Source organism: Candoia aspera, chromosome 6, assembly GCF_035149785.1.
Source record: "Candoia aspera isolate rCanAsp1 chromosome 6, rCanAsp1.hap2, whole genome shotgun sequence".
Lineage (NCBI taxonomy): Eukaryota > Metazoa > Chordata > Lepidosauria > Squamata > Boidae > Candoia > Candoia aspera.
This window is the reverse complement of record NC_086158.1, coordinates 34,783,212-34,855,300: the sequence shown is the minus strand read 5'-3', so window position 1 is coordinate 34,855,300 and position 72,089 is coordinate 34,783,212. Positions and strand designations below refer to the sequence as shown.

At 36.9% G+C, this 72,089-nt stretch overlaps 1 protein-coding gene across 2 annotated transcripts; it reads left to right on the top strand.

The window, feature by feature from the left end:
- Nucleotides 1-16,369: 16,369 nt before the first annotated feature.
- Nucleotides 16,370-60,274, top strand: PXYLP1 (2-phosphoxylose phosphatase 1). 2 transcript variants are annotated; one of them, XM_063306704.1, is made up of 6 exons: nt 16,370-16,594; nt 30,431-30,557; nt 40,876-41,037; nt 43,020-43,146; nt 55,461-55,600; nt 57,870-60,274. In XM_063306704.1, exons 2-6 carry the CDS (start codon nt 30,479-30,481, stop codon nt 58,799-58,801), a joined length of 1,440 nt encoding a protein of 479 aa, XP_063162774.1. In that variant the 5' UTR covers nt 16,370-16,594; nt 30,431-30,478; the 3' UTR covers nt 58,802-60,274. The 2 variants fall into 2 exon arrangements, with proteins under 2 accessions (XP_063162774.1, XP_063162775.1); XM_063306705.1 differs by lacking the exon at nt 16,370-16,594 and adding an exon at nt 25,848-25,871.
- The last annotated feature ends 11,815 nt before the right edge of the window (nt 60,275-72,089 follow it).

Here is a 72,089-nt window from a genome sequence, read left to right as displayed (position 1 = left end):
TTAGGCCACTATAGTTTTTTAAATGTGTCCCCCTGTCAGGGTCAGCCCAAGAATGATGAACTCTCAGTCCATTCAAACTTCAGTTCTTTATTTGCTCACACCGTATAGCCAGAATCTTGCCAACTAAAACTACTCTACCTAACCTAAGGGGAAATAACCTAGGAGAGCTCAAGGGTGGGGCTATTCTGAAGCTCTTAGTTTTCCCACCATTGCTTCCCAGACTATGTCTCCTCTTATCTCTTCCACCTTCTTGGACTGTGCTTCCTCTTTCCTGAGAACCAGTGGCACTGCCGAAATGGACCACGCCCCCAAGTATCCATATATCTCAGGATACTACTGTTCATTTAAATTCATAAAACTTTTAAAGACTTCTCCTCAGTTGGGGGAAGAAAAGAGGGGAAAAGGGTGATGGCAGAAATACAAGTCTTGCCACATCCATAATGGCTATGAGTGAGGTTTGCCATTAATAATGTTAGTGGCTGAGATTACACAGCACACTAAGCTAAAATGTCGTTGACTAGGTTGTAACTTGTGCAGATTTAGCCAGTTGACTTAAGGAATTTAACTGGACTCCATCTTGTCCCCCTATGTTGTTTAGCACTTAGTTGAAGCACTTGGGGTGCTTTGGAGTAGAGCGTCAGTAGGATTATGATGACCCTCAGCTCAGCTGATCCTTACTTACAGGTGTCCGCAGGGATAGGCAAATTATAACACATGCACCATGATGTTTTGTGTCATTTTGATGCTCTCATAGTTTGATATGATCCAGCAAGTCATCTTTTTAAAATGTTTATTGTTTGGTGTCTTCAAGTCAGTCTTGACTCCTGGTGAATGCCTGGACTAGTCCCTGCAGTTTCTTGGGAAGGTTTTTTCAGAAGTGGTTTGCCCTTGCCTTCTTCCTAGGGCTGAGAGAAAGTGACTGGCCCAAGGACACCCAGCTGGCTTTATGGCTAAGGTAGGACTAAAATTCATGGTCTCCCGGTTTCTACCCTGGTGCCTTAACCACTACACCAAACTGGATCTCACTTTAACTCAGGTAACTATCAAACTTACTTACCTGGTAAGATATCTAAGATCTACATGAAACCTCACCTCTCCATTGGGTTTAGGTAGTAAAATTATAGGTGTTATCCACTCATCATTTCATCTTGTTTTACCATACCTTTAGCAATTGTGTAATAAATTTAACATTAATTTAAATCTTTGTTTTGTGAATTGTTATTTGCTCCCTTAAATATTAAAGTGAAGAGAAAGGCAAGTTTTATTTTAAATAATAAAGCAGGGCCTTATTCATTTCACTGTGTTGTGAAAACATAGCCACTATCTACATTATGACATGATACAACAGACTAAGCTAAATTTTGCTCAATCATGACTTATGGAGTAAACAGTGACTGAGCTCACAAATTGTGTCTATTAATACTTGCCTATAATACCTTAATTTTAATATTTACTTCAGAACGAAGACAGTGTCATGTAGTGGTTATAGCATTTGATTTCAAATTGTGGAGACACAGGTTCAAGTCAATCTGAGCCATAGAAGCTCATTAAGTGACATTGAGCCCAGTACTCCTTTTTAGGCCAACCTACCACATAAAGGTTGTTGTAGGAAAAACAGGGAAAAGGAATGCTATTGTGTTCCTAAAGGGAGGGGGGGGGGGACAGAATATACATCTAATACACAACATGAAACGAATTATTCTTGCTGTGTAGTTGATTCCTTGAGCTCCATAATATACCATAATGTATTTTTATAACATGTTGCTGTACATTGTCTTTTTCTATTTTGAAAGTGGGCCTGAAATCTTTGCAGAAGAATGTAAAATAAATATAAATAAAAAATAAGAAACCATTGGATGCTATTTCTAAGAAAGCTAAATGTAAATATACAATACACATAAGGAAGGACAAGACTTGGATTTTTCACTCTGCTATTGAAGATAATGTAAAAATAAAATCTGTAGTGGGGGGCAGAGAGAAGAACTGAGTAAAAGGCTTGAAATGACAAAAAAACCCAGGTTCCTACCATGGTGTCTGCTCACATTAATGAATGTCAATGAAATACAAGCAAACAGCTCCATTTTCTTCACCCTGGGGCAGCTGCTCACAACACCTAGTAATACTTGGTGCTAGGATACGATCTAAATTTAATCTTTCCTTGGGACAAAAGTGCATGGGGGAGATTGCAAATTAACTTGAGGGTGTTTTGACAGGCTTGTGAACTTGTGAATAACACAGGGATGGTGGGTAAACATCTTTTGATTCTCTACCATTTCATTAAGCCACGGGTTGCAGACTTTGCATATTCTGGAGTATTCCCATGTGGGCTTCTGGGCAGAAACAAAGAAACCTCTTCTGCAAGTCTCTGTATTCAGGGTCATTCTTTTTCAGATTGATGTGTACCCAAATCCCACTTCAATTAAATGGAATTCTGCAGTCTCCCATTTAACACACTGAGACAGATATAATTTTCTCATTTAATCACTGCATTAAGTGATGCCGCAGCCTTCATTTTGATTCCTTTCAAACAGCTAGAAGGAAGAGGAGATGTATTTCATAATGTCTCCTTTCTATTCAAAAGGCATCTGGTAATCTTTCAAACTGGAGCCTGGAAACTGCATCTCCATACATTAAATCAGCCAATGGCAAACTGAATTATATAAGCTGTCTATGCATAAATAGCCAGCCTTGCAGCAAAACATTCTGATATCTGCAGAAGTGTACAAGGCTAGCAGCTTTCCTATTTAAGTCTTAGGTTGCAATCACTTTAGGTACATCCCTATATATCTGGTCATTAAAGCTACAATAGATAGCTACAATAGATAGACTGAGGCTGAGTGTTTAACACTGTCCCCAGTCATAGTTTATTTCCTTATGTATTATTGAAAAAAAAACACAATTGGTTGAGCTTGTGAACTATGAGTGTAGAAAGTGTGCAGTGCTCCACTTGATCCCTATTTCCCTGAACATCTGTCCTGCCCTGTGACTACCTGTCTCTCAATTTATCCCCTCTCCACCACAGACACTGTCTTTCTCTTCCTCAGTCTCTATTCTCCTGCTTTTGCTTCCCCACCAATATCCACATTTGCTCTGCCTCCTGTCCGTCCGTCTGTCCTTCCATCCATCCATCCATCCATCCATCCATCCATTATTTGGCCTAACTGAAAAGAACAGTAAAAGAACAAAGGAGAAGTAAAAGCAAAACACACACATGCACACAAACACATTTACAACTTTGTGTGTGTGTGTGTTGTAACAATTTTAATAAAGAATGATCATATTGCATAATAATCATCTATATTTAATCTATGTCTGTAAGCAACTCATTCAAAAATCACAGGAAATACCAGGTCTTAATTCACTTGGGGGAAGTGTTAACAAGTGTCTTTTTTAAAATAAGAAAGGCATGGAAATGGATTTTTCTTTCTCCAGACATCAGTTTCCAAGTTCTAGGAATGTAGTTCAAAAGAATATGGATGTCCCAAAATATTGTATCAATCTTCAGTGGGCTTAGAGCTGTGGGAGATGAGGGAATAGTCATCTTTTTGCTCAAACCACAGTCGGTGCCTTCAAAAGGACATTGGGTTTGCATACTTCCTTCTCTAATCACTTTCAGAAATTGCTTGTTAATTGCTTTTTAGGTATTAGGAACCTTTGGATCTACAAGTTTTACAGCACTGGGTGAGTTTCCTTCAATCCTTAGCTGAAGAAGTTTTAAATACAAGTTTAAGGACTTCTTTTTTTCTTTTGGAATAAATAGCAAAAGGGTGATTAGAATTTCGATTTTGGAAAGTTACAAATGGACTAAGGGACTAAATCTTGATATAAGATTTTGGAATTAATTATAAGAATCCTCCCCATGGGAAAATGCTTTTGTTTTGAATTCTCTTAAAAAAAGAAAAAAAAAACATGGTAGGATGAGATTTTGAAGGTTAGACACTAAAGGGAATCAGAAGGAACTAAAGATTACAATTAAAGGAGAAGAACACTTAAATTTGACTTTCTAATATAGAATGGAACAAAATATTTTAACATTGGACATACTGAAGGATATTTTTGAACAATGGACCTAGAACTTAATTTTAAGAATGTCTGCCTCTATAGATAGACTGTGTTTAAAAGATGTTATAGAAGAGGAGCAAGTTTTACTGGACAAGACTGAGACTGATCTAACAGTGGATTTTAAAATGACAGACTACAAGAATGATATGGAAAAAGATGCTACGCTGGATATACAAATGAAACTGGCTGATGTCTTAATAATTAAAAGGGATATACAAACAACAAACCAAAACTTTGGCTAACTTTCCTATATTGGATTTACAAAAGAGACTTGTTAAAGTTTTGAAGAATTCTGTGAGAAGGGACAAATAAAATATGAAAAGAAATCAAGTTCTAGGACATTATTTGAAGGGACTAAACAGCAAGATTGTTAGTAGTAAAAGGAAGGAATATAAAGTTGGTTTATTTGATCAAGGTTAAAATAGATATGTTATCTCTGGTAATCCTTAATGGACTTTGCTGATCAGGACTGAACGATGAGGCTTTAAGGATTTGTATATAGATAAGAGATGGGATATGGGAAGAAGAGATCATTTGTTGTATTTTAAGAAAAGGTGGTAAGTTACTAAAATTGTTTATACCTACAGTGATGAAGGGATGTCAGCCCACCCAGGTAAACCAGACAGGAAATATGACAAGCTGAGCTAATTCTACTTTATGTAAGGCTACATTAACAGAATCTTGCAAGTCTGAAAGTACAAATCTCCCACCCTCCCTATTTACCACCTGAGTAATTAGGGTGGGCCCTTCCTAAGTTTCTTCCTCTGACTGTTACTCTGCTGCAGACTCCTTTCTCTTTTATCTGATTGTTCCCTAGGTGGCATCTCTTCCCCCTGTCTTCCAAGGCCACCCTCACATTCCATCACAAGAGGGAAGCCCCTTCTTTATATATTTTTCTTTTACTTTACTATATTTTTCTTTTTCTTTTCTTTTCTATTTTTCTTTCTATTTTTTTCTGCACTTTCTAGTTTTTTCTTTTTATTCTTTTTTTTTGTTTGTATTAGTTTTTATCTTTTTAATTGTAATTTTTAATAAAATTACTATTAAAATAATCAAGATGCAGGATGAGCTTGGGATAAGCAGTCTTACAAAATGATTAATGTACCACTTTATAAGAAAAATCAGATACTGAGATGTAACAATGGCCTCTGCAAAACAAAATTAAGAATGTTCTACTATTTCCCAAAGCAAAATCAGCTTGAGAAGAAGTTCTCAATCTCAGTTTCTGAAGCTAGTATTTATTTTGGGTGGGAAATGATCCTTGATTGCCAATGAAGGATTTTCTCCCCAGTATGAATGCCACTTTAAGATCACAGTAGGAGTGGAAACGGTTGAATATGTTCCATCTGTAGTCGTTTAAAAAAAAAATGCAGGAACAGGAGGGAGAACAGTAACTTCACTTTGCTGCATATCCCTTGAAGCTACGTTTTGTACGGATTGAATAAAGACAGTTTACTTGGATGCAGATTTAAAAAAAAAATAACACGGTGGCAATTTCAGTAGAACTTCAGCTGGAAAGTGATATTGTGAATAACATTTAAATATTTAAAGACTTGCATTTCAATCAGCATGAATAGGCAGCTTTCAAAACAAGGTATGGAAAGAAATGAATTGTTTCTTTATATTATTATTAAATTATATGTAGTAACTATAGCTACATAAATCCTCCAGCATTAAATAGAGAATTGATTGATTGATTATGCTGTCATCAAGTCAATGTCACCTCTTAGCGACCACATAGATTTTCTCCAAGTTGAAAAGAGAGAATAATAGTGCTTTTATAAGAATCTCTACCTCAGTCAGAGGAAATCCTGGAAATTTTTCTTCTTTCCTATAAAAGGTAACTGTTGTTTTGTGAATAAGACAAAGGATGATGGGAAGTTCAATCAAGAAAACACATTCTTTCTGTGAGTCAAGCAGATGGACTAGTTAAGAGAGAAGCATATTGGAATTGTTTTTTTCTGTTCTGCTGTAAAGATGTTAGTTTCTCAGAAGACAGAAATATAAGATGCTTAGTATTCATAGAAAATGTACCATAAAATGACTCCTCTTTCACAGTGCTGCAAGTCATTAATTATGTTTCTGTATCATCATTTCTACCTTTTTTACAGTAGAAGTTTAATAACTATATAATGAAAAATCTTGAGCACAGAGAATGCTGAATAGTGCTAAAGTTGTCAAGATGGGAACCAGTGATTCTCAGGCCAGAGAGAATAAGTATGTAATCGGGACAGATACCTCTGACTCTCAAGGCCAGGAAAAGAATGGTCCAATAGTCCATCATTGATCTGAAATGATGGGAGGAAAATGCCTAGGATTTAAACTCTAGGCTGACATATGTGCATACATATACATATACAGAGACAGAGAGAGAGACAGAGACAGAAATATAGATTTTTGTGGTGATGATGATGATATATTAAATTTATATAATATATCATCTGGTAGTTGCAGTAGTCACCAATTCTTTGTTTATATGATTTCTTTCTTGTTTGCAATAAAGCAACTTGTGTGGCTTTCTGAAGTTTGTGAAGCTTCTCCTGTTAGGTAATTAGTAAACGTGGGGTTTTGTTTCTAGAGACCTTGGATTTATTACTGTGCCTGGAAATCTGACAGTAATAATAGATATGAAAGAAATTAATAGTGAGGCTGAAAAAAAAGGAGTTGAAGCAGACTAGCTAAATGAACTTTACTACGGTTATTAGAACATATTCAACGGCTAAAGCCATTTCAAAGCAAGCAACATTTTTCTATTCTAGCACAACATATATTTCTCTTGGATCTTCTTACAAACACTTTTTGTCAGACTTTTTCCAGCATATAGTGCAACTGGAAGCCTCATAGGCAGTGATTCAAGGACAAAGCTTTTTGATTCACTAGATTTATTATAATAATTACAAAAATAATCAATTGCTAAGTGTAAAATGCAAATAAAAGCAAAGTTTAAATCGTGTGCCTCTTTCTCCCACATGACAGATTCTTGATTTAGGGCAGGAAAAATGGTTAACATCTATGTATTGCTATTGTAACAGACTATTCTGGTCTCCAGCTGTGTGTGTGTGTGTGTGTGTGTGTGTAAATGAGAAAACAATTTAGCTGCTACAGTGGTATTTTGCACCAAAATAATAGATCTCCATCATATCATTAGATTATTGCAGAAAACACACACATATTCACCCACAGACTCCAAATGAATAATATCACCACAAATATTAAAGCCACAAGATATTGGAAGACATGAAAAAATGGCATTTCTATTCCTCATTACCATTTTGGGTATTTGAGAGCCAGTTTGGTCTAGTGGTTAAGCTCCAGGCTAGAACCCAGGAGACTGTGAGTTCTAGTCCCACCTTAGGCATGAAAGCCGGCTGGGTGACCTTGGGCCAGTCCCTCCCTCTCAGCCCAGCCCACGATGTCAGGCTCGGGCAACAAGCCGGCTGGTCAATTCCTATCGCAACCAACAGATCAATATTTGGTTGATCTGAAAAGCGGACTCTGCACCTGTGCGAAAACACTAGGAAGAAAAAAACTAACCATTTTAGGTACTCAGCTCTGCATTTTTAATGGTCAGAGGTGCCATATTATTCAGGTTTTGCACTGGGTTCCATTTTATGGATTGTGAGCTTCTAATAGATGCCTGAAATCTGGTCTTCCAAATTTTAGCCAATGTTCCAATCTTTTTGTAATATTATTTTTATTTTTAATGTATTTGTATTTTTATTTGTAATATTATTTTTATTTTAATGGTATTTTCTAAATAAATCTAACTTTTGCTTCTAAGAGCTTTTCTCAGTCTCCATGGTTCAGAAGCAATGTCTAGATGCTGTCAGCTTCTTGAATATACACTACACCTAATTTATTCAAATTGAAAGGGAAGCTTTGGTAAGCTCTATGAATTATTTGAGACTTTATCAGAGGAACCCTTTCTATAAAGTAGAATTAAAAGAAAGATATAGAAGTACTTGTTCTTTTAAAGTGGCCTTGTAATCAGCAAGAACGTACTTCAGTTTGAAGGAATCTTTAGGTCAGCTAGGTGGAAGCATCTTGCCCCCTTGGCTGATCTCAAAAAAACAAGCAGTGTCAGACCAGATTGGAAACCTCCCAGAAACTAGTTGTAGGCTAGTTGGGGGGAAAAAAAAAAAAACCTTGGAGAAGGAGACCATGGCGAACCATTTCCATTATTGCTGCCAAGTAAAACAGTACGGCCATGGTTATGAAATCATCGAGAGTCAAGCTGAATTTGAAGGGAATTTATCTTTGATTACAATGAAAACTCATGGCCACTGATGTGAAAAGAAACTCTGCTGCAGGTTTTACCCATAAATATTAGCATGATGGGTACAAAGTCTATACTTCTGGGTTTTAAACTAACTACAGTATTCCTAGTTTTGTGCAAATAACAAAATACCATCAGCTGAAAGTGAAAGTGGATTCTTATATCTCTTCTTTACTACTTGACAGAGAAGGATATGGGAGACTCAGGAAGAGTCCATACTAATTTACATATCATAACCTATATATTTATGCAATTTTATCTAAATGTAGCTAATAGAATTTCTTGTTTTTTTCTTGTCAACTAAGTTAATTACAGCCTTTTTAATACCAAGAAAAAACAGAGTGCTATATAAATTTGCATTGCATGATTTATTCCCATGCTGATAAACAGTACAGAATGGGAAACAAAAATACACATAGTATACATAATCTTATTGAACTATTAACTATTTAGTCTGCATTGCTGATGGTTTAAAAATTATGTTTATTTATTTATTATTCAAATTTAATTACTGCCCATCTCCCCCAAGACAGGGACTCTGGGCGGTTTGCATTAATCTGCCCAATGACCTTGACTAATTAACTTTAACTATAGGTAGAAATGCCTCTGGTGATAGACTCAGTGGTGACAGTACCAGCAACACACAGCTGGCAGAATCTGTCTCTCTTTTCTGGTTTAAACTGACATTCTGCACAGCACTTTCTTTCCAAAAATGCTAAACACATGTTAAGAAAAAAAAGTTCTAATGTTCTTTCAAAAGAATATAAAACTGGTGTTTATAAGAAGTTTGTGTAAGACCTATCAAGTACTTTGGAAAGTGCCAGGCTCTGATTATATGTGCAGGTCCCTCTGTGAAAAACAGATGTCAGGATTATCCTGCAGCATAAGCCAAACTGACCATGGTTCATGCTGCCCAGTGACTGGAGGGCACATGCTTGCAGCAGCCAGCAATGGTAAAAAAGACCTGAACAACTCCAAACCATTATGGCACAACTAGTTACAGTATTATCTTGCCCCTTTCATATCTTTGCAGGGACTTGTTTTTGTTTTAATTTTAATTAGGTAGTTTTCCTTCCTATGGATGTGTTCCTGGTCCTGGAACACCCCATTTTGGAGCAGAGGGGAGGAAAAATTCAAGATAAAATGTATTCTGGCACATGATGGGCAAATCGAAATATCTGATCCATTGGAAGGGTTATCCAGATATGGAAAGATGATAAAACCAGCAGATAGTGTGCATGTCCGATGCCTCCTTCAATCATTTCATCTGTGGTGATCTGACAACTCAAACCACATGGCTAGCCACTGATATCAGCTTTAGTGCCTGCTGGGATTTCTGACAACAAGAATGTGGGGGACTGGCTTGAGGAAGAGGGGTAAAAAATTGTATACTAATACGGGACAGAGAGAGAGCCTGCCCCACTCAAAGGTAAGAGTGAGAGTTCCAGAATGGGGGGACTCCTGATAAAGAAGAAGAGTAGAAATTCTTCCCTTCCTCCTAACTGGCATTATAAGGAAGTAGGAGAGGTAGCAGGATATGAAAGAATATGTCAGCCCTTCAAGGTAGTTTAGGTCTAGAAACAAGCTCATCAAGGATTCCAAGAATGCTCTTTATGGTAGAATAACGGATTCTTGAAAGCCTGCCCAGGTTTTGTCTGTCCCATCTGAACAAATATACTTATACTGAACAAAATCAAGGCAGGGCTGTTATGAGTTTATTTATGACACTTTTTTCTTTATCAGGACTGAATAATATTTTCTCAAAGTATCTTCTTAATGGCTTGCTTATTTCTTCCCTATTATCAAGTTAGCTCCAACCATAACCCTTTACATAGGCCTGAAAGTGGGGAAGTTTCTCCAACTTCAGCTAAGAAGAAATGGAAATTTTCCCTTCCACTGAAATCCCCAGGCAGAAGAAAGGAGTTGTAGAGAGGACTGAATATGGTGGGGATTTGATCAGCTCCAGTTGAAGAATAAATTGAAATGGAAGAAGAAGCACAATGCCATTCAATATCCCTTAACTAGAAGAACAGAGAAAAAGAGGCACTTGTTATTTCTGAAAAAGAAATTGCACTTTTTAAAAGCAGGATCTAGGGAACTCCACGGATAGCCAAAAACGGCCTGGAGATCTGCGTGCAGCCCATAATTCCTAAACTGTTCATTCTTGCTCTTGAAAGTCTGAACTGGTTATACCAAACTAGGTAAGAAATCTTGGAGATTATATGGAATAAGACTTTTGTGTAGATATATATTACAATATTACAGTATACCAATGTGTCTGGAACACAGCATACAAATCTTGTAATCCTTTTTTTAAAAAGTTATATCACTACTGAAAGACTTAAAGAATCAATTAAGTTTCTTTATAATTTTGTCATACCGTTTTTATTCTGTTTGTTAGTTCCTCAGAGTCATGTATTTGAGATAGGTGGCCATATAAATTTAATAATAAGTTTTCGGTCCTAGTTAAATTTACTTGAATTGGAATGAAAGGAATCTGAGTTCCACAATAATACAGAATTGGAATATGCTTTTTGAAAACTAATGATAGCAGATTCATTTAGAAAAGGGAATATCAACATAAATGTGTGTTTTCATGGTTATTAAAAGATGCATTCCTGTTGATGTAGTTTGCAGGGAAGATGGGAAAGGTTAAAGTTGTAAGCTAAATAGCTAGATTGCCGGATACAGAAAAGAAGATTTTCTAAGATGGGTAGCTTTATAAATGGAGAACAGATTTTGAGAAGAGATGGAAGGTTTCCCTGCAAGACATGCTGATGATGCATTGTAGTTCAATTATCCCCTGCCCTAAAGGTCAGGCAGTGGAAAGAGAGGGATAGACAGGAGGCAAGGAAGCTGTTGGGGGGGGGGGCAGCGGAAGAGAGGTAGCCCAGAAGCACATATAGGACCCTAACCTTGAGTGTAGGAAAGAGGAGGGGGGAGAGAAAAAACAGCATTTGGAGGTCCCCAACTGGCATAAAAACTACTTGTGAGCAAGAAGTGAAGGTGGGAAGTCACTAAAACTTTTGACAAGGAATACCAGAGCTGGAATTGGCAGTTGATGTGGTGCAAAGAATTAGAAATTCACCTATGAGGAGAAGCTGAGAAGAAATTTGAAAATCTGACCCAAGAAGAGAAAGATGCTAAGATGAGGTAGAGAGGAGAAAAGTGGATTGAAGACCTGCAGCAAACAACCAGCTACAGGAGATTTTAGTAGAGACAACTGCAGTAAATTCATTTTTGAAGGATGGGGGAGGAAAGCTCTTTGACTGCTGGACTGTTCATTTGTATAAATGTCCTATTGTATCAGTGTGTGATTTCTTTATTCTTTATACTGCAGGACTTCCTTGGTTACACCTCTGACAGCTGCCTGTTTGTATCTTCCTTGAATTAAATTCAGTTTGATACAAAATGCAGTTCTTAGACAGTTATTTTTAATTAAATGAAAATTAATCTTATGGCATACAGTAATGTGCTAGTTTGAGCCTTTCAAAATCAGTACTCACTCATAGCAAGAAAGACAGTGATGGAAAGATCATTTCCTCAGTGTAATATGTAACTGAGGACTGAAGACCACATGGAATAACTTTCTGGGGGGGAGGGGTTTGTGATAGAGGTATGGTCAAAAGTACAGGTAGTTCTTGCTTAGTGACTGCCTTGTTTAGCGACCTCTTGAAGTTAAAAAACACAGCTTTGCGACCAATCCTCACATTTACGACTGTTGCAGTGTCCATGGTCATGTGACCACCATTTGCATGCTTCCCAACCAGCTTGTGACAGGCAGAGTTAATGGAGAACACGGAAATAAAATCACAAGTTGTGGTCACATGATGTTTCGCTTAACGGCTGTGGTGACTCAACTGAACGGGAAGTGACGTAAATCTGTCATGGTCATGTGATTTTCCACTTAGTGACCACCGCACTTAGTGATGGAGTTGCTGGTCCCAATTGTGGTCACTAGGTCAGGACTACCTGTACACATAACTCTGGCTTAGTCTGTATAAAATGATTCTCCTAACTGGTGTGTACCATAGGAGCATCCTCTTGTTGGGGAGAAATTCAGAGCTGTTTCAAGGGACACTGGAAGCATGTCTGCCATTTTATTACTGTTCTGATATTTTCCAAGATGTATCTGCTTCTATTAACTCTACTGGATAAATAAATGATTTGCAGAAGTTATGTTTTTCCTGTCTCCTAGTGCATAAATTTTGTTGTTAATTGGTCTCAGGATGCTGGAGGCTGTATTTTTATTTTCAAGCTTTTGGGTGGTTTCTTGGGATGATGACACTGGAGGTGGCAAGGCTAAAATAAGTCTGATTTGGGGTCTTGGGGAAGGGATTTAATGGAAATATATGTAATAAGTCTAGGAAATATTTACCAACCAATTTTTAGCCTTACTTAAGGAAAAAGCCAAAAAAATATTCTGCCCCAAATATTGGTGTTGAAATTTAGATGGTCTTGGGGTGCTTTAGGTATTATGAAGATAGCATTTGAACTGTCATATGTGGCCACAGGCTAAAGGTTACTCAACTATGATTTACCTCAATTAACTACCACATTAAGCTTTGTAACTCAAGCTTCCATTTCTCTGATTTCTTCAAATGTGCTGGTGCTCTACCGAATAAATGTGACAGCAATGAGATTTTTGTTTGTTTTGCAAGATTAGTATCTTATAAATACTAATACTGATTCAAATATATTCTGAGGCACAGTGTAGTCTTAAACTTAGGTAGCTTAAAATGATTTCAGAATGGGAAAATATGTTTCCCTTTTTGTTAGTTGTAAGAGAAATGCAATTATATGTTATTGTTTCTTATTGTGCAAAATTTATTAAGATGTCGGTTGGGGGACCTTGGGCCAGTCACTCTCTCTCAGCCCAACTCACCTCAGAGGGTTGTTGTTGGGAAAATAGGAGGAGGAAGGAGTATTAGGTATGTTCACCGCCTTGAGTTATTTATAAAAAATAATAAAGGCGGGATAGTAAATAAATAAAATAAATAAAAAGTCAGAATAATCAATCTTCCTATAAAGGATCCTTGGAATTTCTGCTTGAAGCAATTTGGTTTTGTATTTTACACAATAATACACAGTATATAGTAACATGCAGAACTACACCTGATAGTTTCTGAGCTGGGCTGTGTTTCTATGCCAACTTTTCCACATTCTTTTATTACTGACAGCTTTGTTTTATCCAGAGTTTGGAGACCAAATTGTACAAGCTTAGTTTTTGTTTAGGCTAACGGTTTGTTTTTTAGGTAATACTATTCACCTACAAGCAAAGGCAAGTGAAAGAATAGTTTTCATTATGTGTATATAATGATCTCTCTTACAATCTGCATAAACAGGAGTTAAACAGCTGTCTATGCCAATTTTAGTCACCACTCTCTGCAATAACTGACTTCTGCTAACTTGGCTTTCTAATACAGAATTTTCCATAGACGCATTGATCACTTATGTTACACTTGATCTTAGCAAAAGGCTGAAAAGTGATGAACGACTTGTATTTGTTTGAGAAGAAACTGAAACATTTTCCATTCAGCTCTTAAAGCCATCTTAACTCTAGTCAAACCATTAAGCACCTGCTCTTTTCATGCAGAAGCTGCTCACTTTGATGTATGATTTCATCCAAATATGTATGAGAGATAATTGCATAGGTTATCAGATTGACATTAATGTGTAGCAAATCCCAACAAATAACATTTGGGTCTATTTAGCTCCCAAAGAGAAAAGGAATATGGATAGAAACTGTATCTTGTATTCCAGGAAAACGAACGGTAATAGATAGCTGACTGAATGCAAGGGAAATGTAGTTCAAAATTTCAGATCCTTTACATTCTCTTGCAGTGCTGTCCTCTCAGAAGACTAGATCTGCATTTCCTCTATCCCTCTTTATGTATGTTGATGACAGAAGCCTGTTTACATTATCTGAATTCCTGCTGTACTACTATTAGATAAGGTCACCAAGTCAGGCTGGAATTTTCCAGTCATTAACTGGGCCATGACAGGGATTGCAGACTGTTGGGCTGAAGCATAAGAAACAGTTAACCTGTACTCCAGAAAATCCATCCATGTATGCACGTGCACACTGTTGGAGGTCCTGGCAAATTCAGCATGCCCCATTAGCAGATGGATGGTTGCTCTAGGATGTAAACTCTCCATGCTATTGAGGAAGCTGTTTGTTGCCACTCCCACTTCCTCTCCCTCTCTTCCTTCTTCCACCTACTGAAGAGGCAGCAAGCATGCTGCTCTCCTCTGTCTCTATCTTGGGCCTAAAGCCATGTGCCTAGCCCTTTCTTTCACCCAGCTCTTGGCAGCTGTAGGGCTGAGTGTTTAGGGTGAATTAAATTTATAAAGAACAGAAGATACAAGGAACTTCATTTTCCACCGAAGATGGATGTTAACAACAATAAAGTCACTAAGACTCTTTATACTTATCTTTGAACCTACTCTGTCTAAACGTGTGATTCTTTATGCTTGGGAGGCCTAAGTGTGTAAGATCAATAACCGGTATTTCTCTGACATGCTCATTGAAGCTATTTAAGAAAATATCCTTTTTCTGTGTGCAGCTTCTCAGCTGTGTTTAAGCTCTGCTGCATTAGGTGGTCCTGGCAGGCCACTAATGGCTTCACACACACACCCACTCCCACCAAACAGCAGCATTCTCCAGCGGGTAGTGTCCTGGAACTGTCTTTTTCAATATTCACTTCTGCACGGTTTGCTCACAAACAGCTCTAAGGTTGTTACTGGGTTCTTCTCAACCAGGTTCTGCAACCATGTGACATTCCACGATTCTCCAGAGCTTCTTCTCTACTGCCAGTGGTCAAGCTGATGAGTCTTACTGATATTGCTGCCTGCAGGAGCTTATTCCTTGCCTAACATGTTTGATCAAAGAACAAATGGTCTGATGGCATCATAAAGTTTATCATGGCAGATAACGATGTAACTGCCTGCATATGGTATGCAGCCTGTGAATTTCTCCTGTGTCAAAAAGAGGGTAAGACAGAGTAGCTGCCACAGCTTTCACTTACTACCCTTCCTAACTTTTCAGGATAACTTGTAACTGATGTCAAGTGGTGCTTCTCTTGATATTTCTTGATATTTTAAAGTGGTGCTTCTCATTTCTCAGCACCTATGTAGCAGTGCTTTAAAAAAATATTTAAATGATAACTACAAGAACAACATTCACTTGTAGCAACATGGGACAAATGGATTGCAATATTACTATGAAATAAACATGATCTGTAAATTCTAAGTTTTTCTGGTCAGTTTCACATCTAATTAGAAAAATATCTGGCTGGATTTCATTCTAATTTCTTATTTTCTATAGATTTACTCTTCGGTTCACTAAGAAGCTAGAACATGTAGATTGCAACTTGGTCTTCATTATTCTTCCCTGAATTTTGTGGGGCTCCTTCTTTTCATTTGTTGAAACACTTTCTTCAAAAGAGAGGGAAGCTATCACTGAAACTGACAAAAAGTCTGTCACTTTTTCTTTCCAATCTCATTAAAAGAAAAAAGTACTTGCTCAACTTCAGAAATATACTTTTTTTTTCAAAAGGTAATAGAAATACTGCAACTTTTCAGCAAAAGCATTGTGTATCCAGTTAAACAGTTTATCCCCATTCCAAAAAGACTGAATTTACAAAGCAGGGGCAGAATTCCTTGAATATAGTAGTTTGAATTTGTGAGGAGGTCTGTGTTGGAAGGAGAGAAGTCTGTATCAATGTATGCCAGTTTTTTTTTTATCCAATTTTTGTCCACGTCTTTCCTCTCTCTCTCTCTCTCCACTTCCTCAACGCAGGTCAGCCTAAGCCAAAGATTAAACTACGGTATGCAAAAAGACTGCATTAGGAAAACGTCGTTTTCAGCAGTGACGCGTCATAAGGCAGGAACTTTAGCCTTAGGAAACAGGGGCCCGTGCGGACCAATCTCGGCGTAACACGCCTCCCACTTGGTCCGCGCTGCGAATCTCTGACAAAAGTAGACGAAAAGGGACCGCGGAGGCGCACGTCATCCTTGCCAAGGCGTGGATGAAGCGGAGGGGGCGCTGTGGAGGACTTTGAAGGACGACCAATGGAAGGGAGGAAGGGGCGAAGCTCGGCGAGCGAGTCAACGAAGGTGGCTCAAGTTAGCGCTCGTGCCGCGACGGCGGAACAGAGAGCCGGAGACCGCGAGCGGGGAAGGGAGGGCGGAACGAGAAGCTGCCTGGCTGAGCGGCGCGGGATCCTACCTTGAGCGGGGAAGACACCTAAGAGGGTAGGTAGGAGCCGAAGCTTCGTGCAGGCAGCCGAGGTCCCTTTTGCTCCTTGGAATGAGGAACGGTCGCTGCCCACCATCCCCTGCCTCGGCGGGACCGTTCATCGACGGCTTTTCTCTTCCGCCCGTCCCACCGCGGCCACGAAGCAGGACAGCTTGGCCAATTCCGATCCAGCCGCGCGCAAAGGCGTCCGCTCTGCTCGGGCTCCAGCGTGGCGGTAGTCCCTTCTCTGTTTCCCACGCCTCCGGACGCAGCCGCTTTCTGTCCGCCCTGCCAAGCTGCGGCTACGGGTTCCCTTGCTTTTGATCGTTGTTTTCTGACTACGAGCCCCCGGTATGCCCTATTGTACACCATCCGAACCGCCTCAGTTTCTTTTCTGCAGATCCGTCCTTCCCATATAGCTCGCCCTCTTCTCTTATTCGGTTAAGATCTCCTTCCACAGGTACTACGGGTTGGATGGAGAAAAAGCACGGAGAAAAGAGCATCCTCCCGCACTTCTGATCATACTTTGTAGACTATCGGATCATTGCGGGTGGACTTTACCGTTGTCTGCACTGTGCCCTCCTTGTGTGCCACCCTCTGCCTATCCCATGTTGCCTTACCATGCTATACAAGCCTTCATTAATTGTATCCACATTTTACTATGTAAAATTGTAATGTAAAAAAAAATGCAAAGTAACTTACATTCAGTCTGGGTACACCTAACCCAAATGAATATAACATAATCAAATTGGTATTTAATTGACATGCCCTGCAGTGGTGTCATGTCCTGGTTATTGACATAGTATCTTGATGTAGTATTAAGATTATTTGCTGAGTGGGAAATTATGCAATCGGTATCTTAGAGGGAAGCAAATATTTATCCTGAGTCCCATCAATAGACTGCAGGGGAGTTTGTCTCTTGCAGGGGAACCAATTAAAGAGCCCTATAGCATCCTAAATGCTAACAAACTATAACATACCTGGAGTCCACAAATGTTTATGTTATAATAGATACATTAATATTAAAGGTATCAGAAGGCTTCTTGTTTTAACTGGGATGAGTATTTTCATGATAAGGACCATTCTTCCATAGCTTATTTGTGTTTTAATTGCCTCAGTTTGCTCACCTAGGTGATTAGTGTTTCCTGTTCTGAACTGGCAGAATATAAGTAATTTCTATTACCATCTAGCACACATAAGTTGTTTTTATAGAAAAAGAAGTAATCTATTGATGGTTATTTAGTTATCTAGAAAATGTGTATGTCACCCACTCTGAATGGTTCTGGGAAGCTTACAAAGGGTAGTAAAGGTATCACACATATACCTTAAAAATAAAATAATAGATGTAAAACAAACAAACAGAAAAGCACCTTGAAACAGTGGCATTAAAAGACATAGTATAATTAATGTGCTTTGAGGTTTCTCCTAAACCTTAGTAAGGTAAGAGCTTGCTTTAACTCCAGGTGCAACTTATTTCATAATATGGCCACAGAGAAAACTTACATTTTTTTAATGTCAAGTATATTTGTTATACAACCCACAAAACAAGCTTCATTAATGACCTAAGATATAAATTGATAGCATAAATAGAAAAAAATAGTGTAATTGAGCAGCTTTGCAATGGAACCTAGACTTTATCTAGAAAACAGAGAAGAAAAAAATCATCTCTCTCCATTTCCTTATCAAAGATGTCGATCATCTCTCTATCTTTGTTGATAAGGAAATGGAGAGGGGTGATTTGTGTGTATGTATGTACATATGTATATTTGTGTTTGTGTAAATGTATCTGTGTGTGTGTTTGCATTTGCTAGAAGGTACTATTCCAAATCACTGTAAAGGTTTCATTGTTTTTGACTCATCCAAAGATCCACTTAATAAGGATGGCTGTCTGAGCTTTACTCAGGTCCAGAGTATAAACACTCTGAAAACCCAAACTTGCACTTGGTAGCAGCAGTGTTAAGACTCAAGGACAAATCTAGGCTTGATAAGCTGCTTTTATTACAGATGCAAAGAATCCCCAAATTAAGAAATAACAGCTACTGCAAGAGCTGAGAATTAAACCATATTTTTATCAGACCCAGGATTTAAAGTCGTCTTTAAAGCCTTGTGCATTGAACGCACATGCACAGTATTTTGATGATGGCACTGTCTGCCTAGGCTCCTTGTTTCCAACCTTGACAGCTTCAGCCCTCACAATTACAATCCATTACCAGGTGACACCTTTCTTATATCTGTGGACTTGGCGCAAAAGTCCAAAAAAGCTTTTGGAAGTACTTAAAGTTGTATGGCATAGTTCAGGTTATTGATGCTTTCTGAGCTTTGTTTTTTTCTTGCAGATGTTTCATTGCCAGACTAGGCAACATCTTCAGTGTGAAGAGGGAGTGGGCCTTGCTCTCTCTTCATATACCGTTTGTTGGGGTTGTGTTGGTGGAGGTGGTGTTCTCTTCTTGGGCGTTCCTTGATTGGGCTGTTGTTTGCTGCTTGGTTGATTGACTTCTGTGTCTGTTGATGGCTGCATTGTCATAGAGGTAAACAACATTTACATACCATTAAGAAGAGACAATAGAGCAGTCAAAAGACCAGAACACCTCCTCGCCAGCAATCAACACCCAGATACGCAAAGATTAATACTAGGATTAACACCAGATAAACAGTCAAACAGCACAATATACCCTAATCAAAGAACTATTAACTCAGTCAATCAACCAAGCAGCAAACAACAGCCCAATCAAGGAACTCCCAAGAACAGAACAACACTTCCACCAACACAAGCTGGACAAATAAACTGAGAGCAAGGCCCACTCCCTCTATGCACGGAAGATGTTGCCTAGTCTGGCAATGAAACATCTGCAAGGAAACAACAACAGCTCAGAGAGCACCAAGGACTCCACAGTTCAACCCTGAGCTACAAATATTTGGTTCAATTGATAGTTCAGGTTATGCTGCTGTTTAGAAAAAGAGACTGCATGGCTCCTACTTTTAGTTTTGCTTCATCTTTCAAAACTTTTATTGGTCTTAGAAGAAATCAATGGACTAAATGGATGTAGTAATGAAAGTAAACAGCATTGCAATTGATAGAAATTATTGTGCTAAACATATGAGTAGCACTTTCTGTCTGGCAGTGCTTCTAAGAACTGTTATATATATTTACGCTGAACAAGAACGGTGGGATTATGGATTGTGTTATTTGCTATCTCGGAGTGGGCTAGACTAAAATTTGTTTTGATGATGCAGTCTGTATATAGAAGACATTGTGTGGGATAGCATTCAAAAATGCAGTTTCCTTCTGGTAAAATCAAGAAGTCCAACTGGACTATACATGCCACAGAATACCGTAGATGTGGAAGTTCCATGCAAGTTCAAAAACAATGCGCTGTTTTGTTTTGTTTTTATACTCTATGGAAGCATTTTTAAAAGTACATTATCACTGTGGTACTGTAAACTAAACTAGAGCATGTTATCATCTAATTTCCTTCCTTGTTTTGCTTCACGTCTACAACTTCATATCAACAAAACAGTTAATAAATGACTCTATTCTTAATGTCCTGCTCAGTGCTTTTGAAAGGAGGATTAGGGCAAAAAGTGGGTAGGTTTTACCAGATAGCAAGCCGGGTCTTAATCACTGTAATCTTTCAAAGCAGATGGAAGCAACTAGTGCAGAGCACATCTCACATATTCTTTATTTAAATGGTCTGATATGGTTTTCTATTTATTTATTTTTCTTTATTGTGATAATGTCCTAATCCTGTAATAAATTACATTTACCCAAGGAAGTTACTTAATTACAGCTAACTTGGTTGAATGAGACTTGACAATACTTTTAGTGTTCAGCCACCCTTCCTTATTCATAGACTTCAGTATCAGCTTCAGGCAATGTCCTCCATTTATATTCTTGCCATGTTTACTCACAAAGTAAAAAACAGAATTTCGTCACAATGCTTTTTGAACAGTAATGCTAGAGGTTCTCCTGAAAGCAACCTAATGCTCTCAGAGATGATTAATACTGCAGTACAAAACATAGTTATTAGGCCTTTGAAGTTGTTGAGCATACGGTTGTGTAAATACTCTTAGAAGTGATTTACAGAGCAGATTCTTAAATGCACTGAAATAGCAATTTAATTCTATCACAAACTCTAAACATAGTTGTTTAATTAATTTCATTTCTCTTATTCAGCTAGTCTTAACATTTTAGTAATTTAAAAATTTATACACACACACACACACACACTTTCTTTCTAAAAGGTGCTATTTTCATATAATTTAAATGGCTACTCCCTTGTTAAAACTGAATTTCTAAAATCAGCTTCTCTGAAGAAATGACAATGAATCTAACCATGAATTAGTATCTTCTAGTTATTAACTACCACTTACACAATTCCTTCCCTTCAGTCATGATGGCAGGGGCTAATAGGAGATGAACTTCAAAGAAACCTGAAAGGCACTGGGATAGTAACCAAGAACTAGACTTATATTAGTTTTTCTTCATTACACTTCACCTTTGCAAATAAAATGACTTTGGAGCTTGGCTTATTGATCCGCATTAGATTCATCAGCACATTAGCCTTCTTTCTATTATTATAATTGTATTTATTATCTCATGAAGGAGCACTGGCAGTCTTGACTGGACTTGTAAAATAATCTGTGTTGGAGCTGGTTAGTGCTTGGATGGGAAACCACTAGGGAATTCCAGGGCTACAGGCTGGATTGGACAGAAAAAAGGAACACACCCGCACACACACATGGTAGAAACCTGTGGTAAATCCCTTCTGTGTTGTTGCCAAGCAAATTACATGGATGTATCCATGAAGTCAGCAGGAATTGAGCTCAACTTGAAGGAAACTTAACTTCATTACCAGTTTCACCTGAAGAACAAGAACTAGACCCTTTATGAATACCTGATGTTTCCTGAGATGTGTTTGTCTTGGCGGTGATGCAAGGAAGAAACACTCTATCCTGGATATATTTTGAGTGATATCAACAGCTGCATTAGGTAATTGAACTTCTTGTGCCATGCATTTTTTTATTTTCACAGACAGCTGGCTTGAACATTTTAATAGGGTAAGGTTCCAAATCCAACACAAAATAAGACTATCTGGGAAGTTGTTTTATTTCAATTATAGTGGGCATTATTCTCTTTCCCATTCTTAATTGGCCAATTTTTGCTTGATCTTCCTCAAACTTTCCATTCTTTCCCTTCCCTCTTGGATTAATTTGTTCAGTTACTCTCTTTCAATTTGGATCATTTTCCATCCTTGAAGTGGATCAGGTAGTACATGTACAACTCTTGAGTTTCTGTTGTGCGATATAAAATGATTTATATTATTGTGCATTCATTATTTTTGTTCAATAGTGATTTATAGAGGATTTTGTCAGTAACAAAAAAGGAGGAAAAACTCTATAGAGTTATGCCTTGCATAACTGGATTTTTCATTTTAATCATAAAAAAGATGAAAAAAATATTCAAAGCTTGGAAAAGTAACCACTTCATCATTTTATGTGTCTCATTTCCTGGCTATGTTTACCAAAGTCGCACAAAAGAAAACAGTAATATATATGACATGTTCTCATTTTTTATCTTTTTCCTAATGATTCCATTGACCCTGAGTCGTCTTATTGGTTTACACAAAAAAACAAAACAAAACCTCTTAAATTTTATACTTGTGATGTCTTCAGCCAGCAGCATTTAAAATAAAGCTGAGCTACATTGCCTTTCAATTCTTCTAGACAAACACTGCAAATATTGCTTTATTTTATTAGTGAAAATACCTTCTTTTCCTCTAATAAAGTAGCTCGCAGTAGCGCAAATAAAACAGTGGGTCTTACTCAGTACCTTATAAAATGAAGATGAAGGGAAATCACAGAGGGGGCTTTGGGACCAAGAATGAAGATTGAAAATCTGTTTCACAAGATTTTAAATGCAACTTTTCAGGAGGTTTATGACATGCTTGGACTCCATATATAGGGAAATTCAGGATTCTGAGTTTCATATGTAGAAATGTAAGATGAGAAGGCAACTTGAACAAATTACTTGATCATAGACATGACTGTATTGGTAGCTGACCAAAAAAAAGTCAGGAATGCTTAGAGAAACATTTAAAGCTTAGTATCTGAGGAATCCAATTACTAAATAATTCTTTCAAGCTCACTGTTTGATCAATCCTTACTATTGCTTTGCCATTAAAAGAAATATGGCTATTGTTCAGCCACATTAAAAACCTACAAATTTTACATCTTTTCACCAGAATAGATTTTCCTCTATTTGTTGGACTTTGAATCTTCTCTAGAAATTAGAGATATAATATGCATTATCCTAAATTTCAAAAGCCCATGAAAGATTGATTCCAGAACAGTATAGAAGAGCCTTTCTCAACCTTTTGACCCTGGAGGAACCCTTGAAATATTTTTTGGGCCTCGGGGAACCCCTGCAGGCTCAAATATAGGCCCGAAGCTACAAAATCATTATATTTGTTTCATGTGTAGGGCTGTATATATGCATTAACAGTGAACTTAAACTAAAAAAGAAAGGATGAAACATACCTTTTTAATGTTAAACCTGTGCTTGTTTTTTTGCTGCACAAATACTCAACTCTGGGCCAAACATGAGATACGCATACAAGGATTTCATCTTCAACTGAAAAAAGATGATTTCTGCCTTTGCTTTTGATGCTTGTTAAATAAGAAAAAGCTTGGTCACACTTGTAAGGAGTTGAAAACTGCAGCAAAATGTTTAATGCCTTATAAATAGTAGGGTACTCTTCTTTCACAGAAATCCAAAACCTATCCATGGGCAGATCAGTGAATCTTGACTTGAGTGTACGATCAAACTGCAGCTCACAAAGCTCTTCCTGTTCCCTCAAAGTGAAGTTCTCAGGCTGAGCCGAAGATGCAGAGAAAAGATCTCTCACCCAGTCATACATTTGTGTTGAAAGGGAGGGAAAGTACTGATCAATTTTGTTCTGCAGTACTTTCAGGTGGTTTTCAATTAGATTTGAGACTTTTTGGTATCCTTCCTCACTCTCAAGCCCAAGCAGCAGTGGAAACATTTCAATATTTCCTTTGGAACATGATTTTTCTAAACATTCAGTTTTCTTTTAAATCCACAAATTTTGTCACTTGAAGTCAAAACATTTTCTCCAGTGCCTTGCAGAGACTTATCAAACTGGTTCATGTGATGAAAGACGTCCACTACGTAAGCTAGTTTCTGCAACCATTCTCCATTTTCAAAGCACTGAGCAAAATATGGAATACTATTTTCTCAAAAATACTCTTGTAATTCTGCCTTCACCTCAAACAGAACTCTTCCTCTCCTGAGAACGCTTCCTCTGCTGAGCCACCATATTTCTGTGCGTGCTCTTTGTCCAGGTTTTCACACAGTTTTTTAAACTTTCTTGGGTTTTTAAAAAAGTTGACTTTGTTTAATGAAGTCAACCATTTTTGTAGCATCATCAAAACTTTTTTCATTTCATTTCTAACAGGTTTTGACACCAACACTTCTCTGAAGAAAGCAGTGTGTTGTGACAACATCAGGATTTTCTTTTCTTACAAGAGAAATGAAACCTCTTATGGAGCCAACCATTGATGGAGCACCATCAGTACAGATGCCAACACAGTTCCTCCAAGACAGACTTTTTGTTTCCAGATGCGAAGACAAAACATTGAATCCATCTTGGCCTTTGCATGTTTCATGTAGTTCTTTGCAGCAGAAAAAGTGAAATTTTCTTGAATTTCACCATCATTTACAAATCTTACAAATGCCATAACATGCCATTTATTGGTGAAATTGGTTGACTCATCAACTTGGATAGAAAAGCTGCTGTTCTTCGGTTTATCACAAAAACCTCTTCAGAATCATGTGACATGTCATCAATACGCTGACTTATTGTACTGTTTGACAGCGGAACCTTTTCAATTTCTTGTACTGCATCTGGTCCTAGCATCTTTCCCACTATTATTTTACATGCTGGCATGATTACTTTCTTATCCGAAGTGTGACTTTTCCTTTGCTGTGTAATACATTCTGCTACTAAATAACTTGCTTCTTGGGCTTTTTTACTGGCTGTCATTTTTATTAACAAAAGCTTTACTCTGTTCTGTGATTCCAATGGCCAATTAAAATAATCAGAACTTTTACTTGTCGTATGGCTGTGATTTGTAGTTAAGGGTCTTTTTACTTTTGCTGGTGCCATTGCTGCACTTGTAGGCTGTTTGCCACAGATGAGGCACAACAGAATAGGACAACTTGAATCATCAGTCCATGTAAAACCCATTGATAAATAGCTTTCATTGTAAAGATGGACTTTTTTTGAGTCCATTGATGTACCAGTGCAGGGAAATGCCTGATAAGATTTAAATTCTTTATTATCATTATCATAATTAAACTTATTGTCTGTTCTAGAATCTTCCTCTTCTTTCTCATACCTTCTCTTCAAAGATTGCCTCACTGGACCCTCAGACATGACTGAATAAATGTGTACAAAATTATTTAAAATAATGGGATAAAATAACTACAGGAAAACAGCAGGGAAAAGACACCAGAGGGAGAGACTGACATCACAGACTAAGTAGGATGAGTTCATTAATTTCTTGAAAAATGTACTTCTCCCTTCCTTCCTTCAGTATATTCCTCCCTTCCTGCAATATAGCGTTCACCTGTTACCAATGGTGACCCCTATCTCAGGTCAAAAATTAAGAATGAATTCAACTAAATAAACACAGTGCTACAGTGCACTACCAGAGAGCACAGAAAGAATTGTAACTAGATTGAACTAGATGAAAAAGAACATGATTCTAGACTTTATCTGAAATGGCAGTTTCACTTATTGTGAGATATGAGTATGGGAGAATTAATAGAAAATGATGTTCAGAGTGTTACCAAAGTTACTTTAATATGGAAGTTGAAAATTGGTAACAACTTTTAACATAATCTTATTTGACTTCAAAGGAGAAGCTTCTTAAAAAAATGTGTCACATATTCCCCCATTTATGGTTCACTCGTTCTTTTCCTCTCTCAAACTGTACTAGAAATATGAATTCATATAGCACAGGGACAAGTTTATAACTCTGTTTTTATTAAATTTATTCAACTGAGGTATTATTATAGCTTTGGGGATATATTGTTGTCTGATGTACTTGATTTAAGTATATTTATTCCCTGAGATATGCTTTTTTTCCTTAGTCATGTTGATGAATCTATATAGAATAATATTATAAGGATCCTCCTGTGACTGTATGCAACAACTGGAATGAAATACCTTTTTCACTACAGGTATCCTAAAGTCTATTATTTATTTTAAGGTAAGTAGGCAATTTTGGCATAGAACCAAAATGATAACATAGAGGGTGTAATGATTGCCTATTCTGACATACTCAGTCTCACAAGGGGGTTCTTTATGAAAACTGATTTATTGAAAGAATAGTATGCAAATACAAAGAAAGCTGCGAATGAGCAAAAGCGCGCAAAATACAAACTAAAAACCCTTGCTTTCAAACCAGTCCCGCCCTTCCTCCCTCCTAGCAACCACCCCCTCCCAGGTGTTAGCAACCGTTATCCACATCGGCCTGAGAAAGTAACCTTGAACAGAGTCACTAACCCAAACATACATTCCACAGTTGCAGCAAGAAGATTACAGCCCGGCACGGCTGGAAATTTCCAACCCGCAAACACGGGTTAGAAAAGTGACATGCGAAGTGTTACGATGTATACAGAACATTGAAACGATGAACATGACAGAGGGCAAAATCCAGGCTCAGTTGCAACATGAAAAAAATCAACTGTTAATGTTTAACTAGAAGAGTTTGTAAGACACTCTTTTTCTTTTCTCTTTTGCCTGCAAGTCAAACTCTACCTCTGGCAACTACAACGACCATGCAGTTTTCTAGGTAGCATTTTCAAAAGTAGTTTGCCGTTGCTTTCTTCCTAACTGAAAAGAGGCAACTGGCCCAAGGTCCTGCAGCTGTCTTTCATGGAACTTGTGATGGAATGTGAGGGTGCCCTTGGAGAACAGAGGGAAGAGAATGATCAGATAAAAGGAAAGGGAGTCCATGAGAGGGTAATGGTCTAAAGAAGAAACTTAGGAAAGACCCGCCCTGAGCACTCGAGGGTAGGAGATTTGTGCTTTCAGACTTGCAAGAATCTGTTAAAGTAGTCTTACAATAAAGTAGAATTAGTTCATCTAGTCGTTTTTCCTGTCTGGTTGACCTGGAAGGGCTGACAACAATCTTGCAAGCCTGAAGCACAGCTGGGCCCACAGGAAGAAGACTTGGAGGTTTCAAATCTCTTCCCCCAGAAGCTAAACTGAGTCTAAGACACCCTAAGCCTGCCTCCTGCTTGATGTAGTTACTGCTGCCCCACCTATGTTTGATGAGTAATTCTGTTAGGATAGGAATTGTGAAAGGCAGTACATGATGTGGAATTCCTATCCTTCTCCTTGTGAATTCCATATCATGTGCTGCCTTTCTGGCAAATCAAGGATAAAAACATGGGAGAAAAATAATTTCTATAATGCAGCTCCTGTTCCTGTAGTGTAACTGTATGTGACTGGGCATTTCAATCCTTCTTCCCCACTTTGTCAATCTCACAGGAGATAAAATAAAACTTTAATTAAAAAAATCAAAAGATATATGAAGCCTAATTTACAAAAATATGTGCAGACCAAAAGGTGATGATAGAGAACTTTTAAGTTACATATTACAGCTCCCAAGGAAGAGAAAAGTAAATCTTGAACTCAGCTTGAAATCACACAGAATGCCCTACATGTGCAGAAAAATCAGAATAAGAATAAGGCTCCCCACACACAGAGAGACAAAAAAATTAAAAATTAATGCAACATGTAGCTAAAGAAGATACCTGAGTTTTAGAGATAACCTAAATCCTAAATCAAAGTCCTCTGCTTCTTTGTCCCTTGACCTCCACTAGTTTCTTGAAATAATTCTATATATTTAACAGTGCTGATGGGGAGGTGATATCCTCCACTTTTTTTTTCCAGATCAGGTAACAGAAAGTTCTTGCTCCCTTTCTTCAGAATTCTGCTTTGGTCTTTTAAAGGAACAACTCTTTTTCTCTCTTTAAAAGGCAAGGATTAAGGGTACGTGCTAAAGTCCATGCTTCAGACAAGTTGTCTGTTCAAATTCAGATTCTATCTGGCATCTAGACTGGCAGGGAGGCTGCAGTATTATGTAATCTGGTTGTCTCTTCACAACAGCAATAATGTACACTTTGGGAATTAAATACTTGAATTAGTCTTTGTATTCATGCCTGGACTGTAACAACTTTTTTGTATTTGTACCACATTTTCACATTTAGTACTAAGTGTTAGTATATATGAAAACGTTCTGGTAAAAATATTCTCTGGTCAGCTTTCCCATTTTCTCCCTACCCCCCACCACATAAACTTATTGGAAATAAAACAAGTCCTACTCTGTCTGCAGGAGGTGACTGCACATTGTTTATCATCCTTGCTGTCCGGAGGGTGGAGAATTCAGGTTTCAGAATTGCTGTCTGACACCTTCCTACGTTTTTAAAAGATCTGTAGGTTCTGTGGATATAAAGCAAATGTGCATGCATCCCAATAAGAGTTTCAGTGCATCCTCATGGATTACCCCCATCTTTTTACACTCTAATAATCCTGGACAAACATTTTGTGCTCTCATCCCAGATAAGTATATTTCAGAAGATAGACTGAAAAAGTTGATAATTTTTTAACTAACCCACTGTTACCTGGAATTTTAGGCTTCATTATTAGCTTTTTAATCAAGTTGATATTAGTATTTTAGTATGGCATCCATGCCTTCTTTTGAAGTTCAAGAAACCATGTTTTCCTTTTACCCAAAACCCTTTCTTTCTTTTACATGCAAGCACTAGCCTTTTTAGCAACTAAACAATAGAGGGCATATTCTGAAAATCCTTGAATATACTTACAAGTTTTAAGATGGATACAAACCCAGCTAGGAAAGGGAGTGATGTAACCCATAAATTTGCCACTTGTGGAATGTTATCTGTAATCAGTGTTTTATATTGTTCAATTCTCACATGTAATCAATGTCTTTTTTTGTTTGATTAGTTGCTTTCTGACCTACCATATATCAGATGTATGTATTGTTTGTTTCTGTACCCTATAAAAAAACTTGACCCATTTAATAAATGCTTTTTTGCTTTTTCTGAAGTATTTGTGATTTGTGCTGTTGAGAGGGGTGAAAAATCCACTTTCCAAAGTTAGTCTCTCTCCCAAATTCAGGGACCAAGTTTTTAATCAGTTCCATGCCAAACCCCAATACTTTTTGTTTTTCTAGACAACAAAAAGTATAATTATTTCAGAAGATAGACTGAAAAAATGGATTATTTTGGAACTAAGCCATTTAAATTTATTTGTTAAAGTTGTCACAATGATTCATTGTAATAATATGTTTAACTTTTGTTTGAGACGCACAGCTGATATTATAAAGTAGTGGTACAATGAATGTGTTCTTTGGAAATGTCAAATACTGTTTTACATGATGAGTGAAAGTAGGAGCTGTTAACTACTTTCTTAGCACAGTAATTTTCCATGCCTGTGTGCTTCAGTTTAGGAGAACATAGTAATGACATCTTTGATGTGATTTAATCAACCGCAGATTTGGCAGCTACTTGACATATACAAAACTATGTTACTAAAAATATTTATCCTTCACTAGAGTGTGTTCTAAATGATCTAGGCTGTTGTTTCAATTAAAAAAAGTATTAACAGTAGCAAACTTTAGGGCTTTGAAAAGCATATTAGAATGGGTGAAATATACTTCATTAAAGCAGCCATGTCCTCTGGAAGGCATCCCTGACTCTGTGTGGGAGGGAAGGAGTGAGGGTTTGTGCATGTGTATTCAGTTCACTGGTGGTATCAGCTGAAGGGTAGTCTGTGTGTACACATACATTTATAGGAAGCAAAGACAACCTTTGTTAAGGCTACCCATCTAGCTTCAAGTGACCAGGTTACTTGAAGAAGAGTCTCCCACACTGTCAGTTATTTTTTATCCCTCCAGATTCTTCAGTTACAACCAGTAGGCTGGAATGGAGGAACACTGCAATTACAAGTGATGAGGTATGAGCATTCTGGCCTCGGCATATCTTTCTCAGGATCACAGAGCTGCATCCTTAATATTCTTCAGATTTCCTCATTTTTTTTCACAATACGCTTGAAAAAAATAATCTCTCTTCTTTGTGTAAGTTAGTGTTTCGCAAACTGTTGGCTGTAAATATGTATTAAACTTCAACTTCTATTGTATCCAACTAACATATATTAAAGTTTAACTTAGACAGCACCAAGTTGAAGAACATTTGTATAAATTGTTCAATTGTATAATTGAGTTTGTCTAATGATCTGTTGTGTGCTATCTACTTTAGGTGCTTTTTAAATGACACCTGAATAATTAGACAATCTGCTTTTTTGTTTGTATGTTTTTCTGTTCTGGAAAACTTCCTTATCATATACTCAAACTCTTAAATAAGAGTTTCTCCTGTGTGTGTAATGGTATTTTACAAAAAAAAATGTATAATGTTTGCACTCACTGTATGTCTGTTAAAAATTCTCTGTTTGTTAATGTTCAGTTACATATAATTAGAATGCTTTTGAAAAAAATGTTGAATGAGGCCATTAATTGTTCAAAATTTATATCTTGAAATACTTATTTTCCTACCTGCAGTTCTCATGGCACCTTGCAAACATTCCTTCAAGAAAATTATAACATAGTAACATAGAGAAAGATAATGTACTTTAAACTTTTTCTGAAAAATTCTTAAATTTTTAATATGTTTCTCATAAGTATGAGTAGTATGTTAGGACTATTTTTAATTAATATTTTACATTATTATTTTGTGTTTACAGGGAGTATGCTGGAGGTAAAACCATGAAGAAGTAGCGGAAAGAATAATAATGTTTTTCCGAAATCGTTTTCTGTTTCTGTTGGCTTTAGCTGCCTTATTAGCCTTTTTGAGCCTTAGCATTCAATTCTGTAAGTATAATTTTATATTATAGCTGAGAATTGTAAATACTATCCTCTTTTTATTACATTTTTAATGTACATGTAGAAAGTGAAATAAAATTAATGTCAGAGTAATGTGAGTGCAACATGGGGAATAACTCTCATTTTCTGCTTTCTAAAACTGCACAATTTTGAACATATTCCAAACAAACCGATACTAATTATGATTGTGCAGGCTGAAAATGATTGATCTGTTTGGCATGTTATATGAAATGGGGAAAGAGGCTTCTTTTCCCTCCCATATTCTGAAAAATATTGAGTTTATTTCATATGTATAGATTTTTATAGACAGATGCACTTTAACTGTTACTTTTCTCATGTTAGAATGTTTGAATAATGATATAATTAAAACATGAGCATCAGACTAATTCCCAAATACATGAACATGAGTTTAAGAAAGGAAGGAGGTAAAGCATAATCAGACTTGCACTATTACTATAGCCAATAAATGTACTTTTAGTCTTAATGTGGAGTTGATTTCTTGGTCTGATCTACCTTTTGGGACTGACATCAGTCCTGCAAGTCTGATTATGCTTCATCTCCTTCTTTTCTTATACTGATGTGAATAGAGGGTGTGTGTGTCTGTCTGAGAAGTTTACACATACCTTCTTTAATCCTTCTTCATTGTTTGAGCTTAAGCAGTGTTTTTCTCCTCGATGCTTTGGTAACGGATTCCTCAGTATCACCCTCTTTACTCTACACAGAGTGTCATAATAGAGTTAATTATGGATGATCGCTACATATGGGTGGTCCTAGCCCGTAGCCACTCAGTTTTGTCAGGGTGGAGCCACTGTTCTTCCCCATCCAGACCCATACAGCCTCCAGGCACTGGGAAAGAATCTTGATGGTCTGGGGCAAGGATGTATAACTGTCATCAGCATACTAACGATACTTGACCCCATGCTGATAGATGACCTCGCCCAGTGCTTTCATGTAGATCTTAAATAGGATTGCCAGGACAAAAAGTCTTGAAAGTTCTTCACACTTTCACTCTTGTGCACCCCACCAACACTGCCACCAACCATCATCTTCACATAATAAAACCTTTTAACCTTTCACCAACATAATAAAATCTTACAATGTCTGTAAACAGCTGGAGTTCTGACACAAACATATAGCCTCGATGCCAGGTTCAGGAAAAAAATATATTATGCACCTAAAATCTGATTGTAGTATTTGTAGCTATACTTCCTTCAGTCCATTCAGGCATGTTGATAGGCAGTACCAGGAATGGTTGCCTTTTCTAATGTGGCTGTGGTCTTTTCTTCATAAGTTTTGACTTTGATGCCAACTGATGAGAAATACCCCTGAGATAAGGAATGATGTTGTTGTTGTAGTAATGTACATATTAAGTTTCTGTATTAAATAATTTGGATAAAAAGTTGTTAATTCTACAGCTATTTTCTTTAAAAACTATTAATGCTAAATGAATGGTTAAATAAACCTTTTTGTGTATATAAATACACGTGATATTTCTACAATATGAATAAATCATAGCATTTGTTATTTAGACATAGGTACTCTCTTTTTACTTAATGAAAATACATTGTAATTTGCCATGTATCAAGCAAATACTGCTTCAACTGATCAGTCATTGTCATTGACAAGCCTTCGAGTCTGTTCCAGATATGTACATTGCAATTTTAAATCACCAACTGTTATTGGTTTGGATTGCCACTTCTCTAATCTATGGAATAACAGTGGAATATGCTAAGTTTATTAGACCTTTGTTAGTTAGTGTATAAATTCAAAAAGAGAAGCATTCACCTTACAAGCAGTCTCAACAAAGTTACCCATGCTGATCCTGCTCAAATTACACCAGCCCCTTCACATTATCTTGAAGTGTGATTACTGTATTGTACAGGATTCTTTTTTCTGCAGAAGTCAGTGTACTAAAAACCATCATGTGTGTAAACATTTTCTTCCTGAAGACCTCTATCTTATAAATATGAATAATATGGGAGATGCAGTGGAAGTAGAAGAAGCTGATCTTTGAAAGAGCTGTCAGACTCTTACACCAGGTCTCAGCAGTAAATCATTCCTTCTCGTTGAAGGACATGACCAAGGAAGACAGAGGTGAATACTATGGCCAGTCAGTAGGTTACACAGATAGTGCCAGCAGGAACAATTTGGGTTCTTCAATCATGAGATACATTTACAGAATGAGGGACTCCTGACAGGACATGAGCTGCACCTCATGAAATCCAGAAAGAATGTGTTTGGAACAGTCTAATCCATATGGCTTTACCCTAAAATCTGGGCAAGACAGAAAGGGGAACCCAGAAAATGGTGCAACACCAAGTACTGTGAACAGGTACAGTAGAGGCACACAATAATGAGCACAAAATACAGGAAAGCATACATTAAGTTTTATGATCCAAGATTTTTATTGTTTTTGTACAAGTGTATAAAGTATGGGGAAGTAAGAGAAAGAATTGGGAGTCTTAATGCAGAGGACAAACATGATTTAGTAGGTATTATTGAAGCCTGGTGGGACAAAACTCATGAGTGGAATATGAGTATAAAATGACATAACTTATTCAAAAGAAAGAGGCCAACTGAAATGGGGACAAGGAGTTGCATTATATGTGAATAAAATGAACACCTGTATAGCAATTTAGAAATCTAAACACAGAGTTCATTTGGAAGTGAGTAAAAACACAAGGAAGAGAAAACAGCAATAACTCTACGTGCGTGTGTGTGTTTTGTGTGTAGGGTGCTATAGGGTGCCAAGCTAAACAGAAGATTTGGATAATGTCCTTCTGAAGCTGATTACGTTATTTTTAGGAGGAGAGGCAATAATAAAAAAAAGACTTTTAACTATCCAGGCAACTTCTGGAAAACCAACTCAGCCAAGATTGCATGGTCTCAAAAATTCCTCAGTGCTCTTTCTGACTGTTTCATTTTCCAAAAAAGTTGAAGGAGAGAGAAGTCTCTTCTAGACCTAATCCTAACCAATAGGGAAGACCTGGTTAAAAAGGTAAAACAGTTGGAAACATGGGAAGAAGTGGCTATATCATCTTGAGTTTCAAGATACTACAAAATAGAAAATTGGAATATGCTCATATATTCACACTAGATTACAGGTGACCTAACTTCAACAAGTGCAAAAAAGTACAGACAGAATTCTACACACATAAATCCATAGCAAATATCTGTAGAAAGTTGGCAAAATTAAAGCTCAGCAAAAGAAAGTAAATGCAATTTGATAAGAGGGATAGCAAATTAGTTAGACATTGCAGCAAGATTCAGGAGAAACCTGAAAAACTAGAACAATGGGCAAAAATCAGCAAGATAAATTTCAATAAGGGCAAATGCAAGTTTCCATTTGTTGAGTATAACAAGCAATACATGTGAAAAGGAACTGGGTGTCGGTAGATTACATAAACTTGACGATGTGATGTAATACAAGATTACATAAACTTGACGATGTGATGCTGCTGCATAAAAATGAAAATAATAATAATAATAATAAAACACAAAAGCATTCCTAGGCTGCATCAACAAAAGTGTAGTTACAAGGTCAATAGAATAATACATTTCTAATTTGCACTGGTTAAACCACACCTGGAATATTCTGTCTGGGTATCATATTTTAGGAAGGATTTTGATAATATCCAGAGGAGAGAAACCAGAATGATAAGGGGCCTTGAGTGCAAAAAAGTGTGAGGAGGGGGTTGGTGGCATTAGCTTGGGGAAGAAAAGTCTCCATGTAGACACTATAGTTGTCTCCAACTGAAGAACCACTATAGGGAAGCTGGAAGTTGTTTCAAAAGGCAAGACAAGAAACATTACGTTTAAATAACAGGAAGGAGACTTGTATTAGACATCAAGAAGAATTTCCTAATGATAAGAGCTGTTCATAGCCTTAGGAAGAGGTGGGCTCTTCTTGCTGGAATTATTCTGTGCAATATAACTTGAAAGATCAAATGCTAATTTCCTGTATTTTGTATTGTCTGTATGGTTATCAATACACAAGTCATATAATGTTTCATTCTTAGTTCTTTTTTTTACTGAAGTCAGTGTTGCTTGTCACTAGCTTGATCATTCAAGTTATAAAAAAGAAGCTAAAATGATGCAGTTGTTTTTTTCTATGTAATGGGCAAAAATATGTTTCCTGTGTGGACCTTTTTTTCCTTTGCTAGTGTTTTTTTAATTCGTTAATGTTTCCATTGGTGGCAGGCCTATTGCTATATACATACATACATACATACATACAAGACTTATATACAACTTGTTTATATACTGTACTGTATATTGAGTTTATTTAGTGGGATCTCTAAGCTATTGGCTTCCACTGATAATTTTTTGTGTCCATTCTGATTCTTTCCAGTGGTAAAATCTACTTACGAGGTTTTGATTCTGCTGTTTGCTTTCATATTTATATTCTTCTTGTCATGGTTGCTACAGGTTTAGGTTTGTTCTTTTGTGTGTGGGGGGGCACTTCTTTTGGCGGAATTGTTTGTTATTATGATAAGCTGGCTTTTTTTTTTTCAGAACTTCAAAGAGGGACAAAAGATGTTTAAATGATATACCCCTTTCTTGGTTTTTAACAACTTATGTAGATTACCATTCTGACATAGCAGTTTCTATATCTGATTGGGTTCTTGTTCAGATTCCAGTAAGTTTATGTATAAACACAGTTCCAGATGAATTATCCACATTCTGTACTTAAGCTTATCTTTGAATTGTGGCTGTCTAAAGTTTTGGATCACAGATGGACTCCAAACAAATTGTATTGATTTAATGCCAGAAAAATATTTCGGCTAAATACCCCTTAGGCTGAAAATTCCTTAGGCTCCCTTTTGTAATTGAAACAAATGTATTTTAGATGCCATATTTTGAATGAACATATGTCAGAATCATTGTGGGATACAAGGGAAGGCAAGTGTTTCATATTAACTTAACAACAACTGTATTACTGACAGCAAAATACTGTATTGCAGTGTGGGTTATTCTTTTCGGAATGTGAACGAATTAGCTCAGCAGATACCTGTCTACTAAAAGAATGAAAAAAATCTGCTTCCAAATTCTTACCTTTAAATATCAGTCACATATTAATGTTAAGAAGCCAATACTAGATTGGATACCATGATTGAGTTGGAATGTATAGTTCTGTTATGTTTTTTTTTTTAAATTTAAGTTATTGTAAAACTCATTTCATCCTTGCAAACATAAGAGTTATGCACAAAATAAGTATAGATTCAAGTATGGTTGTCCATGACAGGTGTAAGGTATGATTAAAATTGACAAATCTTTGGATTGTTTAAATGTCTGTGTTGATTTTTCTGTTCATGAGGAAGGGAATTATTTAACAAGTGTACTTTTGAGTAAATGTTTAGGTTTCTTCATGTATACTGTCATGCTTTCATCATTACATAAAAATCTGCTCAGGACAAAATGGGCCTTTTGATAAAAAGCAACTTGTAAGTGTTGTATAAAGAAATTCTTTGTCATTATAACAGATGACAGATTTTAATGCTATTTTAGGTTTAGGAACCATTGTAATCGTTCTAGGTGGTATGTATGATGACAGTCTTCATAGAAGAAAAAGTAAATTTGAAGAAACATAATTGGTAGTGAAAAAGATACTTTGTTTCTGTAATTGTTTGTTTGGATTTTCTGAAAGAAACAACCTCAGCTTTGACCATGTATTTATGATTACCTAAATTATGATTTGAAAGATTTCAATTTTGTCACAGGCCTGTTTTCTCTTATCCTTTCCTAATTGGATAACCATAATTTGTTTGATATTTTAATTAAACAACATGCTAAAATAGTTTGCTTCGAACTGCCATTGCTATTGTTTAGGATGACTAGGATATGAACTGTTTAGCGTATACATGCTCAGGCGTATGTGAAAAACTTAAGCTGTCCAGAATCACACAGCATTGTCTTATTTTTGTTTTTACGCTTCCTTAATACTTTACTAAATTTCCCCATTATATGGCAGCTGAATTCCTAAGCATTATAAAGGTTCATAAGGTATTATCTTAAAATACTGCATGATCTCTTCATATATTTCATTTAATACCTAGTTATTCCAGGTGATATGCTTTCGAGTCAGTCTTGACTCTTGGTGACTGCCTGGACTAGTCCCTGCAACATTAGTGTTTTCTTGGCAAAAGTTTGGAAGTGATTTGCCATTTTCTGCTTCCTATGGCTGAGAGAAAGTGACTGGCCCAAGATTACCCAGATGGCTTTGTACCTAAGGCAGGACTAGAACTCAGGGTCTCCCACTTTCTAGCCTGATGCCTTAACCACTACACCAAACTGGCTCTTAAGGCACGCATACATGCACGCATACACATACACATACACACACATACAAATATGGTCTTAAACGTGTACACATACACAATGAAGGTCTTTAAATTCTGCAGGAAGAAGAGAAGTAATGTCTGATCATTGTGGACAGCAATAATTTTAACTTCCCTTTTTAGCATCATTAATCCCCCCTACGCCCCCCACACCTTATTGTTCCCTTTTTTAGCTGTCAGATTCCTTCTGTCATAACCAATGGGGAACATCAATTCATATTATATCAACAAGTGCCATGCTAGGTCCAACACTAATGTTGCTTGAACATCAAAACCTATGCAGTGAATGTTGATATAGCAATATCGGCAAACACATACTGTCTTAAGTAATTGTTGTCACCTGACTTCCATCTTAGTCATGTAGCAAAATTCTCAAACTTCTCTGAAGGAAGTTGGAATCAGTGTTAAAAGTACACATATGGTTGCTAAACAAGGCAGTTGCTAAATGAGAACTACCTGTACTAAATATTAAATCCTCCATGAATATTTGTAAATTCTTAAAAACTTTAGCCAAACACTGCAGATGTACAGTAGATGGTTTAACTAGAGAAATATTAAAATAATGGATTTTTATGGATCTGGTTTGCTTATGGAATAGCTATGCAGCTTGTTTAATATGTATATGAAAATTGCATCTGTGCCTGATGATAGGAAAAACATAGTTATTGTTTCCCTTTACAAAGAAAAATATAGGAAGAACAAGTCCAAAAACTATAAGGTGATTAGCATTAACTTGAGTCTGGAATAGTGTTTTTCCAAATTCCAATTAAAGGGTACAACAGGTAACAGTGAGATAGTTGGGTTACGTCGAAAGAATTAATGGGGATCAAATCTCAGAACCAATACATGAAGGAAGTTTAAGTCAAAACCAGGTGGAGGACCAAGAAAGTTATGATTGGATAGAGTAGATGCAATCCTCTAAGACAAAGATGAGAATTTTAAAGAACACAAAGCAACTTATGAAGTAGCATATGCTTGTAGGGGAAGTAAAGGGTTTCAAGGCTAGAAAGTTATAGAAAGATACTGTAAACAGTGTTGGTGTAAACTAGATTTAGCTATGTTTCCTTTTCTTTGGCTTACTATTTCTTACTTCTTTTTGTGCTCTACATAACATTCCTTATCCTGAAAGTGAGTGTGTGGAGTATGCGTATACGGTATGCATATGACTCTTGAGGGGTACACAGTAATTGGCACCTCTTTTTGGAGGCAGATCACCCTGAGACAACACTGCAACTGACAAGGTTAGGGGTATTGTTACTGTGGAAACACTGCCAAATATGTGATAGCCAGAGGCCTTTAAAAGTCAGACCTTAATGCTGTTTACCTTAGGCTGTTTCAGACACCTCTGTTCTCAGAAAAAAAAAATCAATATTATGGACATACTGTTGTACTCATAAATGAAACACAGCTGTGGTCCAATAGGTAATAATTCACCCTTAAAAGCCAATGTTTTGGAGGATTTTTCCTTCAATTTAATTGAGAGTTAGTAATCTTTTCCTGCAGTAGGGGTAAGCAGGAAGGAAGTACAAAATATTATAATTTACCTTTACTGTTGCAGCGTATCTTTCTTAAGTTCTCAAAATGTTTAATGAGAGTCCTAGAGTTAGTTAGAACTATATAATTACTTTCCCATCTTCTTACTAATCAGTTTCATTGGTGCATACTGCTACATAAGATCATTGCAAAGGACACTTTTAAATGCAGGAGTGCACAGGATTGTTAACTTGTATCATTAGACCCTCGGACAAATATTATAGAGGTAATTAAAAGGAAATGGCTGAAATGTGATTTGGAGTTTCCTGTTGTTTGTGTTGATTTTCTTGTTACCTACATGTTGGGTGAAGACTGTGATCCTGCTTCTGGATTGTTATATTTTGTTATATTTTCATGAATAGATTTAATATGAAATATAACAACAATACCTGATTTAAGTCTTGGTGGGGGAAACTCTTGATGGGTAACACAAACTGGAACAAGCAGTAATAGATTTTCTGGATTCTTACTGTTAGAAAGTCTGTGAAATTTGTGTGGAGATGTTAGAGTGCATAGAAGCTATCAAATGTTTGCCTGCCTCTGTGTTACATTTTTGAAGCTTTTCCTTCTTACTCCATATCATTGTTGTTGCAAAATCTGTCTTGTTCCTTATCTCTTCTGTTGTACTTAGGATATTCTTGCTATGGTGTAATTTCCTTTTCACTGGAAAATGTTAGCAACAGAAATTTGTACATGTACCTAAAGGACTACTCAGTAACAATTTAGGTAATAGTTTCTTGAGATATTGTCACTTTATTAGAAACAATGCTACTTTTCTAGATGCCCATGTTTCAGTTCTGTCAGTTTTGTGGAAACAGTGTCAGCAGTTATTCTGTGAGGTGAGTAGCCCACCATTCCCCAACTTGTCACCTTCCAAACATGATAGTACCCTATTAGTACTATTCAGGCCAACCAGAGAAAGGCTGATTCAGCCCAACCAGATTAATCTAATTAATGATTCCAGATTCAGAACCAGCAGATTACATTTACACATACTCTATCCAGAAAATTTCATGTACTCTTTATCAAGATTAGTATGACATTCTGAGAATATCTTTCTGTGACATTGGCCAGTTACATAAATTAGCAAAAGAGGCAGTCCAGAATTAGAACAAGACAGCACACTCTTTTCTGTATTGACACAAAGGAGAAATAATCTTGTTAGAAAACATTTTAGCATCGCTTTTTCTAAGAGTTAAAGTTCCCTTCTCCATTCTTGGCAGAACTTTTCTAGCCTGTCTATTTTATGTTTAAAGCCAATGAAAATTTACCATGGACCCTTTAAACAAAGTTTCTTTTGCAGTTTTTCATGTTAGTAAAAATGGTTTCGAATAGTTTGGTTGCGCTAAACTGAAAGAACCTTCTGTGTTTAAGCTAACATCCAGGGGAAAAAAAAATATTCCAGGTTTTAAAGTAGAAAGAAAAAAAGGAATGGATTTGCTTTCATGTCTCATAATTTTTGGTAAATATCAATGCTTTTTCTTCAGTACCTTCCTTTTAGCTATTTTAGTATTCATTGTATTTCTTGCTATTCTCATAACTGTGTTCCTAATTAAGGCAAAAACTTTATAGCCTGCTGAATTGGTAAAAAAGATGAACAGATATAGTAAAATGCAAGACATTCTACTTGATTTTTTTTTATATTGTTTCTTTTACTTTTCAGAAGTGATTATGCTAAAAGCCATAGTGCATGTGTTGTATGCATAATGTAAGGTGGGGTAAGATTAGGATAAGTTTATAATCTGGCAAAAGTTGTTTTCAGTAGTGCATATATATTTTAATAATCAAAGGGGAATAGTCATTAGGCTAAATTGCAGCAGGTGAGCACGCTATATGCTTTTTTTTTCTTGCCTCTTACTTCATACTATATTGTATATAGAATATGCTGTATGCATTTAAGATAATCCTGGAAAAATAATTTGTTTCAAAGAATTTTCTTCTGTTGGAGGAGTGGGATTTAAACACATTTATTGGAGCTGGGACAAGATTCTGAATGAAGACTATTTTCTAAGAAAGGGTAGCTTACTATACACAAAATTGTTAGCAGTGGTAGTGCCTTAGACAATTTATTTATTATGCATTTAATTGAAACCTTGTGATTTCATTTTAGGGTTCCCTTTGCTCAATAGAATTTCCCTTAGTATTGTCTCTCTTACACCATCTGCTCTTACCCCAAAGGATCACAAGCAATGCATAATGAGAAGGAAGAAACTCTTTTGCTGATGAATACCACTCCTTCAGCAAAATTATATCATCACGTCCAACCCACTAAGAAATGACTAATTAATGAGATGTAGAAATAGTTTTTGTACTAGAAATCTATTCCCTGACTCATTCCATATTTATTTATGTATTTCGAATTATGCAAATAAATAATTTAGCATTAGAATAATCAGTATCAACTCACAATGCATATTGCTTATTTATATGTTTAGTACATTTGATTCCTGTTAACCCAATTAAAGACGATGGTCTGCATTCCAAGAATCGAAAGAGAATAATGCCTAATCCACTAACAGAGCCACCTGCTATCGACCCTATTTATGAAGCCCAGTTTTATTGTAATGTTCCCAGCATCCCTGAACGCAGTATGGAAGGTAACTTATGTGATTGTCTTGTTGTCTGCTCTTTTATTTTTATTTGCTTAATTCTGTTGTAATTATGAAACATTTCTGATAGAATGCTCTCAAATTTCAAACAGAAAGCAGCAATTAAAGTAAAAGTAAATGCAACCCTCAGATCTTACATACTAGCTTAAGCTCAATTTAAATAGCTGCTTAAATATACCTTTCCCCCTTCCCCATAGGATTGATCTAGTCATGCCTTGCATTTGAAATCTTTAGAAGCCCCAGGTAGAATGCATGCTTTTTATACAAAAGCTTGCAGCTTCTGAATCTGAACTGCAAGAATTAGAAAATGGATAAAAAAAAAAAAATACGCTGTTCTTTTTATGTAGTACAGAAGTAGCCTCAGCCAGACATGTACCTCATACCAAAATAGTTTAATATTGTATGCAGTCATGGGAAATAAGTTCTTCAGTTACTCCAAACTTCCATTTCGATTCCCTAAGTTCAAATCAGAGTTGTCTGTGATCCAGCATACATTTTGCTGTCCCCATCATCAGTCCCAATTGCCTCTATTCTGGCTTGCAGCCAGGGGACCTTCTTAGCATCACCAGGCATCCAATCCATTGTTGTTGTTCAGTTGTTAAGTCGTGTCTGACCCTTCATGACCTCATGGACCATAGCACGCCAGGCCTTCCTGTGCTCCACTGTCTCCCGGAGTTTACTGAGATTCATGTGCATCAGTGGTGCTATCTAATCATCTCATCCTCTGCCATCTCCTTCTCCTTTTGCCTTCAGTCTTTCCCAGCATCAGGGTCTTTTCCAGTGAGTCCTCTCTTCCCATTAGGTGGCCAAAGTATTTGAACTTCAGCTTCAGTATTTGTCCTTCCAATGAACAGTCAGGGTTGATTTCCTGTAGGATTGACTGGTTTGACCTCCTTGCAATCCAAGGGACTCTCAAGAGTCTTCTCCAGCACCACGGTTCAAAAACATCAATTCTTCTCAGCATAGCTCTACCCATTGTTTTGTCAGAATTCACCCCCTCCCTCTTTCACCCAACCCCCTCTCTCTTCCTGGGCACCAGCTGCCTGAGTTGGAAGAAGCAGAAGGTGGCAGGGGAAGGGGGCTTTTTATCCAGAAAAGTGACCTGCATCAGCCCAAATTATTGACACTCTGAAGAACAGCTGACAGGGAGAGTATGGGGAAGTGGGGGTTGCATGAAATGTGCCCCCCACCCCCACCATTGCAGTGCACAATCCTCTTATTAGCTGTTTTTTTACTTCATAATCAAAGTTGAATGAAGCTGACAGGCATCCTGGAGTCACTGCCTGAAACCACAGAGAAAAAGTTGTGTCTCTCCTACTTTACCACAAATACTTGTCAGCTGCTATTTGAGATCAGCTTGGAAACCTGGCTATTTCAGGGGGAGAACCTGGTTTGAAATAACTTTCTTGCACTCAGAGTTGAATGGCCCTGGTCACAGCTTGTTGGCTGCCTAAGGAAGAAAAATACTAAGGAGGACTGGCTCTCTCAAGAATAGGTTAGGAAAAAGATGAAGGCAACATTATGGGGACTTGGCAGCAAAAGAGGGATGCCAGGTCATGTCCATGCAATGGTTAAAAGCAAGTAGGGAAAGGTCCCAAATCCCACTGATTGAATTTAGAGGAGATTACTTCTGGTAAGTGGTATAAGACTGTAGCCTTTGGCAAGAGCAGTCATCTCTATCTCATACCACTAAACCTACTCAGAAGAGTTTAGTGGGGGACTTTGTCAAAAACTTTGGGAATTCTTGATCTAATTAAAATGCCTACTGGGTCACTTCATCTCTCTTGTGTGCAATCTGTCTCTCACACAGAGAGTTTTGTAATCCACTTGTAGTCATATCAGTAGAAAACTGAACTGAACTATTATAGTTCTTCAGTGCCAATGATGTATGTTTAACTAAATTTGTAAATTTACTATAAATTATAAAAGCGATAGCCATTATAAGCCTATTCTCTCTGTTTTTCCTACAGGTCATGCACCTCACTATTTTAAACTGATATCTGTTCATGTATTAATTCGTCATGGAGACCGATATCCTCTATATGCCATTCCTAGAACAAAACGGCTGGACATTGACTGTACATTAATGCCTAACAGGTACAGTTTATGTATTATACCATTGCTTTGTATACTTCATTTTTGCACAAATAATGTTAGTGCCCAGTCAGAATGCATAATCATTTCTCTATAGATTGCCATCAGTTTAAGCACAGACCTTCAGATTTTCTCTAAAAGGATTCCTTTATCCTTTTCTTATATAGTGCTCTGCATATTCATTCACACAATATTGATAAACTTATGTTCCCTTCTGTTTCCATCTTTAATCTCCTTTCTTTGGAGATTGGTAGAATTTCCAGCAGAGGTGAGTCACAGCTATAGAAAATATTTTAAACCTTTACTAAAAGCACTGGGAATCTCAACTGATTTGAAGAAGATAGCACCCTTTTTTGCTTTCCTCCAGTCACTCCTAAAAGCATGTGTGGATGAGTGGGTGGATTTGTTATTACTTAACCATTTTATACCCAGCTCGTTTGCTGAAAATTTTCCTGGTGTAGCTTATAGATAAATAGAGACAATCCTACCATTAAGTTTACAATTACAATTAAACCTTTACAACTACAAGTGCTGAGATTTCCAGTGCTTTTAGTAAAGGTTTAAAATATTTTCTATAGCTGTGACTCACCTGTGCTGGAAATTCTACCAATCTCCCAAGAAAGATACAATGCTAAAGGAAAAAGGGACAGAAGAGGAAAAGAAAATAGTATCAATTCTGAATGTTTTAAGCATCTTAGATTTTCACACATGGTGAAGAAGTGTTGCATTACCATATTGAATGCAGCAAAGTTTGATGGAGGAATTGTTGCCAGAATAATGATGCATTAAAGAGTAAATACACCAGATTGTTTTAAGATGACAGAAGCTCACACATTCATTTATTCTATTAGTTTGTATTATTTTTAAGATGGTATATTATGCCAATTCTGTAGTAAATGTTAGTTTCAGTGGATGTCTTGATTTGAAGTCAAAAAAAGGCTGGATATTTCATCAGAATAATGATCCAAAACGTATTTCCAAATCAACTATAGTTGATTTACTCACCAGAAAAAAAATAAAGGTTAGGGAATGGCCATCACAGTTCCTAGACTTCCTGAATATGAATGATAGTTTATGGCAAGACCTCAAACATGCAATGCATGCAAGGAGATCTACGATTATTTCCAAACTAGAAGTGTTCTGCAAGTAAGAGTGGGAAAAAAATTCCAAAAGCAAGAATAGAAAGATTCTTATCTGATTACATAATAAGTTTAGAAGCTGTTATTTATGTCAAAGGAGGTATTACCAAGTACTGACTGAAAGAAAGTCCAAACATTTGCACCTGACATAGTTACTGTTTTCTTTCTTTGAATCTGTAAACAATTGCACATAAATAGAATGCACTGAAATTTTAAGAGTGTTGTGTTTACTCTGTACCTTGTGTCACTTTCTGTCACTTAGGGATTCATTGAAACATATAGTTTGACAAGAGGGATCTCAACTTTTTCATACAATTGTAAAGTAAAATTATATAAGAGAGAACCAGAACCGCAGTACCTTTTTGTGGTAAACACATTTTCACAAATAGAATGTTACCATGGTAAAGTAAGCCATGCATAATAAATATTCCTAGAATAGCCCTACTGGTGAATAGAACCAAATTTCATTGGCTGTAGTGAGCAATTACATTTTATAATAAGATAAGTGATGAATAAGTTGTTAATTGCAGTGATTGAATTTTTAATGAACTTACTCCAGGGAATGAAATATTAATTGAAGAGAGATAACTCAAAGCTATTTGGACATTTTATAAAGCATGACAGCCAAAGTTCTAAAAATATCTGGTACAATAGTATTGGAAAAAAGTCCAAAGTTGTCAAAGACATTCTATGATAATATTAATTAAATAACTATTTTAATTCTTCTATAAAGTTGAAAAGAAACAAAGCCAACGCCTGCAAATCACATTGTAGAGACTTCCAGCATAACTGTTATTTATATAAAGTTCTTTTGTTCTTTTGTTTTATATAAAATTAGTTTCTAAATATGTACAAAACAATATTAAGTTTATATCTCCTAATTTAGCTGATATCCCCATGCAGTTGGGATCCCACAATGAAATTGTGTAAGATTAGATAGGTGCTGTCCATATAACTTATGGTTTGTGAAACATTTAGCCATTCTAAAAATATTGTATGTGAAATAAGTTTGAATATTCATGAAGCTCCCTTGCATACAAATGATATACAGTGTTTTCTGTGCTCATTCAAGAACCCTTTTTTTCATACATACTTACATACCTATCATGTTATTTGCCTTTCAGGATAAGCCGTATTATGCAAAGCACAAAAAAGGGGTAGAAACAGTAAGCCAAGGAAATTAAAAGCATGAGACAGAAACAGAAATGGAAATACTGTCAAATCTAGTTTGGCAGCATTCACTGTCACCTGTACCCCTCTATCCTTGCATGATATCCTTTCATCCACCATATCCATCCACTGCTTCACATACTGCCTCTCTTTTTGAGGATCTCCTGTACTCCATCCAGTGACAACTTTCTCTTAACCCATTCCTTTGTATGTTTGTATTTTTTATTTGATCTTCATTCATTCTTTGTATGTGACCAAACCACCTACATGTTTTTTTTTGTTTTGTATTAGTCACATCTGCAGTCAGTCCACATTCATTCAGCACCATTTGTTCTTGATCCTATCTCTTGTTTTATCATGCACATTTCTTAAGTACCTTATTCCCACAGTATTCAGTTTCTCCTGATGTACTAGGTTGTTATTTCCATTTCACAAAGTAGGTAGAAGCACCATTTTTACTTCTTTCGATAAAGCTTTAATTCCTTACAACAGCCTATATGCTACCTTATGCTTGTACATAATATTTTCAATTTCCCCAACTTTAGTAAGTATACACATTCATCTACCTGCTGTCATTTTTTTTGCCATTTATTTATAACTTGTGTACTCCATTTTCTCTGTCAACACATCTTGGTCTTTGATATATTGATTTTCAGAACCATACTTCACATTGTGTCATATTCTCTGCAATATGGCATCTTCTGCATACCAAAGTACATGTATATTCACCTCCCCAACTAACAAGCCTCCAATTTCACTACAAACACTCCTTATATAGTTATATATCTACATATATATCTATATCTTTAACTACCAAAGGGACATTGCATGTGATTATCTTACTCTGTGCTCAGTATTAAACTATTCTTTAAGCATTCCATTTATTCTTATGCTGGCTTTGCTTCCACCATGTACCATCCTTATTCAGCAACCAACCTTCAGCTCCTTAATTAAATTCTGTGACATGAATATATCCTGGAAAGAAGATATTGGAGATGGTGGGAATGGAATAAGTTGAATGAGAGGACTAAGGAAACTGGAAGAAGGTAGCAACTCCCTTTATCATTGCCATTGTTGGGAGAGGCAGGGGTGGTGTCAGAAAAGGAGAAAGTAAAACTGTGGATCGGACTCACTGGTGGGGTATTTGGGAATTGCTGCTGCTTCTATTGAATCCAATCCACTACCACCAATAATTGGATATACAGTAGCTAATAACTTCCAAGATTCTGGGAAGGACCTTTTCTACAAGGTATCATACCTGGCAGATATGATCACCACTGGAAGCCCTGGGGATGCATCTAGCAAGAATTTGGTTAATGTGGGAGAGGTTGAGGGTTCTCCTTTCTTGAGTGAGAGGCAGACAATGGGGAAAGGGGGAGTGTGTAACTCCATCCTGGAATGAGAGCAGCTTTTGAGAGAGAAAGGCTACTGGTGGTGACTTCCTGGTTTTGTGATAGAAAATGTGCTCCTGGTAGATACTGATTAAGGGGTCTAGGAGGCATATAGTTGGATAGCCTGTATTAACTTTTAATTAATATATGTGGGAGAAGAGGGATAGGTGGGCAGCAGGCATTACAGCTCAAGGTTTGGTAGATGGGGGTGGGTAGACTATTTAAGGGACTTGGGGGAGATAAATTTTGAGAGTACCTGGCAGAGGGAAGAGATAGATGTGACACTAGGTATTGGGCTAGTTATTTGTGGGAGGACGGGCTGTACCCTGATTGCAGGCAGTGGGGATTGCATTCTTCCCCTTTACTCCTAAATCACCTCAGTGTCAGGACGGCAGGGAGATTGTTAAAAAGCCCTGTGTTTGGAACAGCTGGGTGGTGGTGGTGGTGGTGGTGGTGGTGTGGAGAGAAGCAGACGAAAGTGAGGGAGAGCGCAGCAGTAAAGGTTTGTAGAAATGCCAGGAGCAAGTGAGACTTCGTCCTTTTCAAGGAGCATTGTATCCTGGAGATAGTAGTAGTGTTTAATAGTTATAGTAATAGAATAGTATTGTGACAGTCATAGCTTAGTAACCTACATGTATTAGTTAGAATAGACATCGTTTACAGTAGTAATAGTGATAGAAATATAGGTTAGTTGGAAATTGTATTAGTTGGTCACCTCGGTAGAAAGAGCACTTTTATACTGTAACTAGTGGTTTTCTAAGTAAAATAACCCCCAACAGGAAAGGGGAGAACAAAAGGTGTTTGTGTGCAGTTTCTCATTGGGGAACGTCTTGGTGCATCTGAGTAAACAACCCTTGGGTATCAAACGACCCTGTGACATTGTTATATTCACCTAGGCCTTTGGTGAGAAAGAGTAAGACTCCTTGCTTCATACCATTCAGTTTGTTGCTCTTGTCATCTTTTATCCTTTTTAAAAAAATTATTGTATTTCTTTATTTTGATCGTTGTGAGCTGCCCAGAGTTGCTGGGAGTCAAACAGCATATAAGATTAATAAATATTTACGATTACTATTATCCTAAGAGAATGGGACTGGCAAATCTCTTCTATCTCATTAGTCTTTCTCCATACTCCTTGGCACCATATTGCTAGACATCTTGAAGTTAAGATTTGGAGGCACTATATTATAGTAGTTCTGTCCTTCCTGACAGACAGTGATGGAGGATGAGCTTCTTTTATAATAAGTGCCCCCTCTTCCCCACCATTGTATTTAACATCTATATGATGCCTCTGGGAGATGGTATCCATCAGCTTAAGATAAAGTATAATCGATATACTCCTTTTTGTGAGACTATTTTGTTCTCCTGCTACTATTAAACCTCTTCAAGGTAATGTAACTTAATGTAGGGAAGATATAGGGTAGCACAGACACTTAGTTAACTTAAAAATGGTTTTTAAAACAGGTTCACTTATTTCAACAAATCATTTGTTTCCTGTAAATACTATCCTTCCCCAGTCCTAACTCATTCTACCTGACAAAGATATGTTTTTCAGGTTTAGATTGTGAGCCTCCTTCAGATCTGTCCTTCTATCTGCATCTCCCAAATCCTACTCTCCTAGTTGCCTCTTCTTCCTAGAATATAACCTGGGAGAAGATGCCCAGTGTTGCCATCCATTGATGGGCAGTTATATCACCCAACCATCATGTACCCCAATAATCACATGCATTTCTACTTGGAGTGGAATAGGAGTTGGTATGAAGGTCCTTGGCTGGGGTCTGGATATAATGACACACATTGAGGCTGAATCCTGACAAGATGAAATGTTATGGTGTAGTGATTAAAGTATTGGACTGGCAGCAGGAAAAGGCAGTTTCTAGTACATTCTCAGCCATAGTTCCTAGGATTACTTCAGACAGTCATTCTCCCTACCTGACCTACCTCACAGCATGGTTGTTATAGGGAAAATACTGTGAGAGGAGGGAGCATTACCTACCCCACCTCAAGTTCCTGAATAAAAGGCAGGGTTGAACTCAAATAAGTAAAGATAAATTCCACTCCATAATGACTATCCTCATTCAGATCTATTATATCTTATCCCTTTCTCTTAGTTCCATTGATAAACAGTGTATCTATTTTTTAATTTATTTCATTTATGTGTTAATTCATGCTTTTTACCATTTATCCTCTTACATTTAAGTCACTACCTCCAACACTGTGGCCATTCATGGCTTTGATTAATTGAGGCTTTCAACCCAGAAATGCCAAAATATGGAGCGGATCCAAAAATTGTATTATTATTTCAATGTTAGCATATTACAGTAAGTCACTTATCTCTTTCACCCAAATGAGCCACAAGCAGGGGTCTCAGGTTTACATATACCTCATATAGAATGTTGACCAAAGACAGTTCAAGCAGGCATACATCTGTAGAGTTCCCAAACTAGAAGGGAGTTCAGGATACTAAATACCTTAGATAACAGTTGACAGTGATGAAGTGAACTAAAGTAATATTTAGTCTTGTTTTCTTGCACTCAGAAATAAATGAAGATGCAAAGTGTGCTAGAGAATTAAAAGGGGGTTTAATTCTAGGGAGGAAAGTAATAATGAACTTAGACAAGATCATGTTGTCTATTTCTATGACAACACAGCTCAGAATAGTTAAAGCACTGTTTTTGCCGGTAATGTATGCCTTTAGAAATGGAACAGTGAATGAGGTTGAAGAGAGAGAGAAGATAGATGCCTTCTATCTTGAATTATGACCTTGGAAACAATTACTAAGAATACAGTGGACTTCAAGAGGTACTAATCAATCCAACCTGGATTAAATAAAGACTGACTAGTCCATTGAGGCAATAATCAGAAAGCAAAAACTCACATACTATGGGCATGTGATGCAAGGAATGATGGACCAGAAGAACAAAGTTTTATGTTTGGCAAAATTGTAAGAAATAGAAAGAGGGGTAGCTAGTGGATGAGAGGATCAAGGTGATAAATAGGACTTCAGAACATTTATGGATTATGGCTGGAGGCAGATCAGGATGGAGGGTATTTTTCTACATAGTTACCAGGAGTCAGATTCAATTCAGTGGTACTTAAGTAGGTAGCCCTGGTTGCATCTCAAATTATACAGTTATGAAAGAAAGGGTCAGGTTGCAGAGTGAATACCTTCCACATTACCCTTCCATTTTATGGAAATTAAAATTGAAGAATCTTTCTGGAAGCTTAATCAATCACACTAACAAAATACTTTTTTTCATTGTGCATAGTACCATCAATCTCCACATTGTTGCCTGGATACTGTAAATTGGCCACAGATTGCTAATAAGATTTTTTTAAAATGGAAAAATAATTAACCAATGTACTTCCTTTCAGCTGCTTTGCATTTCTTTCTCACCTTCAACTCCTTTCTTTTCTTGTGAATAATAACACTCATAGTAAAACTTCTAGATATACAAGTGCAGGATTTTTTCTTGAAGTACAAATACTTTCACTTATGGCCTTTGAAGAATAGCTTTTCATAAATGTATATATGGTACAGTAGCATTGCTTATGTACTATTTACTGATAGATGATCTGGATGCTTTCTAACAAGAGCAAAACTGACTTTTCACAAGGTTAACTGTAAATGCTAGTATTTGGAGTACAATAGTGAAGCTGTACTTCTTAAAAGAGCTTCAGGTTTCCAAACAGGATATTTGGATGTAATATTTAATTGGAAATGGAAAACCCTTTTAATTTTTTTTACAAACTTTTTTACAAAGTTTGTTGTAAATTCTTAAGTTAATATTTTATAGTATAAATGTATAAATGTATACATATGATGCAGTATGTGCTAAATTGATGGTGCGAGTAAATAGATACTTCATAAAGGAACTGAGCAGGAAGCTGTGCATTAAACTCAAATGCATAACAAATTCTGAAATTTTGAGGACAAGCAATGATGAGAAAAGGAAGCTTGTTAGATTCCTATTTGTTCAAATTATCCCTAAGCTGCTGTTCTGGGTTGGAATGCAGGTAGAACTTTACTAGTAGGGATGGCAAAATAGCTTGATGTGAAGTGTAAGATATTTCTTGACCCTTAGGCCTGGTTTGGAGACAAAAAGAAGTTTGGTTGCGTATATGGATGGCTTTTGTAAGACACAGGAGAAAATGTGACTGTTAATCTTGCTGGATCTCAGCAGGTTTTGATATTGCTGATTGCAGTATGGACTTAGTTTATGTCCATGATTTGGGGATTGGGATACTACATTACATTGGTTCCATTCCTATTTTCAGGGAATAACCTGAATGACTGTTCTCTGGTATCCTGGCAGCTGGGCTGTATAGTGCATCAAAGCAGTATTTTGTCTATAGGGTATAGTGATGAATAGTTTGGGGATGAAATGATTCTCAGCTGTATTTGTCCATAATATCTGAATCAGGAGAGATTGAGTATTGATACAGTCATGGATTGGATGAGGGTCAACTGACATTGGGTTTAACAGGGACTGAGGAGAGTACCTATCTTAGATGAGGTTGTCCTGTTTTCCTATGCCCCTCCCAATTCTGTTTTAGTGGTTGCTTTTGTCAGCTAAGGGCCTGGGTGGGGTGAGGCTGCCTCTCAACTTCAGGACGTTGAGAGCTGCTGAGGAATACCACCAATGAACAACAGTAACAATTTAAGCAATTCCTTTAAATACAGTTAGTTGGCCCTGTCAGATGTCTGAATATATTTAGTGCTGATGCCAGGCCAGGACACCTTCTGCAGGCTTTCCTTTTCAAAATATTGCTATTATGGACCCATGGAACAAAACGTTAGCCAAGTAGCTGTAACTATTAAAGCCCAAGCCTTTGGCAAGGACAACTGATGCCCCTTTCTTTCTTTTCCTTGTTCCCCTCTGGGTTTGTTTTCTTTGCCATCTTTGTTCTTTTGTCTTGTGCTGTTTTTGTGTTTTTATATTGATTTTAAATGTTTTTAACAATTGTAAACTGCCCAGAGTTGCTGGGAGTCAGACAGCATATAAATTTAATAAGTTATTGTTGTTGTTACAAAAGTATCAACTTTGGGAAATAAGTATTTTAAAAAATAAATATTCATAAACTAATAATTCATAATGAGAGTGTAAGTACCTTTCTCAAGGGCATTAATTTCATAGCTATACTTTGACAATATTGTTTAGTGTCTTGTAATTGTAAATGAATAATATAATGAATTACTTGTCCAATTTCAGGAAAGCCTGTGTTGCTTTGTGGGACCTTGGAGATGTGCCTTCTCTATGATTGCACCTGCCCTGTAGGACAGTATTTCCACTCTCCCTCAAAATCCACAGAGCCGTGACCCTATTGTTGTTTAGGAAAGCCCGTAAAACATAACTTTTTCAAAAAGGCCTAGGCAGTGCACTTTGTAACCTCACACTGAAACTGGGATTTCATTCTTTGGAGTTTTTATTCCTGATTTTTCCTGTCATTTATCACTGTTTCTACTTGTTCTATTAATTTTCATATGTTGTATATTGCCTAGAGTCACCTAGCTGATTAAGGCAACTTATAAATTGAACAAATAAATAAATAAAGTTATAAATAAAAACTTAAGAACACCTCCATTGATACAAGATTACTGCCACTGATCTATTATACCTGTATAATATCTAGTATTGGTGTAAGTATTTTACCAGTACTAGATTCAATGAGAGGTGCAGTTGGGCTGGTCACATTCCAGTTCAATCTCAATAACCAGAAGACTCAAGGAAGCATATTTGTCCCATTTTTATTTAACATCTACATAAATTCAACTGAAAGATGCATACAAGAAATTGATTTACATGTGCCAAAATTGGTAGAAAAATATTTGCTAGTCTTACTGTTGATGGTGCTGCCATTCTGACAGAGACTCAGATTGGCTTAGGGGGAGCTCTTAAGATGATGGCATAACACTGCAAGGAAGAGCAACTAGTTATTATCAACAGTGCAAAGTTACGTTTTTCTAACACCTCTGTAACTCACAATTAGTACTGTATATAGTCAACCAATCAAAGAAATCAGATATTTCAAGTTTCAATGAGAAGTCTTTCAGGCCATCAGAAGGAAAACTAAGCAATTAAATTATTTAAACTTTATAACCCCCAAAAATGTGACAGATTTTTTTGAGATTCCACTGGAAAAAGGAGGGAACTATATTCCTACTACAACTACGCTTTTTGCTGCAAGTTTCCTTAACTCTTTATTAGGGCCCTTTTCTAACAGCCTGATAAAACAGATTAGCTTTTAAAGAGCCTTTTCCCAGCCATCTAGATGTGTTCCCTGATGCATTCCTGCGATTAGAAGCTGGCCTCCCTAGGATAAGTCTGGCAAATATTATTATCACTGGCTAAGGCTTAGTTTGATGGCCATGGGGCTTTTCTTAGTAATAGTTTCAGACAGGTATGCTGTAAATCCAAGTGGTGGAAAAATATTATAAACAAAGTGCGCACCTGTGGCCTTTCCCATGAATCCTACTTTCTAGGATCTGGCTTCAAGAACACAGTCAAAGTGGTGATTAAGTAGTGGATTGGGGATATAGAATTACAAAGTGAACTCAGTCAAACCATCAGGTTGTATTGGCCTGTTAGAGAACATTCAAGATACTACCCTGTGAATTACCTAAAGCCACATACTACCCTAAATATTACCAAGCCTCTCCAGCCTGCTTGAATGCTGTTCCATCAGCTGTCTTAGAGGACACATTAAGCAATTGCTCAACCGTACAGAGGCTTTGTCTATCTCAATCAGGGAAGGTTGAATCATTAGAGCACATGTTCTTACAATGCATGTCTCGTAATGATATTATCTTACGTTTTTATTGGTTGGGTTTGGGTTTTTTTTAACTTGTAAGCCACCCAGAGATGTTTGAGTCCGGTGGCCTATAAATAAAATGAATAAACAAACTGTTAAGATTACTGGAACCTCTAATAGTGAAAATCCCTGGCAACCCCGACACATTTTATGAGTATTAATTTTTAGTTGTCAGAAACCCAAGATGGCATTTCTTTATTTCTTTATTTATTCATTCATTCATTCATTCATTCATTCATTCATTCTTCAAACTTCTATTACTGCCCATCTGCCCCAAGAATATATGGTTGCAAAACACTGCTCTTTAGCATCTAGGATCCATTGTAGTAAGATTAATGTATATGTTTATTGGAGTAGTATCAAACACAATTGCTTTTATGGTTATATTTTGTGGATGTTCAATATGCATGAGTTCTTGGACAAGATGGTAATAAAGCAAAACTGAAATCACTTTTCAGTTAAGTAAATTATTTGTTTTAAATTCTTTGTAGTTATGTGATAATCATATCTAAAGTGAAATAAAAGCAGTATGGCACCATCTTGTGGTTTAAGTAATTTTAGAAAGTTCAGACAAAATAGCAAACACTGGAGTAACTTATTTTAAGTGCTCCTTGCAATTTCAAAATTTTAAAATAACATCACATGGAAATTAAACTCATTTTAAAACCATTATATTAACTTTTGGAATTCATGTGTGTAAGATATAGCATTAGAACTATATTGCCTTTTGCCTTTTATTTTAAAAGTAAAATGTACTGACCTGTTTGAGGGAAGCTGGCAGGAAGCTGCCTCGCCTAATGACCATGGGATTCAGTTAATGACGGCAACCAGGACTACTGGGATTTCCATTACTAAGTGATGCAGTCGCGCTTTACAACTGCATCCCTTAGCAATGGAAATTTCAGTCCCAACTGTTGTGAAGACTACCTGTAATTAGAACTATCATCCCTATCAGTAAAGAAAGCCACGTATTACTGGGATTTTTTGTTTCCAATTTTCACTTCAGCTCTGTTTTGATGTGTCCAAAACCAGGCCTTACCACACTTTAAGTAGTTTGCCTTGTTTGATTGAGCTCAAAAAAATAAAAGCAGTATTCTGCATATTTTTTTAAAAATAAAAATAAGACTAATAGAAGCATCTTTGTGTACAACTTCTCCTAATATATGCACATTTAATCTGAAAACTGCATTGGAAAATATTAGGCCAATTCATTTAAAAGTATAATCCAAATGAAATTCTTCAACAACCCTTCTGACAACTCAGCCTGCTGGGTTTGAATGTAATTTAATGTTAATTTAATGTTTTTAAGTAAGATTCAGACAACTAGCCAGTTCTGTAACATAGGCATGTCATCATTATTTGAAGAAACACCTTTACATTGAGGTCACATATTGCACTAAGCCAAAACAAAATATATACCTTAGTCTGATGCATTTGTACATCATAATTTATGGCTAATTCTGTGGACAAACCAAGGCATAGTGTGATGTGTAAATATTCATAATAGTTTTGTGTGCTATTTATATGTATGAATTACAAAAGGCTATGTGAAAATGTTCATAGGGTTGACTTATATTTTTAATTGTTGTGACTTTATTTTACAGATCTGTCTCACCTGCACATCAGTTTTTCAGGCACAAGTATGGTTGTGTACCTGCATGGTTGCATATTTCATTTTTGTAAAGAGTATTTTTCCTGAGCAGGAAGTATGCTTTTAATGTGAAATTCTGTGAAGAGTCATAATTAGAGCACTTTAATCTTTACAGCTTTTCATACACTTATAGCTGTTTTGGTTAATCTCTTTTAGCAAGCCTTCCCATCCTCTGCTTGAAGCTTTTATTAGCCATATGTCTAAAGGATCAGAAGCCCAAATGGATGGTTCTCTGAGCAGCATGCCTCGTTACCCAAGCCATTCACTGTGTGAAATGGGAGAGCTTACACAGACAGGTGACTACATACAGCTGTTTTATTTTCATTTCTAGCAAAAATCAGTATGCTGGTGATGCTTTGGTTTTTTCTCAATTGGAGCTTCTCAAAAGACTTGATAAATATTTTAAATGCTTTTGCCCTGGGGCATGTTGGCCCTTTCCACAGCATAATATAGTTTCTGTAAGAAATTCTGATTTTTTTTTTTCCTTGCCTGAGCAACCCTTTAAAACTAGCATGGTTGCCCATTTTTATGCCATTTTATATTTGGCTCTTTCACTGAAAAGTTCCTGGTGTAGTTATGGATAAAATAGATAAAAAAGAGACAATCTAAACCATTTGGTTTAGAATCCAAAGATACAATGCTAAAGGAAAAAAGGAGAGGAAAACAAAACAGTATCAGTTCTGCATGTTTTAAGGATCTTATTCACAGCCTAGTGAAAAAGCTTCTGAATGATCTGATGGAAGAACTGTTACTTCATCTTGTTGGAATAGTGAAACATTAAAGAGTAAATACATCAGATTGTTTTGAGTTGACAGAAACACTTTTTCCTCATTCATTCTATTAAATTATCAATTCAGGACAGTAGATTATAGTATTCTGAGTATCAGTTGTCTTTCTGTAGTAAATGTTAGTTTCAGTGGATGTCTTAATTAGGAGCTTGATATTTCAGCATGACAATAATCCAAAGCATACTTCCAAATCAACTATGAAATGCTTACAGGAAAGAAAGATAAAGGTTTGAGAATGGCCATCACTATTCCCAGATTTGAATAAATAATATTCTTTGGGGAGATATTAAACAAGCAATGCATATAGAAAGACCAAAGACTATTTCTGAGCTAGATATTTTCTGCCAGTGGGAACATCAAGAATAGGAAGACTCTGAGCTGGCAAGAGAAAAAATTGGAACCAGTTATTTCTGCCAAAGAAGCTATTACAAAGTAGTGACAAAAAGAGTATCTAAACTTTTGCACTTGACATATTCACTGTTTTGTTACTTTGAATCTGTAAAGAGCTGCATATAAATAATATCTCTGCATTAACATTTGCAGAAAAATGTTGTGTTTAATTTTGTACCATGTAGAGGTTTACGAAAATCACGTAAAATCTCTTCTATTGAAATCAAGTAAAATGTTAATTGAGCCCTTTGTTATAAGGAGGGCAGAAGTAAATGTAGAAAAATTAGGTGAAGATTAACAAAAGAGTCAGAGCTCATAGTAGGCCAGTTTAAAAAGAGGGAAAGGAAAAGGAAATAATGTTGCTGTGTAAAATACAAGAAAAAAGAAACAATTTTGTTGATATATCTGTAAACAGAAACGTACCAGGGTAGTCCATGCCTTAGGGTTCCGCAAGAACTTGATGGGCCTAAGGGGTGGGTGGGTTCGTTCAAATGCATCCCAAGGTGTCCATAACAATTTTTCTAAGGTACAATGGAAAAGGCAAAAATGATGACTACAATCTATACCTAGGAGGCATTATCTGGCAAATGTGGCATACTCCCCTGCCCCCACAAAAAACCACCATGACCGTTTTGCGCATGCCTGCCCTTCCATCAGCAAATCAATCAGTTTCAGGTAGACAGGGTAGGAACTTCCCTCTGGGTGGCAATGCTTAATCAGCCTTTTTGTTATTGAAAAGCTTCATTTAGCACAAGTTTTGTTATACTGTCAATTTTCTGTTTCTAGAGATTTGCCTCTGATCAGTTTCCTGTGAAAATGTTCGAAAACACAGGTCTACATTATGTTTTTATACATTATTTAGAAGTTGTGATAAGTCATGGTCATCTGATGGGAAACAACTTCTGTATAAGAATTCTTATGGGTTTTTTTGGGTGCGGGGGGGCGACAGGAAAATAATATTTATCCTAAAAGAAAATAAGAAGAAATTATGCCACTTCTGACTAAATACATCTTATTTTGCCACACACCCCTTTAAAGCCTCTTCATAAAGCAGTGTCCCATACCACTTTTTAAAAGGGAAGCATCTGCATTGCTTTGCTTCATTTTACATGAGGCCTCATCTGGCACCTTTAATAATTAAAAAAGGGTCCTAGTATATGCGCAGAAGCTTCCCCTCTTCCAGTCAGCTAGCAACAGCACCAGGAGAGCTTCTGTGCAAGTTTATTTGATGCCTCATTAAAACCTATTGTTAATATATACTACTAACCTTATTTTATGCTGCCCTACATAAGAGCAAAATGGAGCTTAAGGTAAATAAACACAAATTACTTACCTCTCCTAGATTCTACTGTGGAATAAGGCGTATCTTTTTCCTTTCTTTTTAAAGGAATTGTACAACACTTACTAAATGGACAACTGCTACATGATATATATATAAAGAAGCATAGCTTGCTACCAACTGACTGGACAAATCAACATTTGTATTTGGAGACCACTGGAAAGAGTCGAACTCTACAAAGTGGACTAGCGCTACTCTACTCTTTTCTACCAGAATTTGATTGGAAGAAAATTAACTTTAGGAACCAATGGAGCACAGTTTTTTGTTCTAGACACTGTGAATGCCAGAGAAGAAACCATTACTTGGAGGAAGAGCAACGTCGTCAGTATAGCTTGCGAGTGAAAAACATAGATTTGGAAAAGACATATGCAGATATGGCCAGAATAGTTGGCATTCCCACACGGCAGTTAAGAGCTTCTAATCCCATTGATTCTATGTTGTGCCATTTCTGCCATAATGCCAGCTTCCCCTGTACTAAGAATGGTTGCATCGATATTGAGCACTTTAAAGTAATCAAGAAACATCAACTTGAAGATGAAAAGGAGAGGCAAAAAAAGAAATATTATTATTTTTATGCACTACTGGCCACTCATCCAATTCTTAACCAAACAGTCAATCGGATGCTAAGGATTGCAGAAGGCAAGAAAGAAGAATTATTTGTTCTTTACTCTGCTCATGATGTTACCTTGTCACCTGTTCTTAGTGCCTTAGGCATCACTGGGGCCAAGTTTCCAAGATTTGCTGCTAGACTAGTCTTTGAGCTATGGAAAGATGAAAAGAAATATAAAGAAAACTTTATTCGTATCCTTTACAATGGGGTTGATGTTACATTCCAAACTTCCTTCTGCCGGGATTTTAACAAGCATTTTGACAAGATGATGTGTCCATTAGAGAAGTTTGTCCATTTTGTTAAACAGGACATGTTTTCACCTTTTAATACCACTAGTTACTACGATGCATGTCGCAGAAGACCATTCTAAACAAAGGAGGAATAAAGTATTTCATTTTGCATTGTCAAAAGGTCTGTCTCTGAGGAAGCTTGATATTGTCAAATCTTGTGTGCCTAAGTGCAAATGAATATAGCTTGAAATTATTTTATTTTGCCAAAATTCATTCTAGATTAATTTAAAATGCCATATCCCACCATTAGTCCCAGCAGTACAAAAACTATTTTCTTTATGCTCAACATGATTTGTCTCATAACTGATGTAAAACAGATATTACTTGAGTAACTTAATACATATATTCTGATTACTTAGCAAAGGTTGAAACATGAAAACGAATACTAACAATCCCAGTAATTGTCATAACAGAAAGTATGTTCTTCAATCTATTCTTATAATTATTTGTTCTTAAAGAGAGAGAGAAAAAAGCAGCCATTAGAAAAAAGAAAAAGAGATGCTTGATTCAAATGCTTTTTTGCACACAGGGTTCTGGATACGCTTGATCTAAAGCTATGTGCTTCATTTATGCTATAGATTGAGTAAAGATTGTTCCTTTAAGTTGGGGCAGTAATATTTCATAGCAATTCATTGGAACATCTGGAAAATCTCAATGCCTGTAATCAGTGACTTGTTGAGGAGCACCAGCATTTAAAAAAGTATCTTGTACATGACCAGTATGGATCAACCTACAGAAGCTACGTAAGACTCCATTTACAATACATTACAGCCACCTTGTAGAATCCGAAGCATGTGGAAGCAATTTTTGCTAGAAATCGTCATGCCATTTACAAAGCAACCTGTAGATTTCATGGAAAGAAAAAATCTGTTTTTGCACTTTTAGCACTTTATGTGTATTTGAACACTAATTACAAGTTGTGCCAGATGCTAGATAGGGATTCAAAAGTAAATATAGAGGAGGTAGATATGAAGAAAAAAGTCTTTACATCTTTTAATCCAGTTTAGAATCTCTCTGTTTATCTGTTGAAAAACAAAATTGTGCTGTGAAAAAAGCAATGTGTTTACTGTTTGGCTGCATATGACCAAAAGACAATTTAACATGCTTAATTTTGTAATCCCTTTAGTACTTTTATAGACTAGGGAATACATTTTATAAACTGGACCTTGTTTTTTACATTATGGTGACATAACCGTTTTCTACTTTCCTTGTAAAGGGATGCCAAAAGTTATGTTTCAGACAATAATCTTTTAACTTTGGTATTTAGATTCATGGGGAAAAAAGTCTTATGCATAATTTTACTTGATAATGCAAAAACAACTCCATTTCAAAATGTTTTCATCATACAGTATTTTTTAAAAACCTGGAAATGTTACATTTTGTAATGTTAGTAGCTTGTACGTACCCAGAAACCATAATTTAGTGTATGACAAGATAAAATGGTGCTAGTAATTAAAACAAGCTGTGATTCTTATTCGAGCTTTACTGGCATTTTAGCATCATTTTGACAATGATACATTTAGATGTTTCTATAAATAAAATTTTGAAGAATTTTTAGTGGTAGTGGTTCTTCAGTGCCAATCTTTCTTTAGGGCTGGGTTTGTTTGTGTTTTTTTTAAGTAGAAATGCTGATTCTTTTGCAGGAATATTACCTATTCATTCTGTCCAGTAGATGTGCAACCTAATCCATTTGTACTGAAGTTAGAATGCATTTTAAGAAAAATGTAACTACAAAATGCTCCAAATGTGGTTGTTACCAGATTTGTGGAAGTTATGTAGCTAACAGCCTTCAGAAAACAACCCATCAAACCATATTTCATTTATTATAACCCTAAACCTACCTAGAGAGCTAGTCTGGTATAGTGGTTAAAGGTTTGGGATTAGAAGCTAGGAGACTGAGTTATAGTCCTACTTTAGGCATGAAGTCAGTGTATGACTTTGGGCTAGTCATGTTCTCTCAGCCCTGAGATAATGGCAAACTGCTTCTCAAATTGTTGCCAAGAAAACCGCAGGGACTTGTCTAGGTAGTAGCCAGGAGTCAAGAGTGACTCAGAGGTACAAGGGGAAAAAAAAAAAAAACTACTTGACCTTCCATAGAGTTTATATCTAGTGTCATTCTTGCCATATAAAGGTAATATAATTTTCAAGCAAATTACTCAAAATTGAAGATTCTTCCTTTCCAAGCCCTATTTCAGTACTGGCAAACATGCCTGCATATTTCCTCCTTTAAATCCTTAGAACTTGAAAACTATTTGCATAAAAACTGCTGCAAATTAAATAATTCTGACAAAAAATTGAAGCTATTTATAGTTCATCAAAATGAGTGACTGACAGAAAAGCCCTTGGCTTTTTCCAAAATAAGGTAGTTGTAAGGAATGTATGTGTCCTATTAGAAATTATTCTCTGCTTCCCTCCCAAAAGATTCTTAGAATTGGGATGTCCAGATGGACGATCTGTACTTACTTTATGAACTTGCTGTTCTATCTCAAACTCTATTCAGGGCTTCTGGGGCACTAAGATTCTTGGGAAGATATCTGCTGAGGTTCTTTGTAAAATGCCCCCCAAAGTGATCCAGCAGGTATATTTTTATTTTATTTGGAAGTAGGTGCATTGACTCAAATTCAGACAGGTGCCATGAAGTGGTTTGAATCAAACTGGCACAATTTCCAAAATGTAAACCAAACCAAATCTTGAATTTCTGCATATTGCTATTGCATGAGCAGGAGGTACAAACAGCACAGAGTTATACATACATAGGATTGGAATTAAAGCAGTTGGTGACCGTGGGGTACCATTGTAGAAAAAACATTAGCTGCTGAAGCAATTCAAAGGCTGTGAATAATTCTGTGTGATCCAGTAGTACATTAAAAACATCTGAAGAATGAAGCATTAACAGAATTGGCTATGGTGTAGTCAGCCTGCAAAAGGTATGTCCATATATAGTCTGGATTTATAGATTAAATTATATAATTTATCTCATATCAATTTAGAGTGATATATACGTCAGAAACTCATGGTTTATTCAACAACGCATGGTTAATTAAACCAAAATTTCATGTATTGTGTGAACTCATACCATCCAGTTTCTTGTTGCTTTAGTGCAACAAGATCCTCTAGGTCAAATGACATAGAGTAAATGTATACATCCACATTATGATAAACTGCAGTGTGTAATGACTGTAATACTCAATCTGCCATTCAATTCATACATGATTTTAGTCAAAATCTCTTTAATGTAGTACACAGAACAGTGAAAAAGTTGCAAATGAAAATTCCTGCATTTTCCCCAAGTTACATGACCCAATGAGTACAAGTCCCCTCCCTCTCTCAGTCATGGAGCCCCCTCTTCATGCCAGTCAGTTCAACTCTCCACAGACATCTCCAATGGCTTGGTAGCTTGACCTTGGATACCAGAGATAGTTCAAACAAGATGTTTTCACACTCCTGGCATGTTCCTCCTCCCAACTCTACTGACCTGCAAGACCCAACACATGTTAAGCCCATTCATGCATGCGAGTCCAATCAGAAGTTCTGGGAACGTTTGATCGGGGAGCATGACACAGTGCCCCAAAACAGTCAAACCAATATTCCAGAACAAAAGCCTCACTGACCAGCCCACTCTCTAACGAATAAGGGGAGGAGATCCTAAAGGGAGGACTTTACCTTTTAACAAAGCTTTATCCACATCAGGGAAAGAAAGCCTATTCAAGATAAGGTAAGTCTAGCCCTATTTAAGTATTATGAAAAGGGCAGAACTCAGCACACAGTAATGATAAGCAGTTGAGCTAGGATGTCATTGAAAAGGCACTCACACATGTCCAGGACAATTATCTGCAAGATGGAGGTTTTCCATGCCATCTTAAATCCTGATAGCATAGATCCTATAAAGTGCAGATGATTGTCCTGTGCTCACAGATATCTGTCTCTTAACTGATAATACAGTCTGGCTTCAGAAGAATCTGAATGCTCACTACTGCTCCCCTAGTGAGTTTTTGTTTTATAATGCCTGAACAGGATTTCCACTTGAATACCATTTTTATTTGCTACATACCCTTATGTGCTTGTACTCAAAGAGCTGTCCTGGTTTGAGAAGATCACAAAGCAAAGAGGTCATCCTGTACTGGAATACAAGACAGGCAGGATAATGTGGGATAATTCCTAACTGTGTGGAAATGCTGTTCATATCTTACTACTTTCCTGTTAGGTCACCTCTTGAACTATGTCAGTTTTCCCTCCCAAAAATTACATTTCAAGCAATTATGTGTTCTGATCCATGGTATGTGAACATACAGATGACACGGTTCAGACCCAATTCAGTGATATTTAAAACAACCTGATACAAGTTGAACCAAATTAAAGGCTGCTGGATTTAATGAAGCCCAAAATGTTCTATATTTCTGAATGAATGAAATTTCACAGTGCTACAAATGCTATGGAATTAGGGTCTATTACCTTATTTTTTTTTAAGAACGTGTATACTGACTATTGACTTTTGGGGAGAATCCATTGGATCCAAACATACCACTTTCAGACTAAAAAGTGCAGAAGTTTTCATTCATTTAGGAATTTTCACAAATTTAGAGGAGTTTATTAAGTCCTCTCCATATGCTTTAAAGCCTATCAAACTACAGAAAAAAAAATCGGGTGGTATTAGGCAACTTCAATTCTGACTAAAACAGAGAAAGTTCTTTTCTGCTTAGAAGAGTAAATATCACCCCCCCCCACACACACACACATTTAATTTGCACTTCCTGATCTAATATATAATATAAAATGCAATTTGCTTTTAATATTCACAGTTCCCAAAGTTCTCAGTAAACTTTATATTGGTGAAAATAATTTCAAATACAATGTTTATAACATATTGTTTGCCTAAAATGTGTGATTTAGGAGAAATGCATAAGAAAAACATAACAGTGTGTTCGTGGGTGTGGGTGTTAGATGTATATAGGAGTTTTTATGTAGACTTAAATTCCTGACTCAAATCCACTGTTTAGAAAGCTTGTCTTCTATTTAAAAAAAAAAGGAAAAAAAATCAAGCAAAAATGGTAAAGATAAGATTGCTGAAATATTCTGAATATTCATTCTGAAACTGCAAAGGCTAAGACTCCCCTCTAGTGGCCAACCGCTATAAACTATTTATTAAATAAAGAGCATCTTCTCACCTTAAAGACTAACCAATTTTACTATTACCTAAGCTTTTATGTGACAAAAGATGGGTTGATACTTAAAGTGCCATGAGACTCTTCCGTTTTGCTTTTAATGTCACACTTCAAAAGCTAACACACACATACATATAAATTGGAAATGTTCACAATTATTAAATAATTCTAGTTTAAAAAAATGTTATGTACATACATGTCCACCCCACTATTCCCTTTTAGGGGGGGGGAGGACGGGGGGGGGGGGAGGAATTAAAAGAAGATGATTAAAACAAAATCTAAATCTAGTTTACGGAAAACACTATTCACTATACCTTTCTGTCTTTTCAAACCACCCTTGCTTCTACCAAATTATATGCAGCTTCATTTATTGCCTTTTGTTACTTAAATTTTTCACCTCTCTCTTGATCTTGCAGGATCTCATCAACTCCATCCAGCTATGCATTTTTTGATCTTCCCTCCCCACTTCTCAACTCATCCAATCCACTTTAATTAAACATGCAAAAACTGCATAAATAAGATAAAAATCAACAGAAAATCTAGTTTAAATCAACATGGCAACACGTTTTTAAGTGAGTATTTTGTAGTTTTTATAATTCTACTGAATTTTGTGCTATCACAATAATCTAGATATCAGTTCTTACCTTCTGACATACTGTATACTATATTTAGCTTATTCATTCATAATAAACTTACACTTCCATTTCCCTGAATGTATTAGCCAACTCCACTTCCCAAGTTCAGCGCACCTTCAGTCAGACCTATACTTCCTTCTCATTTCTCTTAGTTTTACAAATACACAACATGAGAAAAGAAGAAACATAAAATGAATGAGAAAATAAGAAAATAAGCAAGCATCTTATAAAAGGCAACACGTAAAGAATCTTTTAATAATTAGTATTCTGACTTGAAAAATACTTTCTAAAACCTGAACAATTATGTGCTGCCTATAATTCCAAAATGGTTATTTCAGCATAGACATCTCCAGGGGTTAAACATATGTAAGACATCTCCATGGGTTAACAAGACATCTCCAGGGGTTAAACATATGTAAAAGGTACAGTTCCCTTAACATATTGGATCGGGTGGTTCTGCATAGAGGTGCCTAATGGGAGAGGATTGCTGAGAAGCAAAAGGTGATTTGATAATTTGTGACTGGACTGCTCCATTTGTTTGGGAGTAAAAAAAAACATGCAAGAGGATGATCATCAGAAGCAGGATCAAGAGCAGTCTATTTGGGACAAAGGCTACACACAAGGGATTTGCATCCCACATAAATTCATCTATTTAGTGGCTCTCTAAAAAAAAGGTTCTTAAGGAGTGTCCCAAATTCAATGGCATTTACAGCATATAAAATTGTTAAAATGATAAACTCCTGCCATTCATTTACACGTGAGAATCAAAGGTTTATGGGAAGCAAGTGTCCTGATTTGGAAGTTACATTCATGTACACTAATGATGCTATTTCCTTTTGGAGTAATCAAGGTTATACAGAGGAAAAAAGGAATAAGAAATAACAAAAATTTAAATAAAAGAATGATAGAAAAGAAAATGTAATATAAGTAAATCAAGTTTACATTAACAACATTCACTGTACCTCTTGGTATCTTTCTATACTTCCAAATCATTCTTGCTCCCACCATATCCATACAGTATGGCAATTCATATGGAATTTTTAAAAACTCTCCTGCAGACATTCTACTTTCACTCTAGTTTTGTTCACTTCTTTTCTTTTCTTCCACATTCATGTTTCCCAAGATTCTTGATGCTACAAATAATGATCTGTTCCACATTCAGAACCACTCAACACCTTTCTATCCTTCACTAATTCTCTGGGTATTTCATCATAAGCACTCAAATAAATCATGATTTTAGGTTATACTTATTTACATTTATATATCAGATTTAGTCACCACCTGTCTCACTCAGATATTCATTCTTTTGCCATGCATACCACTGAAGAGTAATACAGAATGGATCAAAGCTGGTGCATTAGCCAAAGCTGGCCAAAGGCTACCCTGGCCATGGCCTCCTCCTGCTGCTCAAGCAGAAGCTGTGAATTGCAGACCTGATCCTTCAGGGGAGCATGACCTTGTTCAGAACCAACTTCAAAACCAAGAAAGATTGTTTATGTGCAAGTAACATTTCAATCTAATTTAACTAAGCTTGTTTTATTTTAGGCCTCCACAGATTCCAGACATAGCATCTTCAACATAGACTGGGTATCAGTGTATAAATACATCAGCATACCAATGATGCTTTGTCTCAAACCAATGGATGACTTCTCCAAGCAGTTACACATAGATGTTAACTAACATGATGAGGAACCTGATCCCAGTGATCGCCCACACTGGAGCAACCATGAATTTGACCTTTTCTACCCCATGACTCCCAAGGGTTGGGAGTCAAGAAGTCAAGCTGCAGATAACTTGGGTTAAGTCCATGGTTACCATTATGGCCATGAACATTCAAGCTGCCTCTGAATACATACCCAGGGATGGCAGATTCAAGTCCTCCAGAACCATAAGCCTGGGAACTCTACTGTCAACCAGATCATGGACTCAAGGAGTCAGTTAGAGAGGTTGCTGTGTAACAGGGAGGCTGGTACACAAGCAGCAATCATTAAGATCCCTACAATCCAGTTTCACAAACAGGACCTCACAACTAGCTATATCTACAGAGCAGTGCTCCTGGAAGCCAACAGGGTTTCTCAGATGACAATGACTCAACCACTGCCCTGGCCCTGAGTTTGTGGCTGGTACTATACGTGTAACCCAGTAAGGCATATCTCTGAGACATGTCCCACTTAGCTGGGTTTTTGTAATGCAAGCAAGATTAGTCTCTCATCCATGATTAAATCATGGCTGAGTGAAACTTTGTTACTGAGTGACTGTGCATTAAATAGCAGCAGCTGGAAATTCAGGCTACTGCAGCCCTGAACACCAGGTCTTGGGGTAAAGCACACAGGCCTGGAAGATAACTAAATCACCTTTCCCACAAGAACTTACCCTTTAATACCCACCATATCTTCCTTTGCCTTTATTATCACCATAATAACTTCACCTGCTGTCTCCCACACATCCACCTAAACTTCCTGACCCCATATTTACCCTTCTAGACTAAGGGCCCCATCTGACCATCCAAATCTCTACTATACCTAGCAGCTGGTACCAACTTTGGGGATGCTTCTGACTTGCACGTAGCATCCCCTTAGTTAGCAGTACTGGCTAACCAGCTTCCCCAATCCCCTGACCACATCCAGCCCACACCACCCATCCCCAACCATTCTGCCCTTACCCAGATAGTGGGCGGAGAGGGCATGTCAGGACTCCTATAAAGTAAGGTGGATTCTCAATATCTTCTTGTGAAGGTATTTCTTCAAAAGAGCACATATTGACCAGTCTCTTTGCTGCACATAAAGTAGACATAAATATTATATGTATTTATTTGCATATTTGTTGTTTATTCGTTTAGTTGCTTCTGACTCTTCGTGACATCATGGATCAGCCCATGCCAGAGCTTCCTGTCGGTCATCAACACCCCAGCTCCCCCAGGGACAAGTCCGTCACCTCTAGAATATCATTCATCCATCTTGCCCTTGGTCGGCCCCTCTTCCTTTTGCCTTCCACTCTCCACATCAACATCTTCTCCAGGCTGTCCTGTCTTCTCATTATGTGGCCAAAGTATTTCAGTTTGGCCTTTAATATCATTCCCTCAAGTGAGCAGTCTGGCTTTATTTCCTGGAGGATGGACTGGTTTGATCTTCTTGCAGTCCAAGGCACTCGCAGAATTTTCCTCCAACACCACAGTTCAAAAGCATCGATCTTCCTTCTCTTGGCCTTCCTTATGGTCCAGCTCTCGCAGCCATAGGTTACTACTGGGAACACCATTGCTTTAACTATGCAGGCCTTTGTTGTCAGTGTGATGTCTCTGATCTTAACTATTTTATCGAGATTTGTCATTGCTCTTTTCCCAAGGATTAAGTGTCTTCTGATTTCCTGACTGCAGTCAGCATCTGCAGTAATCTTTGCACCTAGGAATACAAAGTCTTTCACTGCTTCTACATTTTCTCCCTCTATTTGCCAGTTATCAATCAAGCTGGTTGCCATACTCTTGGTTTTTTTGAGGTTCAGCTGCAAGCCAGCTTTTGCACTTTCTTCTTTCACCTTCATCATAAGGCTCCTCAGTTCCTCTTCGCTTTCAGCCATCAAAGTGGTATCATCTGCATATCTGAGATTGTTAATGTTTCTTCCAGCGATTTTAACTCCAGCCTTGGATTCCTCAAGCCCAGCTTGTCGCATGATGTGTTCTGCATACAAGTTGAATAGGTAGGGTGAGAGGATACAGCCCTGCCATACTCCTTTCCCAATCTTAAACCAGTCCGTTGTTCCGTGGTCTGTTCTTACTGTTGCTACTTGGTCGTTATACAGATTCTTCAGGAGGCATACGAGATGACTTGGTATCCCCATACCACTAAGAACTTGCCACAATTTGTTATGGTCCACACAGTCAAAGGCTTTAGAATAGTCACTAAAACAGAAATAGATGTTTTTCTGAAACTCCCTGGCTTTTTCCATTATCCAGCGGATATTGGCAATCTGGTCTCTAGTTCCTCTGCCTTTTCTAAACCCAGCTTGTACATCTGGCAATTCTCGCTCCATGAACTGCTGAAGTCTACCTTGCAGGATCTTGAGCATTACCTTACTGGCATGTGAAATGAGTGCCACTGTTTGATAGTTTGAACATTCTTTAGTGTTTCCCTTTTTTGGTATGGGGATATAAGTTGATTTTTTCCAATCTGATGGCCATTCTTGTGTTTTCCAAATTTGCTGGCATATAGCATGCATTACCCTGACAGCATCATCTTGCAAGATTTTGAACAGTTCAGCTGGGATGCCGTCGTCTTCTGCTGCTTTGTTATTAGCAATGCTTCTTAAGGCCCACTCAACCTCACTCTTCAGGATGTCTGGCTCTAGCTCACTGACCACACCGTCAAAGCTATCTACGATATTGCTATCCTTCCTATACAACTCTTCCGTATATTCTTGCCACCTTTTCTTGATCTCTTCTTCTTCTATTAGGTCCTTTCCATCTTTGTTTTTGATCATACCCATTTTTGCCTGGAATTTACCTCCAATGTTTCTAATTTTCTGGAAGTGGTCTCTTGTCCTTCCTATTCTATTGTCTTCTTCCACTTCTGCACATTGCTTGTTTAAAAATAATTCCTTATCTCTTCTGGCTAACCTCTGGAATTTTGCATTTAATTGGGCATATCTCCCCCTATCACTGTTGCCTTTTGCTTTCCTTCTTTCTTGGGCTACTTCTAGTGTCTCAGCAGACAGCCATTTTGCCTTCTTGGTTTTCTCTTTCTTTGGGATGTATTTTGTTGCCGCCTCCTGAACAATGCTGCCAACTTCTGTCCAGAGTTCTTCCGGGACCCTATCTACTAAGTCCAGTCCCTTAAATCTATTCTTCACCTCCACTGCATATTCCTTAGGAATATTAGTGAGCTCATATCTAGCTGATCTGTGGGTCTTCCCTAAACTCTTTAGTCTGATCTTAAATTGTGCAAGAAGAAGTTCGTGATCTGAACTACAGTCAGCTCCAGGCCTTGTTTTTACCGACTGTATAGATATCCTCCACCTTTGGCTGCAAAGGATGTAGTCAATCTGATTTTGGTGTTGTCCATCTGGTGAAGTCCATGTATAAAGCCGTCTCTTAGGTTGTTGGAAGAGAGTGTTTGTTATGCAGAGTGAGTTGTCTTGGCAAAATTCTATCAGCCTATGTCCTGCTTCATTTTGTTCTCCCAGGCCATGCTTACCTGTAATTCCAGGTGTCATTTGACTGCCCACCTTAGCATTCAAGTCTGCTGTGATGAAAATAACATCTCTTTTAGGCGTGTTGTCAGTAGGTGCTGCAGATCCTCATAGAACTGCTCTACTTCAGCTTCTTCAGCATCTGTGGTTGGGGCGTATATTTGGATCACTGTGATGTTAGATGGCTTGCCCTGAATTCGAATTGAGATCATTCTGTCATTTTTTTGGATAGTATCCAAGCACTGCTTTAGCCACTTTCCTATTAATTATGAAGGCTACTCCATTTGTTCTGTGGTCCTCTTGTCCACAGTAGTAGTTCTGGTGGTCATTTGATGTGAAGTGGCCCATTCCAGTCCATTTCAGTTCACTGACGCCCAAAATGTCTATCTTTAATCTTGATATCTCACCAATAACCACATCCAATTTGCCCTGGCTCATAGATCTTACATTGCAGGTTCCAATGGTGTGTTGATCCTTAGAACATCGGATTCGCTGTTCACCACCAGCACCGTCGGCCGCTAGCCGTCCTTTCGGCTTTGAGCTAGCTGCGTCATCACGTCTGGGGCTAGTTGAACTCATCCTCTGTTCCTCCCCAGTAGCATTTTGACCATCTTCCGACCTGGGGGTCTCATCTTCCAATGGTATACCGACATATCTCTGGTTGTACTGATCCATTTAGTTTTCACGGCAAGAATACCGGGGTGGGTTGCCATTACCTTCCCCAGGGATCGCATTTAGTCTGACCCCTCTGTCATGACCTTCCCGTCTTGGGTGGCCCTTCACGGTTTAGCTCATGACATCATTGAGGTGCTCAACCTCCAGCACCACAACAAGGTAACGATCCTTTGCTGAAGTATTTGCATATATATATATATATATATATATATATATAATATATTATATTATATTATATATTTATTTCTCATGAAGATTTCTATGAAATCTGGTGTCCCTTGGGCACTGAATTACAGAACATGCAAAACTAGCTCTGCTATAAGATTTAGTTGACAAAAAGCACCAATTAGAAATAGTAACAACTCACAGCAAGGAGAACAATAAGCTGTATGCAGAGATGCCTAGGGCTAACATCTGTCACAGTGAGTATTTGCAAATAAACAAACCTATTAAGTCAAAATCTTCTTGTGGATAATTTGCAAATGTCAAACATGGATTAACTAATTTGAAAAATGTTCTGCTTAAAATAGTTGTCCTTGAAGTAAAATGTGTTAATTGTTTGCTTTCTTTCTTTTCTATAGAGCATCATTGAAGAAATATTTTTTTCCATAAAACAAGTCAAACTTGAATTATTCTCATAGTTTTATATGAAGATTAATTGAAAAACAGAAATACTAACAGAGGCAGAAATCTTTCTTGGATGAAAGTGAATACAAATTAACAGATGTATTCAAAGCTTTCAGCATGGAGGGCAAACTTGTGTGCATAAATTCCGTATCCTTCTACAGTATATACATATTGCATATTCATAACTTTTTCTACTTTTGAATGTAAAGTACATCATTTCCCTTCAATTAACTTGAAAAGATGTGTTGTTTTCACTGTCATACCTTTCAAGAACAAGAAGTTAAATGTTCAAAATGATAAAGTCTATCCCAATAGCAATCTTTAGCATTCCAGATGTTGGTGATAATAACAATATGTACATATACATTTCTTTTAGAAAATGCTATGCAACGTTATACAAAATCCAGAAAAGCAAAAGTAGATAGTAGGAAATAAAGGCAGGGTGTAAGAAAAAAGAACCCATAACACTATTTCTTTTCAGAGTAAGCAACATTATGCAAAGCTAGAAAAGGGTTAAGAAATAGTAAGCCAAATAAATTAAAGGCAGGATATGAGGAAATAAAAGGAAATACAGCTAGGTTTAATTTGCACCAGTACCATTCACTATGCCTTTTGATACAATTCTATTGTTGTATCCTTGCTTCCATCACATCCATCATACATACTGCCTTTTGCTCTTTAAATTTCTCAGGATGAAGCTAGAAAAACATAAGATCCTTTCTCAAAGGAAATATGTTGTTGGAAAACTCAAAGATAGATTGCAGTATAATATTGCAAAAATATTCCTCAACATTGCTCTAAGCAGAACTGTTTGATTTTTCATGAATAAACCTAGATTTGGCTTACTTCATTGTTTTCACGACACAGCAACTGCCTGTTTCCTTGTAATATTAATTGCAGATTTTTTTTCCTATGGATATTCACCATTCTCTCACTTTTCCCATATTTCTCACAGTGGTCTTTCTAGACAATGGTCATAATGAAAAACCACAAAGACGTAATTACATAAATAAATTTAAGTTACTTTTGATTACAGTTAAAATATAAAATACAGAATTTCCCTTAACTTGTGTATTATTACATCTTGA

Bases quoted from the DNA above. Each gene is read 5' to 3' on its own strand.
- PXYLP1 (XM_063306704.1), top strand. From the start codon at position 30,479: ATGTTTTTCCGAAATCGTTTTCTGTTTCTGTTGGCTTTAGCTGCCTTA. The intron at 43,147-55,460 runs GTACAGTTTATG...AATCTCTTTTAG, and splicing joins TGTACATTAATGCCTAACAG to CAAGCCTTCCCATCCTCTGC. The intron at 55,601-57,869 runs GTGACTACATAC...TTCTTTTTAAAG, and splicing joins GGGAGAGCTTACACAGACAG to GAATTGTACAACACTTACTA.